This window comes from Coturnix japonica, chromosome 2 (assembly GCF_001577835.2).
Source record: "Coturnix japonica isolate 7356 chromosome 2, Coturnix japonica 2.1, whole genome shotgun sequence".
NCBI classification, from domain to species: Eukaryota; Metazoa; Chordata; class Aves; order Galliformes; family Phasianidae; genus Coturnix; species Coturnix japonica.
Window position 1 is genome coordinate 123,908,770 of NC_029517.1, and position 72,089 is coordinate 123,980,858.

General features: G+C 39.2%; 1 long non-coding RNA gene across 1 annotated transcript; it reads right to left on the reverse strand.

Annotated features, from left to right (window-relative positions):
• Window positions 1–8,264: 8,264 nt before the first annotated feature.
• Window positions 8,265–50,192, reverse strand: LOC107310487. The gene is made up of 3 exons (XR_001553610.2): window positions 49,931–50,192; window positions 21,737–21,858; window positions 8,265–9,006 (listed from the first exon to the last, which is right to left on the reverse strand). It is a non-coding gene; the product is annotated as an uncharacterized LOC107310487 (long non-coding RNA).
• Window positions 50,193–72,089: the final 21,897 nt, after the last annotated feature.

Genomic DNA, 72,089 nt, shown 5'->3' on the forward strand with positions numbered 1-72,089 from the left:
TGTGTTCAGAGATTCTTTGGTACAGCTTTATTTACTGGCATAGATAGAGTCACAGGCCATACTAATGGGGTCTGATCAAAACAAGGCAGCTGCCTTTACAATGACCTATAATAAAAGGAACTATATAGTGTGTCCAGATCATCTTAACAAAAATGCAGTCTCAGCAAACAGGCTTATTGCTTGCATAAGCTAGATGAACAAAATTGTTGTCTTTCTAGTTCTCTTTCTCTCTCTCCCTTTTTATTTCTACCAGAAAAATTTCTAAAACAAACATATCAGAAAACTTTAGAAGGGTTAAGCTTTTGTGCATTAATCACTCTCTAGTGAATAGTAAGTTAGCAAGTGATTTTTCCAGTGATATTTCTCTGAACAACTTACTTTTCTGCCTCCAAAACAGATGGTAATGTTCAATGTCTAAAATGGATTAGTGAAAGAGATGGACAACTTACGTTTCATTTGGTACTGTATCTTATTGAGTCTTCTCTGCACACACATGCACACATTAATCCTAAAATAACCAAGGTGTGTACATATGTGATAAAGCCACAGAAGTAATCAAATACATATTTCAGTGATCTATTAGTGTACAGCAGTGTAATCCATTTATGCTTTTGCCTAAAGGAAGATGTCTTTCAATCCCATGATGACTATATTTCAGTGCAGTGCATCAGTTACAGTAATGGATTGTGTGGAGAAGTTGCTACAATAATTCTACAAATGAAAAAAAGAGAAAGAGAAAGAAAAAAAAGAAAAAAAAAGGAAAAGAAAAAGAAAAAAAGAAAAAAAATGAAAAGGGAATAAAAGAAAAAAGGCAAAAGCAAAAACAAAAAATAAGAAAAAGAAAGAAAAATATTTCTTCACAAAAGGATTTTCAGTAGGCTGAGCAACTTTAAGATGTGAAAAAATGTGATCTGTGATCTTCCTTCCTATGGGTGATGGACCTTGAATATTGTTATCTGAGTCCTGATAATGCAAGGGCATGAATAGCTGTAGTAGTGCAGTCATAACTGTCCTGTGAATCTCCAGGTAAAGGTGCTCAAACTATTCCTGTTCCTTCTCCCTCTCCTTCACGTCCCTAAAGCTTTTTTTCATTTGTTAGGGAAAACAGCTGTTTACAAGGCTGGACAGTGATATTTATGAGTGGACAGTGACAAAGGGGAATGGTTTTAAAATGAGATGGGGGAGGTTTAGGTTAGATATTAGGAGAAAGTTTTTCACACAGAAGGTGGAGACACAATGGAACAGGTTGCCCAAGGAGGTTGTGGATGCCCCATCCCTGGAGGCATTCAAGGCCAGGCTGGATGTGGCTCTGGGCAGCCTGCTCTGGTGGCTGGTGACCCTGCACATAGCAGGGGGTTGAAACTAGATGATCATTGTGGACCTTTTCAACCCAGAACATTCTATAATTCTATGACAACATTTTCAATTTTTTCTTAAAGCATCTTGACCTTCATGATGATCAAAAGTACACTTGTTCACTAGCAGGAAAAAACAAAGATTAGCTCTCAGTCCACAGGCACCAAATCCCTCTCCCCAAAGTCTGTTTCTGTTGGATGAATATAAAAGTCAGTTCAATTACATAATTAACTTCGAATTTAAAAGAAAAAAAAAGTGTTTTTTAACCCACAAAACTTCATGGATTGAAAGCCTTGTTTGGGCACCTCCACAGTGGGACCAGCACTGAGACAGTGGCTTTGAGGCTTTCAAAGGATGGGTGCATAACAGGAAGGAAAGGGAGAGAAAAGCAAGGACCCAGTCATGTGTGCCACTTGAGACAACGCTGTCATGAGGAAAGCAAATTGGAATCCATTTTCCTGTGTCATGGGAAACTACTGATTGAAGTACCAATTTGAAACCATTCAGGCTGTGGCTCAGTCATGACTGAATGGGGCAGACACACTTTCTAGTGAGCACCAGGCTTTGCACTGTGATTTAAATCATAAAACCGCCATTTAAATGGCTTGTAAACTAATTAATGGCAATGCAATGAAGGTAAGTAATAATTTTTTTAAAGGCCACAATGAAAAGAAATTTAACTGCTGCTTCCTGTTACTTAAAGGGTTCTGAACCTCAAACATAAGTTACAGTACTTTTATTAAAAAGTCCTTTTAAAAATAGTAATACAGAAGATTATTCATCTTCTGTTATATTTCCTACATTAAAACTTCACATTTTTGGGTTACTAAAAATATTTTCTAATAAATGTTTTGGATTAAAAGTTCCTAATTTTGAATGCAAACAAGTTCAATCACAATGTAGTATGTCTGATTCTTGTGACATACAAGGAGGATCTTGAGAAGGACCAGAACCAGCCTCGAGAATAGAGTAAATGTTGTTCTCATTAAAATCAGTGGAATTGCACTATTCACTGTAACTAAGGTTCTTGTATATTCACTGCAAAATGGATGAACAGTTTAATGGCTTTGATGTTATGATCATGTACAACTCTGCCAGAGCACATATTATTACGCTCCGTCAGATGATTTGTTATTTTTCCAAAACCAAAATGATGGTGATGGGTAAAGCTGTTTTACTTATCCACCTGAAATTAGATCAAGTATACCAAAGACTCATAAACTGTTAAGGAATAAATCCAATGCAACCAGAATTTTCTAGGCCCTCTGGATCCAGCCCTAGCACCATACATAATTTACACATGAAATTAAATCTCTGAGCATGTCAATGAACTTGGTAAAAGGCAAGCACCATAGTTTGGTGCTATAGAAATTCAGCTGGCCTCTGGAAGGGGTCCCACACATGCACAAGGACTTATGCCTATACGGGAGCAGAGACAGATCAAGTACAGGTATGAATGATGACAGTTGTCCTCCTTTACAGACAAAACATCTAGAAAGACTGCCTAAAGGGTGTAGCCCTCCTCCAACAACCTAAGGTAATCTTATAGCTATAACATCTCTCTTATCATTGCCTTTTGCCATCACCTCATACATCAACAACGTGTTATATACATTTATTATTAGAACCCGGAATTGACAAGGATATTTTAATAATGTGTATTCCTTGCAAAGCCTGTTTATGAAGCTAATATTTCTAGACCTCTTTACCATTAATCATAAAATGTCCAAGACATACATTCACTATGTCACTGGCTTTTGATTGGAACAAAGCCCAGAAAGCTTGTGCCCAGAGATGAGAATGCACTAGTACAGTGTGTTTGATAATGTGATTCTCTTGCTGCAAGAACCATACCAACATGGCAAGATCACTGATTTATTGACTTGGCCAAGTTAAAATGCACCTTATTCACTCAGTAAAGAAAGGAAAATAAATGTTAAAACATGACCATTAAAAAGTATCTGTAGTGCTGTTTGCTTGAGAACTTTGAAACGAGAAGAAAGTAATCCTGCCACTGGCAGCATTTTCACTAACAGCAATCATCTGATCTGAGATGCATGCTGATCTGAGAGCATGAAGTGTCAATAGCCAATGATTTATATATTTTTTGAATGCATACTTAGGGAAAGAAGCCTCTTCCAATCTATTGACTACTTACTAGTTCAGCTGTAACACTGGAGACACCAAATATAGACCTGGAAGTGGGAGATTAGCCGTAACTCACCTCCTTTTTAATTTAATGTTTAAATTGTAATTTCTCAGAGACACACAAACAGATTTGAGAGCTTGTACTCCTTTTCAAGTGGAATTTGGTTGCAGTATGAATTACTTACCTTGCAAACATAGTGTGCAATAGGAGAAAGATGTTTGGAGAAAAATAAAGAGGTGATATGGAAGCAGTTAATTATCAGAGTGTTTTTAAACCTACCCCTTTTTACAAACACATTGTCACAGAGCTCTTATGTGCAAAGTCCTGCTGAGATCTCTGGTGCACCACTTGTCTCTGGGCAGCCATCTTGAGGGAAAGGGCTCAGGGTTGGGAGGCTTATTTCTTATACAAGAGTTTTCTGTCACAAAGAGTTTGACAGAATTGTTTAAATCAAATGTTTTGCAGTTTCTTTTCCATAATGCTTCCAGTTGGACTGGTGGAAAATGCTACATAAAGAAGTTGGGTGTTACAACTACTATGCAACAGTTCTCCCCTACCATCAATGCACGGAGATGTCTCCCTTGTCTTAGACCCTCTTTTCAGCTCCTACAGCAATAAAAAGTGAGAACTTTTTGTGATAATAACAGATAAACTACATATAATTCTAAGAGTTTTTGAAGCAGTGTCTTACTGGAAATGCTTATCTAGATTGAAGTTATGAAGGAAAATCATTGGCAAAGCTTCTCTTGAAACGCGGTAAATTCTTTGCAGTTTTTTCATTGATACATTTCACAATGCTTCTGCAGAAGACTGACAATCATCGTTTCATCTGAATCTGATTAAACAAAGCAACGTTGCCAAGCATGACCGATACCAACCTTGTTTTGTTACATGCTTTAAGAATAAACATTGCTAACATTGCTGGTTTCCACTCAGCCCAGTGTCTAAGTGGAAAAGAAAGGACAAAGATCAAATAGGCAACCTGAACGTTTTGGGACTCCCTCACTAACATCCCGCCCCCCCCCCCCCCCCCCCCCTTTTTTTTTTAAAAAAAAAAAAAAAAAAAAAAAGAAGAAAAAAGAAGAAAAAAAAAAGCTGAATTAGAAGCTGTTAGGGCTCTTTTGTTAGTCACTTTCCCCCATGACTTCATAAACTTATGCAGGCTGGGTTTCCATTGAAGCAAGGGATACATTAAGGAAAGGGAATCCACCAGGGAACAGGTAAATGGTTACTGAAGAAACATTTGTGTCATAACCTGCAGCCACCCAGAAGCAGCTGTCAAAGAGTTGGTGAGCCATAAAATGGCAAGGGTCAGCTGTCCTCATGGGCTTGTTTTCCAAGGTACAGTAATAAATCCAGAGCTTTTTCTCAGGAGAAGTTTGGATTTCTTGGGTACTGGATGCAGATGCTTTATAGACTTCCATAACATGATATTCAAAGATCTTATTCTTGTAAAAGCAAATTCTTATAAGCAAATTGAAATAAAAATCTTGTAAAAATGAATATGTATTTATCCCCAAATAATTTGATTTCATTGTCAGGAAAGAAATGTGGGGAAAAAAAAAAAAGAAAAAAAAAAGCTAGGAGAGGAGTACTGGGCATAGAGACGTTAGTTCCCTCACTTCCTCCAAAAAGCAAATATTTGAAATATTTGTTTTGTGTACATTTACTTGCCGTACATTTTTCTTTTCAATACACCTTTGACGCAGTCCTTTCAGAGCAGGAGAAAATGAAACTGCACAGTGACAAATTGGTAGAGAATTTTTTTTATAATGTAACACTGTTGGACTTGTTAACAAAAGCTTGTTTGTTTTTCTTTGTCTTGTACTATTTAAACTTCCTGTTAACTGTGCTTGGAAATCCTTTATCTGTATCTGAACCACAAATTCTTTTCATCCTTTTTTTTTTTTTTTTTTAAATCGTTTATTTATTTATCTTTAGCTATGCTTGTTGGCTTACAAAATGATTTTTCCTCTGTGTATAGAACTTGACTAACTAACAGAGCCATGAGGATCCTCAAAGCAACTGTTTAAACATAATTTAAAGTGAAAAACTGTGATTGTTTGAGATTGTGTCTTTACGATCTTGGAAGATGTTAAGTCTTTGCTTAGATTTTCTGATAGTGTTGTTATCTATTAATTTAAGGAGGAAAAGCCCACACTGTATCATATTTTCACATTTGGAAAGAGGCCAGCATGTTCCCCCAATGGCATACTTGGCATTACAGTGGCATTATGGGAGGACAATAATTTGCTTTATCCATCTCAACTTTTCTGTTATACATACAGGAAATTAATGTGTGGACAGGAAACTGAATTGGGCAGTAGTAGGGGCAGGGACAGGGGAGAGCAGACACTGCCACCAGATCTCTGAGGGCTGAAAGCATAAGCTGAAGATCTGAAGCACACTGTATGTTCAGAAGTGAACCTGGGGACAGTAGAGGAGTGTAGGGAAGGCACAGTGCAACAATGACATGAGATGTCCATGGCAGGTCTGGAATTCTAATTAAATCAATGTCGATTTTCAGAAGTTTATAATAGCTTCATGTCACTGAATCTTGCCAAACTAACCTTCTCATTCAGCATCCTTGTGTCTGTGCAACTGCAGATCTTCATCGTCTTCCACTTTTTTGTTTAGCATTTCCTGCTCACCATAAGTTCCTACTCTAAATATCCTGCCTTTACCTTTGACATTTCAAGCAGACACCTAGAATCATAGAATCACAGATTCATTTAAGATGCAAGGGACCCTTAAAGGTACTATGGTCCAACTCCACTGCAGTGAACAGGGACACCTACAGCTGTATCAGGTTGCTCAGAGCCCCATCCAGCCTGACCTTGAATGTCTCCAGGAAATGGCCATCCACCCCCTCACTGGGCAACCTTCATGCCAGTGCTCTCAGGAGTAAGATGAAAGGACTCTTTTCTAAGCATGCTGGAAATGGATGAAGTAATACAAAATGGACTGGAAAGGACAAAGCTCCCACACTGATAGGATCAGAGAATAGTCTGGACTGGAAGGGACTGCAGGAAGTTGTCTAGCCCAATACAAAAATTTAACTTTTTGTTGAAAAAGCATCTCATAAATTCAGTTCCAATCTCATTTTTCTGGGCAGGGTGGGGAGGACTTGACATGCTACTTGAACTCTCAGGGCTGGTAAGAAGACTGTGGCAGGATCACAAATGCTGTTTCTGACAGTCCATTTTGTAGTAATGGGAAGTTAATGGTAAAAAAAAAGCCTATAGAAGACCAAGATTTTTGAAATTATGCTTCTGAATGTCTCCCAGGTTTTCATCAAAGTTATTAAGAAATTTCATTCTCTGGAATCACTGAACATTCAAACCTTTGAAAATCAGGCCCTGGAAAACTGATGCAAATCAGACAAATAAAATCATATACTTCCAGAACCACCAACTATTTTCTAAAAAACTTGCTGCGATTTAGATATTCCCTTTGTTGATAATCATTAAAATATGGTAATTGTTACCAGACCTCTGCTAAATTTCAAGAGAAAACTGATACTCACTTAAAAGTAACAGGAATTATGCTTATTTGCAGTTTCAAAAAGCAAGTACATCCCTATCTAGTGATACTTCTTAATTAAGCATGTCTTGCATATCCAACTGCCAGGCAAATTGGGAAACAAGCCTTCCTGACTGCTGTGCAGCCAGATACTTGCTCACTCCAGGAGAGCTGCCAGATCGCTCTCATTTAGAAAGATCGCTCTAGACTCCTTCAGTCTAGAGTGACTTTCATTTCTCTTAGCTGTGGTGGAAAACTTAGCATTGTGTGTGTTCACTGAGGCATTATATATATCTATGAAGCTGCCACAGATTCTGGTAAGCTCGTGGTTCACCCTGTCCTCAGCAGAATTATTTTTTAATACTGCTGATTGATATTTCCTAACTGACCCACAGTTCACCACAAATAACTGCCTTCCTCATTCCTACTTGCCTCCTCACATGTGATGATTTGGAAATGCCTTAAACTTTTTTGCCATTCCCAGGAAATCAGTATATTCATTGCTGTATGGCTAGTTTCCCCATCAAGGAGATAGGAGTAAACCTGTCCAACTACAGGGAGGTTATATAGCAAAAAAGGACAAAAGAATAGTTAAAAGATATTGCTATCAGTAGTCAGAGACTTTCTGGTCATGTAGAAAATGCCATAGTTCATCAAACTGTATTTCTTGCCTCTAGTGTCGAAAGAAACTCAAACATTTCATCTTGAACATACTGACCTCAGAGACTTCAAGCTTGGTAATAGGTATAAAATAGAAAGTGACAGCTACTTGAGTGAATGGAGAACCTCCCTTAGCAGCCATCATGGCTTTTACTGGCATTTATGACTCAATTATAGAGCAGACAGTCTCCACATGGGTCTGATTAGCCACCCGGATGAATATATGCATATGGCATGGCAAAAGTACTCCAAAAAAGTGTGACACTGATGCTGGCCTTGGGCACATGGAGAAGTGCTACAGACTGAAGTGATGAGATATAGAAATGCAGTAGCAATAGCTGAGATGGAAGGATTTGGTTCTCTTAAAGAAGGAACTTATCTCTTTTTCTGGAATAATTTTTTAAAAAGCAACATCAATAAAAACCAAGCTAATCTGTTAAGAGCTGCATAGCAGAGGGCACAAATTTCCTCACTTGAATTTAAAATTGTAAAGAAGTCTTTATTATCTACTAGACATCAAATAATTTTCCCATATTTAATAGAGAAATATACTGACTAGAGTTGACAGTATCACAGTCTTACAGCATGTCTGAGTTGGGGAGGCACCTCTGGGTCCATCTAGCCCAATGTCTGCTCAAGCAGGGACAGTCAGAGCAGGGTGCCCATGGCCACATCCAGGCAGTTTTTGGAGATCTCAAAGGAGATTCCACAGTTTCTGGGCAGCATGTGCCAGTGCTCAACAATCTGTGCAGTTAAGCGCTTCCTGATGTTCCAATTTGTGCCTATTACCTCTTACCAGATCAGTAGGCACCACGGACAAGAGCCTGGCTCCATCCTTTGCACTCTCCCTCCAGGTATTGATTGATATTAATAAGATGCACCTGAGCCCTTCTTCTCCAGGCTTGAACAGGACCAACTCTCTCAGCCTCTCCTCACAGCCCTGGTGCTCCAATCCCTTCATCATCTAGGTGGCTCTCCCTTTGACACTCTCCAGTATGTTTAGATCTCTCCTGTACTGAGGAGCCCAGAACTGGACACAGCACTTCAGGTTCAGCCTCATCAGTACTGAGTAGAGTAGCTTGTGAAAAGTCTGTTCTTGCTCCAGTGTGCATTGTTGCTGCAAGTACATGTCTACATGTGAGGTCAGACATGCAAAATATCCCTGTGGTTTGCAGCAAACTGTTGTTGCCTTCTGTTGTTTTGGCTGTGGACAGGCCATTGCTCTGGGGCTGCAGGTCTCACATCACACCTCCATCACAGCCCAGGCTGGGGTTATTGAACAGGCAGACATTTTCACATTTGTCAACAGAGGCCATGTCCTAAAAAATAAATAACAATAGCACCTATTCATCCTATTGAAGGAAAAATTAAAACAGCAAATAAGCATCAAATCAAATTGTTAGCCACAATGGTTACCAATAATCTTTGTTATCCGACAGGTTTACTAAGGAGTTTGATAGATAAAGATCTGTGAAGAATTCATCATTGTCTTAAAAATCCCCTAGCCACCAAACATGTATTTATGTATTATACGGTTGTTGCTAAACAAGAATAAGCCAGAGCAGTGCTCACGTCATCACCCCTGGGTTGCTGTGGAGATGAGTCACAACATTTTTCTCTCTCAGGATCGCTTCCCGCTCAGGGAACACTTCGAGGGTTTTCCCTGCCCTCGTTACACAGTAAAAAGCAAAAATTGCGAAGCAAAACTGATGATTGAGTTCTGCTCTGCAGGCAGATATAACTCCTCTGGTGGTGATAAAACTTTTATTAATTGACTTCTGTGGCCGTTCAAATGTTTCCAAACATATTTTGTGTGTGTGTGTAAAAACATTTTTGCTTTGAAATCAGAACACTCTCATCCTCTTAATAAAAATCTAAACAAACAAATAACCACAACAGCAACAACAAACAACACAAAACCTGACATATAGAACAAGCCTACCCTTTCTCCGTGCACTAAAACCAGTAAAGCAGGGCCTGTGAGGTCCACTGGCTGGAACATAATTGTGCCATAGAGAATCTCTATGGATGAGGTCCAAAGGAAAATGGAGGTAAAAAATTGTTAATGTTTGCAGCTTCCCTATCTTTACCATTGGGCTTGCATAGACCAAGCATTCACCAAATCTATCTGACTCCACTCAGTGCATGATCCTCCTGCTTTTGATTTAGATGGGGCACTTGACAAATTCTTGTGCCATCAGGAGGGCAGGCAGTTCTTGATCTGGATGAAGTCAGTGATGAAGAGTGAAAATAAAATTAGAAAGTGATTGATCACTCCTTTATCGTTGTTTGAACCACATTTTGCATCAGGTGGTTGTGGTATTTCAGAGCTAACATTTAAAGTCCAAACAGCAGATTGAAGGTCTTCACTAAAATCTGAACTCTTCAAACCTACTGTCATCTCCAGCAGTTCTGTACAAGATGGTAGAACACCTTGCTCCCAGCAACCCAGGAGCTGCAAATGCTTCTGGTCCCAAACACCTGCAGGGCTCCGGGAGTGACTGCAGTGACTCCTGGAGCTCCATGCTCAACTACTACTCTTGGAAGGACCCACTAATCACATGTTTTCTAGAAGTCTATTTACAAATTTCCTTTTCTCCGTATAGCTTGAGAACATTGATCCTCCTACTATCACTTCCCTGTATAAGCACTATGTTGAACTACTGTAAAGCAGAGAGGGGTGTAAGAAGCTCCCTTGTCATCTGACATTTTCCCCAGGGATCTGTCTTGGGACCAGGGCTCTTTAAAATCTTTATCAGTGACACAGACAGTGGGATCTAGGGTCCCCTCAGCAAGTTTGCAGATGATACCAAGCTAAGCGGTGCAGTTGATACAACAGAAAGAAGGGATGCCATCTGGAGGGACCTGGACAGGCTTGAAAAATGAGCCCATATTAGCCTAATGAGGTTCAACAAGGCCATGTGAAAAGTGCTTGAGTCATGGCAATCCCAGATATGAGTACAGATGGAGAGAATGACTCATTGAGGGCAACCCTGAAAAGAAAAGCTGGGGGTTCTGGTGGGTGAAAATACTGACATGAGCCAGCACTGTATGCCTGCAGCCCAGAAGAATAACTATCAGAAGAGGTGTGGCCAGGAGGTGATTGTCCCCCTCTGCCCCTGTGAGAGCCCATCTTCTTGAATATTTCATCCAGGCCTGGAGCCCTCAGCACAAGAAGAATATGGAGCTGTCAGAGCAAGTCCAGAGGAGGGCCACAAAGATGATCATAGGGATGGAGCACCTCTCCTGTGATGACAGGTTGAGGAAGATGGACTTATTTAGCCTTGAGAAGTCTCTGGGGAAGCCTCATTGTGGTCTTCCAGAATTTGAAGGGATCTTTTAAACAGGATGAAGAGAAAATTTTTTCATGCACAGATGGTGATAGGATAAGGGAACATGATTTTAAGCTAAAAGATGGGAGATTTAGATTAGATATTAGGAGGAAATTTTTTACTCAGAAGGCAGCAGTGAGGTGTTCAAACAGGTTACTCAGATGGGAGTTACTGAGATGTCCCATCCCAGGAGGCATTCAAAGCCAAGTCCAACAGGGCCCTGAGCATCCCACTCTGGTGGATGGCAAGGTCTGCCCATGGAACAGGATGGGCTTTAAGATCTCTTCCAAAACAAGTCATTCCATGATTCCGTGCTTCTACATGAATCCTTCTAGAATCACCTAGCAGAGCAAAGAACCATGCAACATTTCTGTATGGTGGAGAGGGTTTTAAGAAGCTCCCTTGTTCTCTGATATTTCTAGAGGATATGGAGATGTATACATTTTCTGAAATTCTATGTATATTTTCTTCTGTTTTTTTTTTTTTGTTTGTTTGTTTTTGTTTTTTTTCAGCAGAGTTTGAGGACATGGTTCCTTCTAGCATCACCTAGAAAATGAAGTGCTGTGTAGGTTACTAAAGAGTGGAGAGGGATTTTAAAAGTTCCATTGTCCTCTGACATCTCTAGAGGATGACCTCAAATAACTGCCTTTGGACAACTCTCTGCTTCTCTGGTGTTATTTGCCAGTTACAGTCCCCTCATTCACTCCATTGGATATAAGGTCAGGACCTGAAAATTAAATGCTGCAAAGCTGAGCGTTGTAAAGCCTAAATCCTAGAAATCAGCACTCTTCATTGAATCAGCAGAAAGCAAAAATTGCAAGTTATGTGCTACAAATTCACTCTCCTTGGATAGGAAGGGAAGGGAAGGGAAGGGAAGGGAAGGGAAGGGAAGGGAAGGGAAGGGAAGACTTCTAAGGTAATCGAGTCCAACCATGAACCCATCCCCACCTCACCCATTAACCTACATCCCTCAGTGCCACAGTTGCACGTTTCTCGAACACCTCCAGAGATGGTGACTCCACTATCCCCGTGGGAAGCCTGTTCCAATAGCTTACTACATTTTCTGATAAGAAATGATTCCTAATGTCCAACCCGAACATCCTCTGGTGCAACTTATGGCTGTCACCTGTTGTTCTATTGCTGCCATGTGGGAGAAAAGGTCAATCCCCACCACACTACAACCTCCTTTCAGGTACATGTAGGAAGATATGTAAGCATAAAGATTTTTTATTTTTTATTATTGTTATTATTCCAAAAATGAAAAGAATTTTACATCATATTGGAGACAGAAGGCTACAGAGACTCCACCTTGCATTTGGCAGGCAGGGAGGTCACCAAAAGATGCTGCAGGCTCCCGTGACCCATCCCAACACAGGTGGGAAGTCCATGATGACAGAGGTTTCTGGACTAAAACAGCTCAGGGAGCCCTGGAGAAATGACTCACTTTTAAGGGGTGGGGACATATAGTTTGAAAGCAGAGTCCTCAGGGAGGATGTTTAGCCAGCTCCGGATGAGATCTGCAAAAAGCCTGGGAGTTTTTATAGCCCGAGTAGGCTGCTGCTTCTCTTTTAACGTGGGAGGGAATGAAAAGGGGAGGAGAATGGAGGGAGGGAATTGTTTTGGTTTTTGTTTGGGTAACAAAATCAGGACAGACCATGTGGTAGAGTTATCTAGCATTGCAATATTATGTCAGCCCATTTTGCTGACATAAAGCTATGATCTGCGTTCTGTAAGGCAAAGCTTATGCTGTGTTTTTTTGTTACGTGTCCAGTACAGAGCTGTTTTGGCAGAAGCTCCTGTGTTTCTGCTGGGAAAAAATGTGCTCTTATTGACAGCTTATTTCACTCAATCCAAAGAGAAGTTAAAGGAGAAAGATTACTATAAGTTATGCTGCTAAAATACCAGTTCTGCCACAGCCATTCATACCAGAGCACTTTCCTGAGTTTTACATCCTTTCCACAAATTACTCCTTGGTAATTGTTTCAAAACCTATATTTATATGACACTTAATTGTTTTCCTTTTTTTCACTGCAGTTTTAAGTGGTAACATACAGATTTTTTAATTCTGGTGGAAAAGGATTTCAGATCATCCTAGTCTATTGATTTTAGGCAAAATTATTTCAAACAACAATACTACTTCTGGAGTGGAAACCATGCTACTCTTCCTCTTATATTTTTTTTTCATGACTTTTTTTCCAAATGAAAGATAACAGGTATTAAGTTCAGTAAAATTATGAAAGAAGTTTGCCTGAATGCTCTGATACTGAAAACAGCATGGCTTTTCACATAAATTAATGTATAAAACTTTGCCTTTTTTGCCTTTTTGAAGAAATGACTTGATATTAAGAGAAGGAAATTAATTATTATTTTTATTAATAATTTTAATAATTATTATTATTAATTAAGCTCTAAAGAGCTTTGTGAAAATATCCATTGGGGCATAAAAAACAAAAAATAATCAAACTGCATCTACTTTGGTCTTACTGCACCTAAGGAAGAGAAAATGTGAGTAAATGGGAGGTTAGGATCCAAGAGAAAGTACATCATAAATGTATATTTCATTTTAAATATGTCCACATGCTCCCTCTGGTTGTGTTGCAGGGGTAATGTGGCCATGCCAATATTAGACTTGCTGGTCTGGAAAATAGTGGCTGTCTCTTCATAGTGGTTCAGTGCTCAACATTCACTACATTACTTTTAATGTAAAATTCATCTTCTGTGTGTGTCTTCACTCTACCACCATCACTGTCAAGGCACTGATTATTTCCATAGGAAATGTTAAATTTCCAGAGGAAATTTGATACTCAGTAATGTCTGCAGTTTCCCTCTATTTGTCCTTCTCCCCTTCCTGCTTTCCATCCCATCTCCATTTTTCTCCAGAGCAACAGCCCATGGCAGTACCTGGAAGACATGGTTTTCCAGCACGATGCCAAACATAAAATGAGATGTGTGACAAATTTTAACGACAAGGTTGATCCGAGACTGTGTGTGGAGGGACTGTTTGCAGCACATGACTCGGAGCAATGGGACCTGGGTTACTGTGGTGAATTCATCTAAACCATGGCATCTAAAGAGTCCCAGCAAAACAGCAGACTGTTTTCTCCCCTAAATGATGCCTTTTCTGTAGTCAGCTCTGTAAATATAGAAAGCTAAGTTCAATATATGTGTTTGCTATTTCGGAATGGGCTTAAATTGCTTTTCTGTGTATTACATGACCCCCTGCTCCCCAGCTGGTGCCTTGAGGGCTGCAAACAGTCTGCTCCAGCTCCCATCCCTAGGTGGGACCCTGTAGGTCTCTGAGTTGGTATCCAGCAGTGCATGGCTTTGTGGCTGGCTGTGAAAAGATGACATTTGCAGTTGCAGTGCTCTTGGCCCAGATTGTGACCTGTCCTTTGTGTGTATCCTAGTACCACCTTGTGCTGTGACTCTCCCACTTGGTTTCTATGCTGGTGGTAGGTCAGGCTTTCCATGAAGCAGTGTGACTTTTCTTCAGGTTCCCCTCACTATGCTGGATATAGCGAGTATCTCACATGTCCCAGAGTTCCTCAGAGTACCAGCAAAACTACAGAGCTGTGCAGACAAATAAATCTGTGCCATCATGATACAGAATTCTGCCATGTCCTGTCCTTTGTCAGAGCCAGTGCAGAAGCATAGTAAGAATCACATCACCCTCTCTGTGTAAATCCAAATATATTCATAGTAACCTTAGCTTGAAGTCTCTGATTTCCAAAACACCGCACCCAGTGGAGCACAGAGCCCACATACAAATGAAGACAAACTACAGCCTTACTTTGAGATTAATGTTTCCAGAGTTTGAGTTCAACTTCATTTACTTATAGAACTTAGTTAATCCCATTAATCAACATATGGGTACTGATAGACAGCACTGAACTTTAAGAGCATCCTCACTCCTGTGCTTTCACTTTAAGTGGCAGCATCACAGGAATGTTCCTGAATGATGAGCTTTGTTCCAAAGGCATTCCTGGCAAGCAATTTCCTGCCTTTACCAAGCTTCAAAAAATGCAAGAGATAATGACCTATCTCTGTAGCTGACATTTGTTGTAGTAGGGTGACTAGATAGAGCTATACAACAGAAATCATGAATCAGAAAAGTACGTATATAGTAGAAAAGTGTTTTTCTGTAAATTTCATCTTATTAGACTTCCTCTAATTTTGTGCAAAGCCTTTGCTATCTGTAATTTTTGAAATGACAAAAGGACAGGCAAATTACAGCAGCTTCACTGCTATATTTATAAAGCCACATTCCCTGCACAGAATGGGAGTGCATCCCATGTTTCAGAGTGCCATAAGGAGAATGTACCAGATTTTATAACTCTATAGCTGGCCTGATGGCTGCGCTTCATCATCACATGAAATAAGCATTTACAGACACAGTTTTTGCATCTTTCCGCTGTCCTTGTCAAAGGACAAGGCAGGAGGTAATCACCCTACAGGGGCAGTCTGTCAGACCACAATAAAGTAGTGGTATTTTCTCTCTGTGACAGAAGGAGTTGGGTCTGCAAGAGATTAGAAACTACTTCTACTTCTCCCAAGAGTGAATTTCCTATGATTTCTGTTTCCACTCCTGCAATCACTTATGAACATTCTCCTTTTGGGTGACAGAGCATCCCAGCCAAAAGTATTGCTTGGGGTGGCCATGGCCGTGAAGGAGCTGTGAGTCTCCTACTCTCTCCATAGAACTGCTCACATGAAGTTATTGACCTCCAGTTGCACAGATTTGTTTCCTGCAAGGTCTGCAAACACCATGAATGGCAGCGTGGCTCTTACTTGCATGGAAAGAATGTGAGAATTGGGCTTCCCATTTTGAGGACACACTTGGTTTCAGAAAGCTGCAGTCCTAGGCAAGTCTTGGCCTTGTTGCTGCTGACCACCTGGCCGTGTTTCACATCAGGGAGAAACTGAGGGTAGTAATGATTATTCAGTACACACAGGAGAGTCAATAATACTGCCAAAAGGCAACAAACAAAAGAGTATTGAGACAGGGTTTGTTTTTGTAAGATTATACTCAATTCAGTCATTCTATGACTACATATATTCTTCTGTTTATTTGTGTAATAAGCTGCCCTTGTAAGACTCCAGCAGATAAAAATATGGAGAGCCTTTCCAGATGTGTGAAAAAGGCAGTTACTTGGAGAAGATTTTATACGCTGTGTTGCTACAAGAGATTTTAACTCACCAATCATATTCAAGAATATTTGGATTTTCCTTACTAAACCACAAAAACCTTAATGGGAAAATTCATTAAACATATAAAGTTATAGCAGTATAAATATTTGACTAAAGTCATTTCTGAGATGGCTCTTGGGATCCCGTATTTCTGTAAATTGTAAAGCCTATAGTGAATATACACATATCCTTCTCTTTTATCTCTTCTGCCACGAAGGGTCAAAAATGCTCCATGTTTGCGGCTAACTATCTTTGTGAAGTTTTATTCTATACCTTTCCCTAAGAACACAATTTTCATCCCATTGTACTGAGTAGCAAAAACTATGATAATGTCTGATGAAAAACTGTAGATGTTTAAAATTAGGCTGAGAAAGCTACATAATAGCAGAGCCAGGGAGGCCACCTGGTAGGATCTGTGTTTTATGACCTGTGCTTTTAGCTGTGCAAGTGTGAGTATGTTATAGTTCATATTTGAAAGGAAAAGAAAATCTTTTACACATCTTTCCTAAAATATGCAGTCATACTAAATCTCCTCAAATTAACCCCTATGAAACTGGCCATGGGGGAGGGGGTTGGGGGGGGGAGAGATTCTTACAAAGAAAAGCTGTATGACCCTCAACATCATTTTAATTTATTTTGGAGCATTTCTTTTCTATACTGATAGTTTCACAAGAATAACAGAGTTGTTATGATAATTGTGGGCCTTTTAATTTTTTTTTTCTTTTTTTTTTTTTTTTCTGAAGAGAGAGAGGCATGAAACCTTCAGACTATTCAAGGTTTGAAATGTCAGTCTTTGGCTGGACAAGGAAGTTCACAAGAGAAAAATTTAACTTGGATTCCATGTTTAGTCATGTTTTAGAGATGTATGTCCATTTAAAACAAGGACGTGAGCCTATGATTCAGTGAACTGTGAAGGGATAAGGTAAGGAGTGGGTTATTTCACTCATCTGGGATAGCACTCAAACTCCCCCAGGATAAGGACTGGGCGATTTCTCTGGCCTGTCTTTGAGAAGTCTGCCTGTCATACATCTTCCCCTATCTTACACTCCCTCAGCTTTGAAAGAGATCATCACAATTTCCAGAACAAAATTTCACAGCTATCTCTGGTAGAACAGAAAAAGACCTTTTGATCTCTTACCAGAACAAAGTGAACCCCTTCACATGGCTTTGGGGAATTGCCCTCCGCCTTGAAGCTGAGCAGTGCTTGTAGGCTCTGAACCTCACCTCACACAGCTGTTTTATGTAGGATGCACCACATACCATAAGAAAGAGATTTTCTGATGCAGCCCCATTGGTTTCCTTCTCTGCCCCTTTTGAAGTGATGTCACTGTTTTTGAATTTACGTGGTTAAACCTGAGTAGCCTTAAACACAGTGTTTTCATGTGCCAGGAAATTGTGGACTTAGTGAAAGCTCACAATAAATCAAAGCAATCTATGAAGCTCTGTATTTTATGTCTTTATTAACAAATTTAATAAAATTTTAAATTTAATTACAAGTATAATCAAACAAAGGCTCCATAGACTCTCAGTATATTGCAAAATTTTAGGGGCCACAGATATTGCAGAAGGGAGTATGCCTTTTCCATAAGCCTTCAAGGGATTTAATTACAGTTACATTTCAGAAGTTATTTCAACTGGAAATTTAACTGGAAACCATCACATGAGTTCACCTTAAGATATAGTACCTGGATATGGTGTGCTTTTGTGGGAATAGTGCAGGATATATTCTTCACACAACCACCATTCAGTTTATATTCCCTTCCTTATAGTACATCTTAAGTACAACACACAATAAAGTGCTGTTACTGGCCAAATACTGACTGCTATTATCACACCCAGTGCTGTTCCCCATAGATTGTGCTGTTCAGTACAGCGCTAAGATACACTTGTGGAGTTCTCTCTGTAGTTTGCACTTTATGCTATTCCTAAACACTTCTGCATTCTGCTGGAGATAGTCCTATATAATAGTTTGCCAATTTGATACCTGCTAAATCATATATATAAGAAATATGCCATTATCTGACTCAATTTGGGATTAAAATACAGAAAGGTACAGTTTTCCCCACTGTAACATGTAGTTGTTTGCACCTATACAAAAATTTCTTTGGAAGAAACCGGTAAGCAGAAATGAGTTAAAAAAAATAGTAAGAATAATACAATTTAAAAAAAAAAAAAAAAGGAAAGAAAGAAAAGTGTCAAAGTGTAGAATTATATCAGTAATAACACTCTTGGCTTGGGCAGAAGAGATATATCCAAGGTATAATATAAACCTGTAAGGACAGTTATGTCATTTGTTTGCACTGTAGTGAATACAAATTTAAATCAAAGTTTTGGAACATCCTTGCATGAAACAGAAACAAAGCCTAGTTTGCCACCCAGTAGCACAAGAAATCATCTCTCTCTGCAGTTTCAGCCCCTGCCAGAGTGTATGTTCTTATCCCAACAGATATGTTGATTTCCTGTAAGATCTTGGCTATCACCTATTGGTGGTCATGACAGACACGGAGGCAGCAAGCAGAGCTTTGGCCAACACCCTGAGGGGTGAGGGACTCCCACAAGCATAAACAAAGTTGACACAGAGCTGCTGTGTGTGTAAATGGTAATGGGAATGATCCCACTGACGTACCCTCCCACATGTCTGTGGCTGGATTGTATTGCTCAGTATGTAGCAATACCAGTAAAAGGAGCTGACCTGACAGCAATGCTCAGTTTCTGTATAATGAAAAATTATTCTCTACATGCATATCTTCAGCTGACTTAGTGGACAGCTGTTGGAAAAACAAACTGGAAAGCAGCATAATGGATCAAAATGAGAAACCTCTTGATAGAATAGGAGAGTCATTTCAGGACATCTGTGGGTTTCCTCATCACAGGCTGAAACAGGAGAGATGTTTTGTCAATACAAAACATCCTTGAAATTGAGAGATCAGAAGAAAATTAAAGAAATAAAAACTGGAAAAAAAAAGAAGGGAAAAAACAGGTATTTCAAGGATGCCCTTTCTAACTCCAATTTCAAAAAGGTCCAGTTGGGAGGACTGCTTCTGCTTTAAACTTTTCTGTTCTTTTAAATACAGTTTGCTCTTCAACATTTTGATTCTGGAATGTTTGTCTGGGGTTTTCACTCAAGGAAAACTGCATCAGTCAGTGCTTACTGTACTGGGATTAAGTCCAAGACATATCCTTAGTTAAGGAAGTCACAGTAAAGAAAAGGAGACAACTACCCCATCTGGGCTATGGTGGTTGGAGAGCAGAGGAGGTGAACCTGTCGAGGCAAAGATGTTGGAAACCACCTACCCTGTGACTTTTAACCTACCCTGTGATTGTGAATGGCAGAGTGACATGTTCCTCAGTACCACGTTCTCATTCAAGTCAAAGAAGATGGAAGTAGAGCACTTGAACTGCAAAGCAGCTCTAATAGAGAAACCCGTGGCTGATTTTGTGAAATCTGTTTTGACTGTTCGCAGAAGGTTTTCTATAAGGAGATAGGTATAATGAAATGCCTTTGCCTATAACTGTTCTGTTGGTGCTCATCCTTGACCTTGGGGCATCATGGGGTGGAGGTGGTGGGGGCTGCAGGATGGAATTTTGTGTTGAACTTCAGCCTGCCACCTCAGTATGTCCGAGAAGGCTCCCTGGATAGCAGGCAGTTTACTTCAATACCTTGCATCTGAGCAGTTAAACTCTGTCTTAACTGGCTTTGGTTTGCTAAGTAGGTGGTCTGAGCAGGAACTGCAGCTCCCAGGGAGAAATACAGGTGGCTGACGGCTGAGCGTGGCCTGTGGCCCCATAAATGGCAGCGGGACGCTGCCTTGTTGGGAGCTCAGAAACCCTTTCTTCCCTCCAAGCTCACGTTTCTATTACTCCCTGTCCCCAGCATGCTGGGCAGCCTTAAATCCTTGCTCTGCTTGATTACTCGCTTTCAGATATGATTTTTTTTTCTTTCTTTTTTATTTTTTTTCTTTTCACCTGGATTTTGCAGTGCTGAAATTTCACTGCAGTAATTTCAAATTTTGGCCCATTTCTTTTTGTCAAGACAACAGTCCGAGTCGATTTATTACAAACATGTGTAATGAATTCAGTAAAAACAAACAGTCTCTTATTTTCTCAAGTCAAAATAATCACACTCCAGACATACTTAAAGCAAACATCATTTAAAAGCAGTATTTTTTAATAGTAAATCTGTTCTAGTGGTGGGCTTGAGATCAAAAGGTGGGCAAAGCCCTAATACAGGCTAAATGAAATAGCAAAACTTATCAGAAGAGGGGAAACATGATGTTCACAAGAGTGCCTCAATCTTTACCATCCCATTTCTTTTCTTAGCTTTTAAATTTAAAGTAAAACTAAATATATATATATATGTATATATACATATATATATGTATGTGATAGCATATCTCTTTATGTGTAATACATCCTAATATATATAAAATACATAAAATATTGGGAAAAAAAAAAAAAAGTCCAGAAGATTGAGTCCCACAATCACCTCGGAGCTTTTCTGTACCCTATGCAGTCTTAGTTCATGCTGGCTGGAACTAGTGTCTTTATGCAAGAATTCTTAATATTCACTTGTTGTCCACCCTTGTTTTCCTTCAAAAGAAATCACTGCATAGCTTTGTAGCTGTCTAGAAGCAGAGACAGGTGTTTCAAAACGAATGCCTCAGGGTGAATGATGCCACACATCTGGTTTATGAGTGCTGCCCTTGGATGTGATGCCTGCAGCAAGTTTCCACCACTGGAGCAGCTGACACTCACATGATGAGACAGACCATTGCTATCCAATGTCACACACTTTAGGACATCCAAGGTTGAAGCCATCCTTTCCTTTATAAGTTGCAGCAGAAAGATTTGTTTCTCTTTCATCAAGTTTAACCAGTTTGGTCAACTTGTCAGAATGACTGAAAAAAGTTTCCACAGTGCTTCATCCTCAGGTTAGGACAAAACAATGCTATTGGAAAGGTCTGGCAATTTTTAGATTGTAGACACTGATGGCTTGAGCTTTTGTTGGCCAAAGAAACCTCAGAGGTACCAAGTAACAGCGGTCTTCTCCTGCTGAGTAGGGAGGCCTTTTGTAGTGTCTATGCTTAGGGAGTATGTAGTGTGTAATGCCATTAAAACTTGTTTGGAGACAAAAAATAGCTATTTGTGAAGACTTCTAACGCCAGATGATGGGCAGCTTCAGGAAGCAATGCCCACACAGTCTGGATGATACAGTAGGTGAGGATTCTGCTTCAACTTCAGTCATCCAGCAGAAAAGCTGAAGATGAAAGTTAAACCACTGCACTATCCTTCATTTTTGTTTTTTTCTGTACTTTTTGCTACAGACTTCTGTCTCTGGCATCAAAGTCTCCCCCATCTTACTGTTTCAGGATCTCATTCCTCCCATGGTCACTGGACACCAGTGTGACAGTAAGACACAGCAGAGAGCTGAAAACTCCTCCCTCTGTTCATCTATTCTCTGGAGGAGCTCATAGTGGGGAGCACTCAATCATGGTGGGGGATGAGAAGGAGAGAGATGGATAGCACATACCAGTTGGTGGTGATAATCCACTTGGTCACCAGCAAAGTATCCAGCTGTCCTGGGCTTCTAATTTTTTCCATGCTTCAATCAGCTCCTTTTGTGCATAGTTCTTTCTTTCATCATGATTTTGCCTGAAATGTCAAAGAAAGTTTTTTTACTCACCAAGCTCTCACTGATTCTGATCAGGACTACACTTGCACAAGGAGCACAATGTCTCAACACGGGGCTGCAGCAGAGGAGTAATTAAACCTGTCTGCACTTCCACAGCTCTTCAGCACATAAGGGTAGATTCCCAGTAGGTGCTAATCAGCCCTCTTCCACCAAAGCCTGTGGCAGAATGTCATTCCATCCCAGCTGTGAATCTAATCCCAATTTTGCATTCCCGTATACTGCTGTGTGAAGCATCAGATGAAAACGATGCTACATAGTATTTTGAAAGGCATCTTCCACACCGGGTGGAAGGCAGCTCCCAGTAATTCTTTTCTTGACAGTTATTTAATATATTTCAGCTCTGGTTTCATATCTATATTTAGATACAAAGAACGGATTCCTGACATTTTGTCCGCATTTTCATCCAGTATTCCCACTTCATCTCGCATTTCCTCACTTACAGCAACCCCCGCTATGACAGGATAGAGCCATGCACAAAAAGCCCTTTCATGGCTACTTTACACTGATATCTATTTTTGAGACAAAAACCTGAACCGAAGCAGCATGACTCTCCAATTCACTTTTCATCCTTGTCAGCAAGTGGATTGACAGGGTTGGGGAAGAGACTGACACTATGCCACCTCCAGTTTAAATACTCCACCAGGATATAAATGCAGAGCGAAGGGAGTGAAAAATCCAGTTCAATTGAAATCCAAACTATATTTAATGTACAACACACTGAATAAGGACAGATACCATCTCCTTGCTTGTTGCTTGAGAAGCAGCTTCTGTGCTGAAGAACAACTGGGTTTTGCACTCTTTATTGCAGTTGTTGCCTTATAATGCAAGATTATCTTTGCTTTTATTTTTTTTTCCTAGCATATCTTTCTCCCAGATAAGACTATCTGTTAGTGATCACCCTCATATTCATTTCCTTTAAGTGCTTAGAAATTATGACTTTCCTTTCCTGCATCTGATTCATCAAAAGTGGGGCATGAAACAAACTTTTTCTGGCTTTCGCATAAAGAGAGATTCCATGAAATGCAAAGATGACAGACTGACGGAAGCTAGAAAATACAGACAGTTATTAGTATCTTGATACAGTGTCAAGAAAGTTGAGAATAGGAAATTTTTCAAATGAGGATTAGATTAGGTAATTTATTCTGAAGAAAACACGAAGACAACAGATGGTAAATGTCAATGCCAGAAATATTTTGGAAAGGATTAAAGCTCTGTTCTTTAAGATTTTATCTAATGGTTGGTTCTTCAAGATGATTAGGAAAACTAAGATTTAGATGCCTCTACAGCTATTTTAAGGAAGATTGATGGTACTTTTCTTAGATATAATCAGTGTTGGCCTTTGTCAGAAAGCACCTTTGACTAGCCAGTCTTCCGAGCATATTGTGGAAATCTTACATTATCGATACCTCTGCCTTCTCTGAATCTTTTCCATTTGTGGTTTCTAATAGCCCAAATGGCCCTCCCAGATAAGGACACTACTCAGAATCCATTCCATTTCCAGTTAGCTTTTGTCAGCATCAGTTCTGGAAACCTCTAAGTCCTTGTGTCACCCCACTCTTCTGCTACTGTCCCTGAGTGCAAAGGACGCTGCTTGATTTATGGCTGACTCCTTATGTACGTTACACCATTTTAAGCACAATTGCTGCCAATAGGATCAAGAGAGAAGCTGAGAAATAGGTAGTGATCCTTAAACATTTGCTCAGTTGAACATTTAATTATCAGAATTATTTTAGCACTTGACTAATTGAAGTAACAGTGACTCAAACTATTGAACAGAACTAATTTCTGTCCTACCAATATCCACATAAAAGTAGCCATGCATAGAGGAAGGCAGTTCTGCCATAGATCTGTTCCTTTCTCCTGGTGCACTCAGGTCATTGGATCTATAATGCAGATAACGCTTCCTTATTTCAATAGAAGACAATGACAGTGAATGCGTAAGAAATGAGAAAAGCGCCCCAGAGCCACACATAAATAACCTCATCACAGCAATTAGTTTGAAAGACTTTCCCATGTGCCAAGGGTGAAAAAGCGAATCCTTGCACAATTACACCTCAGAGATGTGTCCACCAGCGTCAGTTGCTCTGTACAGTAATGTCAAACTCATTCCAAATTCCACATCTAACTGCTCCCAGGAGGCCAGGATCTTAATTTCAGACAGCATATTTTTTGACAGCCCAGACTGGCACACCCACTGACTTCATGGGGAGGTCTGCACATACATCATGGGCAGAACATGGATTTAAGTAGTAAATTGTTGTTTATCTGCTTAATGTCTTCTACTATTAGTGGTGCTGAGTAAGAAGATGTATGCCCCTTCCAGATCTGTATGACTTTTTCCCACCTTCCTTCATTTACTGTTCCCACCTTCCATTTCTTCCTCCTCCCATATTTCCTTCTCTGTAATCTCTCCCAGCCTCCACCAAAAAGCAGAACAATAATTCATGTCTCCATCCTTGTGATAAGAGTTGTTTTTAGATCAAAATTGCAGAGGCACAGAATTGCAGAGGTTGGAAAGGACCTCAAGAGATTGTTGAGTGCAACCCCCCCCCCCCCCTCCCGCTAAAGCGGGTTCCCTGCAATACCTCACTCAGTACTCACTTGGGAAAAACTCATTAAAATGGATTTCCAACAGATATAGATTCCATGCACACAGAGTCCACATTCTGCTAACCATTTCTTTTTTTTTTTTTTTTTTCCCCACCAGACAAATTTAATGCCATTTTAGTTTAAACCACATGATTTTAGATGAAGGTCAGGTATTAAATTTGGTGCCTAAATACAATCCCAAATTAGTCTTTCAGACTGTGTATAGACCCAAGAAAACAATCTTGCTGCAGCTACACTGACATAACATAGGATCATAGAATCATAGAATTGTTTTGGGCTGGAAGAGACATTAGAGCCCACCCAATCCCCTGCTGTGGGCTGTTTGCACCCCACCAGCTAAGGCTGCCCAGGGCCCCATCCAACCTGGCCTTGAGTGTCTCCAAAGTTGAACACCCACAGCTTCTCTGGGCAGCTGTGCCAGTGCCTCACCAGCCTCACAAAGCTGTCTTGCAGTTAAGGCTGTGGAAAACAAGGATACATTCATTTGTATCAACAAATATTGATTGTAAATGTAAATACAAACATTTACGTGTTTTTAGGCAATTCTTTATAGTGAAATGTTGGTGAAATTACCTGTTTTTTAAGTAGCTGTATATTATTTTTCTTGTTCAAAGTTATTTAAGAAACATTAGTTCTTTTTTCACCCTTTACTTCTGAGGGTGGAGAGCCTAGATTAGATGAGGGATGTTAACCCTTGAAGAGTGCAGGAAAAGAAATGGAAGATGTCTAGTAGGTATACTTCTTGGCATGAAATGCCCAGAGACCTCTGAGTATTTTAATAAAATAGATAGAAACCACAACAGGAACATCAAAGAAAGCTACAGTAATATTTTATCATAAGATGAACTGAGAAGGAAAATAACACAGACTCTGACATCAAGCCATGCAATCCCATAGATCAAGCTAATTAAGGGTCACTCTCATGAAGCCCCATGTATGAGCTGCAGCCATGGGAAAGCTGGAGCTCTGGGGACAGGCTTAGCAGGCACCTTTGTCTGTAACCTTCTTGGAGCTGTTCTGAGGCAGGAGTCAGACCAGAGAATTGCTGGGCCAGATGCCATACTGGCCTTTCTTCACTGGCTGGGAGCCACACACCTCGAGCTCAGCCAAGTGCCTTGATGTGTGGCTTGATGTTCACATAAACCTCAGTTTGATTCTCTCTGTCTTTTTTAATCTGAATTCTGGCAGAAGACGAGGAAAGCTAGTAGTGTCTCTTGTCTCTTATATGGACCTGAAAACACTTCTCCAGGTAGGCCAACAGCAGCCATCACAGAATCAGCACCTTCCTCCATAGAGGTTGGTAGAAAAATCACAGCTTGGTAGATGGGCAGCTAAATTACCCAATGCCTTGTCAGCCCTGGCAGCTGCAATAAAAGCTGGTCTCTGTGGCAGACACTGGTTCTGGTGTGGCCAGTGCCTCACTTGTACCCTTCATTCCTGGAAAGGACTCCTGCATGTTGCCCTGAATTACCCTACTTGGGAACCCTGCTATGTCAGGTTAATTAACATCTACACAGTGCAATCTACATCCTTTTCTAAAGAAGCTGTTTAAAAAAAGCACATGTGGCTCTAAGGTAATGTGAGAAAATATGTTGTAATCTAAATTACAAAGGTATCACAAGGGATGACAGTAATGGTGAGGTCTGGAAGAGTCTTCTTGTTGACTTGCCAAGTTTCAGGAGATCTGGGAATTGCCAAAGACACTAAAATTGCAAATGAAATTAAGGTGTATCATTCTCCTGACTGCTGCTCAGACACAAAGGTACCCACACTCCTCTGCACTCCTGTAGCTCAGAAACCTGCTGCAAGTGTCCCAAATGGAGGAGCTGGGTCTAATTTACCCAAGAAAACAAGAAATATTTTAAACAAGAACACAAAAACAGCCTAACAAACAAACACATACTGATTCTTAGGCTAAATGTGTTTGTTTTCTTATCAGCAGGTTAATAACGTAGGAAGAGGAGCTTTAATCACAACCAGAACAAGTGGCTTTAATTGAGGACTAGTTAATTCTAAAGCAGTGCAAGCTACATTTTCTCAGGTTGCTCATTACATGGAGTTTGTATGTAATTACTCACACACACACAAAGCATCCTGGGACACTTTAAGTTTAATTTTAGTGTATTTAAAAAATAGCTGCTTGCTGTTAAATTGCTCACAGACCTTTCAGAATCCTCCAGTATTTATATAGCTTTTGCCAATGTTTATATTAACAACAGAGGTGCTAACAGACCAATAAGATAATTTTCCCTCAGGTCTATGTAGGAACGTTCTGTACTTTCCCAAAGGAATCTAGAAGATAATCCACAATATTTAACAAAAATGGATTCATTGTCAAATACGTTGCCATTGAGCCAATCCTGTGGTTTCTTAGGTTATGACTTAGGTCTGTGTGTGTCTCTCTCTCATACATACTGACCAACTGCCTTGGACACTGTTGTAACCACTTTTTAGGACTGAACTATCCCAATTAATCTCCTAAAGCAAAACGACTTAACTGTGGTTTGTCCTCTGACCCGCACCTTGCCTGAGTGCAGGTTGTAGGCTCCTCAGCACTAGAAGATGATTTTCTTCCATGAACAAATGCAGAATCCCTCAGAGACATCCTGCCTGCACGACAGGCAGCTTACCAGCCATTTTCATTTCACAGAACTTTGGGTAAACCCAATGCCCTGTCCTCCCTATCATTTGTATTCTGTCACAAAAGCTATAAAAACTGAGAAACTGTTTGGATGAATGGCTCAAGGGACAACCAGTGCACTTTGTCTCTATACTAGTGTAATACCCAGTAAATCTCATTTTAAGGAGTCTACTCATTAAGACCAAACAGCCTGACTTACCATCTTGGTCATGGTGTAACTGGGCAGAATCCCTTTGGGTCCCTGCCAGGAGAGAGCACCAGAAGAGCGCAAACAGATCTGTAATGAATATCAAAGCAAATCTGTGTCTGACACTACGCCATGGCTGGCATGTGCTAAGAGGCAATTGCACATGTTGGATAAAACCAAACAAGCAATAAACATGTGTCCATTGCATTCAGAAAACATAAGGGCACCAAGAAAATTGTAAGACTTTCCGAATGACTTCCGACATGTAGCAATGATGGTGTAATTACACAGATTCTAGAGCCAGTGGAATATTTTATGAACATCTACCAAGTGCTAATCAGTGCAGATGGACTATGATAAATTAAGGATATTGTATGTTAGTGAGTTAAAAATTACTGCTCAGCAGCAACATTTTTTTTTCCATAAGAGAGAAGAAATTGGCATTTCTGAATATTTTTCTAAGGATTTGTTTTCTTAAAGAAAAACCTAAATAACAAATTCATGTTTACATATTTTCTAACTAACAAACCATTCTCATATTACAAGAAGAGATTTTTTTTGGAAGTGATTTACTAGCACGATTTGTCCTCTGAAACTGTGCATGTTCCTCCAGATTTCAGGAAAAACATGAACTCAAATCTGGAATCCAGACAGGATTTTGAAGGTGCTTCAGCTGCCTTTATCTGGCTTTACAAAGCTCTACTTGCATCAATGTAATAGTGCCTACTTGCAGAGATGCAGCATTCAATATAATAAATCAATTTCCTAAAAGACATATTTGTTTAAATGAATGTATTGAAATATTATTATCTCTACCTGCCTATTGAAGCCACCAATTTACAAGTTTAATCTGGCTCTCAACTTGATACAGAGCATATGTTTACTTATATCTTCATCCTGGTTTTCAAAAGTCAAATATCCACATTAATATATTTGGTTAAAAGTGAAGCCATAAAATGTGATGTTTTATGTCAGGCTTTTTTTTTCAGTAACTGACATCACACACCCTCTGGTGTAATTTTTCCATGTGCATCTTTCTTTGTTTCATAACCCCAGATCTGTTTACAGGTTTTGTCCTGATAATATGCCTTGTTGTCCTCCTAGCAACTATAATTACTTCTATCTACCAAATTCATCTTCTCTTTCCTTATTGTCAACAACGTGTTTGGTATTTTTGAGTAGCAGGCTCATTTCCTGACAGGAAATATGTCCTGTATTAAAAACCTACTTTTGTTGTCTTGTTTGTATCCCTCCAGGTGTATTTCTAGTTTGTTATCTCTCATGTTTTCCTTGTTCCTCTCAAAACTGATTCTGTAGAATTGCAACATAAAACACTGGGTTGCTTTGTTTACCTACCAGAGCACTGTTTTCAGCAAGTCTCTGCTAGCAATATTCTTATTCCTAGCAGCATCCTTTCAGTCTTGCTGCTGGCATCTTCCTGCCAGTTGGGGAACCACTTTGCCAACTGCTGTTGGTCTTCATTGAAAATGAAAGACAACACCAACATTCAGCGGATGCATTTTACTTCTGGGAAAAAAACTAAGCAATGCGAACTCTCTAAGCAGGTTAAGCAGTCTCAGGAGCTAAGACAAAAGCATGCTAAGTGTCCAATCTAACTTGCGCATGGCCTTAAACAACCCATGTCTTCCAGCCCTTTGTTCATAGAAATTTCCCATGTAGCAATTTTGGGGCAGGGAAAAGGAGTCTAATATTTTGTATACATAGAAGCTGTGAAGCTCTCTGTTCAGACAGACACATTTGAGGAACAAGTGACCCTTGTAACAGGATATGTGTGATCCGAAAAGGCAGTGCATCTACTTAGACAGATGACATTGCAGTCTTGCATATATTATCATAAAGATTGGTACAGGAATGGATTTTACTGAGAATGCAAGTTATCCTGCAGAACAAAGGTGTGTTGAAGGTAATGGCACTTGAGCTATGGCTGCAGCATTCTAATGATGGGACATCAAAGTGAGTGCTGGAGTCACAAGAACTGCTGTCTATGAACACAGGAACAGCCTGGACTGTGTCTACAGTTCAGCTGCTGCATCTTCTATGTTGGGCGTGCTAAATGCACTGCTGAAGCAAGTTGGCAGGCAGACAGCAGAGCAGATTTAAGCACTTACCTTAGGGACAAATTTCCCTCCTCTGAAGCTTTAAGTGCTTTAATTCTACACGTTAGATAATGCTGAATACTCTGTTTCATATTGTTAAAATAAATCCTAAATCCTTACAAATATTTGCAAATAGTTTTGATAAACATCACAACTTAGCAAATGTTTGTAGCTGTATTCTGAGCCATTTTAGCATTCTTGTATGAGCACAAGAAGAAAAAGAATATCTTCCAGAAGATTAAATGACTGTTGTGATCATACCCAGAAAGCCAGATGAGGACGATTCTGACTCCAATTATTGTACTTTGAAAAGGGAGAAGAAAACATTTTTGTTACCACCTTGAGTTTCATCCAGGATATCAGCATCCTCAGAAATGACTACTATGTGTCCTGGTACAGTGAGCTCAAGCTGAATGGATAGTTTTGATGTACATGCCTTTATATGAATTAGTAGATGTAAGTAACATGGTTTAGTCTGGATCCTTGCTGGTGCTGTTTGTTGGATATCTCCAGACTCTAAAACCTGCTTACACCAAGGTTTTCAAATGTAATTTGGCATGATCTCTGTAATACTCCTTGAAGCAGCTGAATTTGCAAGAGAGCAGAGCACCTGGGTGCTTTCAATGTTATAAGTTCCGAGTGCTAGAAATCAGCAGTCATATTTGGACATCCTGACTTCTTTTCCACAGAAGACAAGTTGACAATGTCATGCCTACATTATTTTTTGTTTTATTTTATTTTATTTTATTTTATTTTATTTTATTTTATTTTATTTTATTTTATTTTATTTGTCTCAACCAAGAAAATAAGAGTAGTCCACGTCCTGATTATTTCAACTATCCACACTGCGAATTGATTGAAAAGTAAAGTTTCTCTATGAATGCATAAAAAGCCTTATCATTTAACAAAAAGATACAGTGTTCTGATGTTAGGCCTCCGTGCTGCACTGACAATGTTATTTGTTTCAGACTATTTCATCTGTGGCCTCATTTCTTTGTTTAAAGGCTTTTCAAGTTCTTTGGAAAGATGAATGGTAGTTCCATGGTGACAGAATGGACAAAAAATATAGAGCAAAAGACCCTTTCCAGATTGTACCCATTTTGTTCTTTTATCTATCTAGAGCTCGGAACAAAGAGAAAACAAAAACATACTTTTTCCACTAATAAAGCACATCACTGATTTTTTAATGGTGATCAAAGATCATGCTAATCAGGAGCTCTTGCTATTTCTATTGTCTTCTTACACACATGAAAAGAACATTATCCTCAGCGAGGTCAGCTACCTAAAAGCTCATCCTATTTCTGTGCTCAGACACAACAGTTCACAAATGAATTCATTATTAGCTCCAGGGTGGGAAGAAATTAATTTATTCTAATTAATATGCAGCTTCCTGTGTTGCTGTAGCAATCTCAGATGCCTCATCACCCTCAGCAACATGCGTAGACTTTGATTCATGTGAGTCCATTTGAGCTGTGGCCCACATTAATCGGAATCAGTGCTGAACTAGCCGGCAGATAGGCCCTATGACATTATGTTTCTGGGAACTCCAAAAAACACCCACTCATATTAGTCCAGTAGCAACACATTTTATACTCTCCCTATTCAACACAGATGTGATCGCGCTGACAAAGATACTTAACTATTTCCCAACTACATTTTTCATGAGAAATTACTGGCTTTGTGAAATCCCACATTCACCTATGCTGTTTCTGCTTAAAGAAAAAAGGAAAGTGCACGCATTATTATTCCTTTGTTGCTCCTTGGACTTCCTTGTACAGGAAGCAGATGTAAATTAAGAAGTTTCAGCTATCAGAGAATTTTGACATGTTATCTTTCTCTTCTACTCCCTTTTTGAAGACATAAGCTTCTAGATTCCCTGATAGAAAGCCCAAATGCTGCAGGAAAAGGGAGTAAAAGAGGAAATGGAAAAAAAAAAAAAAAAAAAAAAAAAGGAAAGAAAAAGAGATAGAAGAAAGGAAGGAAGGAAGTATGGAAGGAAGTGAAGGAAGGAAAGGAAGGAAGGAAGGAAGGAGGAAAAGCAGGAAGAGAAGAAGGAAGGAGGAAAAGCAGGAAGAGAAGAATGAAAAGGAAGGAAGGAAGGAAGGAAGGAAGGAAGGAAGGAAGGAAGGAAGGAAGGAAGGAAGGAAGGAAGGAAGGGTTTTTTCTTCTCCCTAATCTCAGTCTTCCTCTTTATGTTGCTGATTTACTGTTTAGAGTCTCCAAGCAAAAATATGGAGGGAAAAAAAACATAAAATTATTCCTCAAGACCTTTGTTTTCATAGTGCATCTTCTTCATATGTAGTTGCCTTTTTCAATGAAACCACTTTTTGGAAAGAAGGGTGAGGTTTTTTGCAGACGAGTGGTTCAGAAGAAAGGCAACAAACCACTGAGGTATTAGTCAAGTTCTTTTTCGATCCATGCGCATTGTGATAGAATTAGAAGACCCACCTGAACTCTTTCATCAACAGTCCTGCAAAGTGCTAGTACTTGGATTTGCCCAGGCAACAAAGTCTGTTGAGAGTGGTTGGGGATTTCAGTAATGCCAGATGAAGATGATGGGGGCTCACAGGCTTGAATCTTCAGCTTAAAATAATGAACTCTCAGAAATCTCAGAAATAACTCAGTCAGGGCAGGTATAACCACAGAGCAATGCATTGCACTGAATCAGTTTTCAATTCATATTTTCTACTTGCACATTGCTATTGCCTAAGTATCCCAGTTTGGACTGAGTCTCACAGCGTCTTAACTGAATACCAGATGCACTTGGGTGTGAATCTTGCACACACTGGCCTCCCTGTTCCTTTACTGTCATTACATCTTAATGCAGCTTCCTCCTGCTCATACACCCTAGTTACCAAATAAAGAAAATAAGCCGTGAAGAGACATAGTGTGTCACCACATCCACTCAACTAGACCCCAGAGGCGAAGTGCTCCTGGACCCTGTGGTTAGATGTAGACACCGTGTCTAGCACTGTATTAAGATAGAGCATTAGGAAGTTTACAGCCTAAACAGCTTCTGGTCAAAAAGACAAGCCAGATAAATACATGTAACCACAAAAGCCACTTTTTGAAAACAAAGTTTGATAAAATATCTGTGATTTTTTTCTCTGTTTCCTAATCCTAAATTATTCATTTCCCCTAACATCAACCACAGCATCAGTGTACTGGTCAAATGCCTTCATAGTCTCTGTAGAGTTCACTTATCCTTTCTTTCCTGTTACATCCTCTACACAGTAGCTGCAGCCATTTTCTAGAAGTATATTTGAGAAAACAGTATGACAATATTATCATGCTCAAGATGGCCTTAAAATTAGACCAGAAAAGTGATTTAAATGTCCTTTTCTGGAATCTTCATATGAACTGAATTCTCAGCGCTCAGAAGATGTAACCTGCAAAGTAGAGTCACATACTTGCCAGAGAACATGGGCCGAGCAGAAGTTAAAGGGTAATAGATTTCTTATTTCCTTTGCACTGGGCACTGGAATATGTTACTTCCACTTGTGGTACAGCTACTTAACTACTCTCCAGGAACATTCAAGTTGTGTTCATCTTACCTTCTCCATGCTCTACTGTTAGGAGTCCTCTGTCCTCCTAATATTGAGAGGTCAGGACAAATTTTCTGTAGAAATTTCTGCCATTAATGTGAACTGCAACATGTTACCTCATTGCTGGGGAGGCTTCAAGTAAATTCCCAAGCAGTTATTGGAAATTCTGACAGCTTACCTGATGCTCAGTGATTTGATAAGTTGCTCTGATTTGACACCATGTCTGGGCCTTCAGAGGAGCTTTTGATTAGTATGCAGAACCACTATAGGAGTTGACCGTAAGATAATACTTTATCCATCTTATGCATGAATAGAGCTGCCAATACAAAGATAGACATTTTGTAATCTACAGATGTGAAGAAACAACTTCAACAGTACTTGCCTGAAGATCAGCCAGTGACATTAGGCAACAATTAGCTAGCTTGAGAAGTCTTTTATCGCTTACTGCATGCTTCAGTTCACACACTTTTCAATGATTTTCATTCTTGCCTTGTAAGTCAATGTAAAAAGTCATGCTGCAATAGTTTTACATTCAAAATAAAGAAGTCTGGCAAAGACATTCTTAAAATGATAGGTGAAGATTCTGCAAGGAGCTTGAGAATGCTGTTGTTTGATTAAGTTTTCACAGAACTGGTAGAAAAACTAGTACAAAGTGTTCAGATGTGATTTGCTTTGTCATTTGCTCACACTGGTTATCTTGAAGAAATTTCTTTAGAGATGTGGCACAATTTTTTTGGATAATGGCTTTCAAAAAGGCAGATTTAGATTAGATACAAGAAACAAATTATTCACTTTGAGGATCGTAGGTCATTGGAACAGGATGTCCAGAGAACACTTAAATGTCCCATCCTTGAAAACATTCAAGGCTAGATTAAATGGAAAATGGAAACTTGATCTAGTGGAAGATGTCCCTGTCCATTGCACTGGGTTTAGAAGTAGATGATTATTAAGGTCCCTTCCAACCCACACACTCCAATGATTCTATGACATACAGAAGTCTCTTCTAAACTCTACCACTTTTCAGGTCTGTGATGCTGTCTACAGGTGGTACAGCTATAATATTTCTTTCTTAATTAAAAAACAAACAAACAAACATTACAGGTACTAATGTATGTATATGTACCTTTGTATCTCACCACCATGAAACAGTTCACTTACAGATCCTAATACATTTTACTTTCCCTGAACTATGCTATGACTCCACAATCTGGGTGTTACGCTGTACCACTAATGGGATCCAGATTATTCTCTCTGCTTCATGAAATGTGCTGTTAAACACTGTCTGTTTTTTGGTTATATCCTTATAAGTGAGTTAATCCATATTTTAATTTGCTTCAGGACTTTCATCTACCAGACCCCAGGTCTGGCAAACCATTTTAGAGGCAGAATGCAAGAGCCCCATAGTCAACAATCTTCCTATTTTCTCTCCAACATTTTTTGAGATGATGTTACTTTGGATGGAAGAATTGTTTCTTGGTTTTGAATGGTCTTAATTTATTTGTTTATTTGATTTATTGCGGCAAGTCACAGTAAATGAATGAAATGTATGAGCATAACAAATATTCTGCTACTGTAGTTAGACTGTTTGTCTCAAGCAGTCACACATGCTTTTGACACTGTATCACCTCCACACTTGTCATGGTCTATATCCAATATTCTAAATGCTGTGTTACCCCTATCCCAATTAAGAGTCCTTTAATACCTTCCTTACACCTCAGAAAAAAAGGATAGTTAATCACGCACAAAAAGTAAGGAAAAAACCTTTTCTAACAAATACGGTAAATATCCATTTCCAGAATATGCTTTTATTTTTCATTGTTTGAACAATTGTTATGTCATGCTGTAACAATGAGCTTTAAATCTTCCTCACTGACTTATAGCGATTTTCATAACTTCTCTAACACTTCAAAATTACCTTGAGTATTTATAGCACTCCAGACATCTTTGGATTAGGTTGTAATTCAAGACACAGCCATGAGACACATGAGAAGCATTACTACAAATGTTTGTTGACACAGTGACATGCCTCTGAGTCAGTCTTCCTTCATTTCTTATTCATCTAGTGGGTGGGACAATAATTATTGCTAGGCTGTTCTGCGTCAGCCCTCATAGTAGGGTGGAGCAACAAACGTCTCTGTTCCTTCTCTCCGCTCAAAGAGAGTAGACAAGCACACTATTTGTGTTTATTCATCCATACTTAATCTAAAATTCTGGTAACCCATGGGAAATGGACAGCCTAACCCACTGTGACCCAACTCTCACACTTCTTCAACTCCTGGAGTCTGTTTCTGACTCACAGGTGATCAGAAATGTCCCTCCTTTATCTGACGATGGTTGGGCACGGATTTAGACTGGCAGACGCGTATGAAGTATATGTCTCCTCAAATAATCTGGCATCTGCATTACTCTATTGTACATTGTCTATTAAACACAACATTTCCTCAGTGGGGCAACAACACTGTATCTCACTTAAACACCCCTGAGACAAATAACTTGCTGTTGCTTTCCTATTTGATCCTGTAATTGCCATTTAATGGCAAGGGTAGGAGCACAATATCATGCTAAATGTAATGAGTATTTAAACTTCAGTACTGATATGGAGAGAGGGATTCTTGGTGCTCTTGATCAACAAATTGAGTGTTCCAAGGACTTCACTGAGCTGATTGCCAGACTTTCTTCACAGTGATCAAGCAGTTTTGCTCTCTCTTAAGTACAGATGGAGATGAATAGCTTCCCAGTGAGGGGAAGAGTCAGAAACTGAAAGCAAGCCTGCCAGAAAAATTAAACTACTGCTAACCCAGGAGGTGTGAAAACGGTTGAGTCCCCTTAGGAATGTCCACAAGGACACCATTTTGTCCCAGCATTGCCATGTTCATTTTATCTAGTGTGTATGTGTTACTATCACATCATGAAGGTCAGAGACAGAAAAGTGAGACTGAAATAAGAAGGAACAGTGATGCCAAAGAGGTACCTGTATGCATCTTAATGCACACAGTTTGCACTTACTTTAATACTTTCAAAAGCGGAGAACTGTATGTAATCTGGCATTTGTAAAGTAAATCTGAAGATTTGCAGAGAAATCCAGGCTATCAGTAGGAATAATATCCCCAGTTACTGAGCCTGCTAGAAATATTCGGCATCTGTAGGTATTAAAAATCTTGGAGACAGGACAAAAAATATCAGCCATGAGCAAAAATACAATACATATTTCTGTGTGTTCAGCAGGTAAATAAAACAATGCCATAAGGCTTGCAAGATATTTGGAGGAAGGTCAGAAAAGTTCAGGAGAAGATTTTGTTTCATGATGAAGTGCTCCCTGAAGATCTGGTATGTTTTTTCCTTTGTTCTGAAACTGTTCCCAGGTGCAGTTGTATTTCACGTATTTTTCTTGCTTTCTTTATAGTTTTCCTCATTTAGATATTCTGATCAAAACCAATAGAGCTCTTCCAGAGTATGTAGCAAATAGGAAATCTGACACTCAACAGGCAACTTTTAAATAGATAATGGGAAGAGTAGGTTGCTCCTTTCTCTAGCTGTTATGATGTTTAGTGATATTTGTAAACATTTCCTTTAGAAGTCATCTGCCTTCTTTTCTTAACAGAAATATTTATCATATAGAAATATTTGACACACTAAAATGATCTAAAATCTCAACATTCATCCATTCATGCTGATTTTCTCCATGAAAATGTAACCAAATTGCAAGCTTTATCCTGTATCAGGTTTAACACACTTGCAGAGTTAACATATATGCATTAGTCAGTGGGCCTGACCCTGTGCATGGAGATAGAAACAAAGGCCCAGCTCTTCAGACAAGCTTGGGAGAATACATCAAATACATCCATGTGATTATGTTGATTCCAGTCGTAATTACATTTCTAGGTAGAATTTAGAAATGGGAACTATCTTGCTGAATTTTGAATGTCTGTTTATGAACTAGTTGTCAAATCTCCCTTTCTAGACAATGTAGGCTTACACAAGATCATCAATAACATTCAAAGACCAATGGTAATTTTAGGATCAGTTCTCTCTAACCAGCACAGATCATGATGACTGTATTCATTAACTCCACTGGTTGCAAAGGGAAGAGCTATCTTCACTAAAGACATCCACAATTCAGATGAATTCCCCCTCATTTTCTCTTCGTGTAACAGTGTTTTCTCTGAGGGAACTGGACAATGTCTGGAACACTCATTCCTTTTTCTGAGCTAGAAAACATGGTTAACATTTATGACAAAGAAAAGCATTTATATAAATTATTGTTCAAGGTATAATCTTGGAAATATTCGCATATGAGTGCTACATATTGTATGGGCAAAACTACAAAGCTATGGAAGGGTAGAGCTCAGCTAGTGGCAGAGAACTGTTTCTGCTTGGCTGAACAGACCAGTAATATCAAAGTTTGAAGTCAAAGAAGTGGAGTTTTGCTGAGATACTTTAAAACCAGATAAGCCAGATACCAGCAGGAAAGAACTGCTGAGTATCAAGTGGAAAGAACTCAGCTGAACCCACATGTCAAACACACTTCTAATACTTTTTGTAGTGCACCTTCGTGTTTGTGCTTACTGAGATTGAATAGAACCCAAATGCCACTCAGTCTGAAAATGTGAAAATATAAATGCCAGTCACCTCATTGAGTAGATCTTGTATCAGCAGAAATTCATTTATTTTTCTACTTTAGGACTGGGAGGAAGCAGACAGTGAACTAAAGAGATATCTGACATTTAAGATGAGAGTCACACAGTTTTCTCTCTTCTAAAGTTGATAACCTCTCCTGTCTTTATTCTCCTTGGGTGAATTTCCCCAGCCTCATCCACAAATTAGTTGCAGAAGGAGCCACAAACAGTGAAAGACTTCCAGTGACAGAGGCACAAAGCAATTGGGCATTGTGCACAACCACCATCCTGCCCTCCATCCTGGAACACCCCACCATCCCACAGGGATGCTGCAGGAAATGGAGTCACAGCCTGCTCAGCCACTGCCTGCGAGCCCACAGGCATTGTAGGAAGTGACTCTTACTACAGAAAACTCTCCAGATAACCTCGGAGGGGGTAAGCTATGCTGATCGCACTCCTACATCCAAGCTTTTTGCCTATCTCCCAAAACACTTCTGTTGCTTTTTCTACAAAACAGCAGGAAAAAGGTTTTAAGGCATCAGAAACGTTTGTGGTCTTTGTGTAATAATAAGTAGATTTAAAGTACATTTCTATGTGATACACAGTATAGATAAGCAAAGATTTCAACCCAGCTTCATTAATATTAGAGATAGCTTAAGACCATTTTTGTTCAGAATACATTGAACGTGGAAGTTACACACTTTCCTGTAATGAGAAGATGTAAAAATAGTTATGCATGTTAAAATGCTGTCACATCTTCTTTTAATTAAGTATTACTAAGCTGCCCTGATACGGTCATTTTTGTGTCCTATGAGTCAGCTGCACCATAAAGGTCCTTCAGATTTCTATTTAATTTGAAATGTCCATGGGTTTAATAGACTGGAATAAGACAGGAAACGTCCTGAGTTTTCTAACAAATCTCACACCTGTTTGGCGTCCCATAAACAACATTTTGTTGAATCTGCCTTCAAATTCCTTGCACTTCTGTGAATATTTTCAGCCTAAATAGAAGTAGACAGAAGCAGACAGGACCAAGGATCTCTAAAGGAAGCTCTCTGTCTCTCTTTTGCAAGTTTTCCTGGATGAATTCACAGAACCAGTCGTGCAAACTTTTTTATTTGTTACAGCTGCAGACTTGCAATCAGTTGATCCATAAACTTTCTAAGTGAACAATTTGGTGGGTGACCAAAGGTAGAACTTCCCCTAAAGCAGGTAGAGAGAGAGACAGTTCCATGGGAACTGTTTTTATTTTGATGGAAACAACACTGCAATAATAAGTTACAGGAGGAAACAGAAATTTAAAACTCATATAATAGAAGAAACATCTGTGTGACCTAACTTTGTTATTCAATATAAAAATCCTGTTCAATAACTTCCCTAACATATTACCTATTATCTGCTTGAGGGTGGTCCAACAGCACTTCGAATCACATTACAAACGAAGATGGATTGGTTCAACACATCCTGCAGGACCCCTCTTCATCTCCTGGCCATTACCTACTATCATTTGGGAACTGTCTAGAAAACACACTATTCTACCCTTTTGTTGAAAAGAAGCTGAAATGATTAGCTGAGCTCAGTAATGGATTTTTCAGATAGGGAAGAAATTTGGTTTGGGTATACCAAAAATATTTCTTTTTCAAGTTTTATAGTGAAATGAACTAAGTGAAAAGGTGTATTTCAAGTCAAGTGTAAATGTTTTCTGTAAAATGCAATTAAATTTATTTTTCTCATTGTCAAACCATTAAATTCTTTTGTCAATTTATTTATTTATTTTGACTGAATTCATTTCTAAGCCAAGTGAGCTTGGTGGGATGAAATGTCAAATAATTTTGTTGTCAGGAAGTGTTAAATCAAAAACACTCAACACTTCCAACAACAGCAAAAAAAAAAAAAAAAAAAGAGTCTGATATTATTTAATTCTTTCTTTTCATATCTGCCATTCCACCTCAAGTCAGCCACATATGACAACCTGAGTATGAATTTTTGGGAAAAGAGTACTTCCTTAAGACAACATGCTGCAAGCAATTTACTACTCGTAACCTATTGTTCGGCTGTAGCAATTGGAAGCAGTGCCATGTATGAAAAAGAGGCTTGATCCTGTGCTGAGCTCAGAGCTCCCCAGTGTGACTCAATATTCCTTAGCAAACTCCTTACAAAAGAATCAGGTCCTGTGTCATGGCTGTGACATCTGTGTCTGGACAGCTTTTTGACATTCCTATTGCTGCCTCTGTGCTCCTGTTCAGTGAAGGATGCTAAGAACTCCCTTAGTGGAAGCTGACTGCTTAGTGGTACCCCAAGGATGGCTCCTGCTGAGAAAGAGCTGGAGACAAAGCAGGGCATCCTCCACAGTGGAGTTAAAGATTTAACAATAGCAAAAATGAGATATGGCTTAGTGGTCTACTGTAGCTACGGTAATGGGAGGACAATTGGACTAGATGATCTTGTAGGTCCTTTTCAACCTTGTGATTCTATGATTCTGTGAAAAATAAATGAAAGGACAAGCAGAGTCAACATAGCTTTCAGTCAAAAAGATGGGGAAAAGCACCCTTACCAAATGATTGGAGAACTGCTGCGTGAAATTCACCTACTTGCTTAAAACAGGAATATTCTCATTTAACTTAATATATTTGACAGCACCAACAGTGGCAACTTTCTGCATGCGCTCCAGCAGTGACATTTATTTCCCAATGTTTTATAATCTTTGATCAACAAAGTGTCTCAAAGAAGATAACACCAAAGTGCCAGATAACAGAAATATTGTCAGAAACTTTTATCAGCTTGCATACTCAGCAAGTAGCTTTTAACTTTTCCTGGATGCTCATGTCTGGTTTTATTTGCTTCCTGTTTTTGTTACAGCCATAATGAGGGTCTATGCTGGATTTTTAGGACTTGGTAGATACTCAGATGAGAGATGCAGTCACTAATAGTCAGATCATGGTGAGTTCTTACAGTAAGAGAGTGCAAACCTTTAATGATGTGACAGAAAAAACTGCAAAAATATGGTTTTTTTTAAGAACAAGCCTGGGTCTCCTTTCAAAGAGAAAGAAGGAGAAAGCTTCTTGATTCCTTAGTAATCAGGAGTGGTAACTGGTAAACTTCCCTTTTTACTACAGCTTTCTTTGAATCACATTTTAAGTGCTGCAGGGAAGCAGCAAAATTAAACTGAGGAAGGATATTAGGAACCGTAGGGGAAGAAAAAGAAACCCAATTTTGATCTGCAGAGGTTGCTGTTCAGTTTTGTTCAGCTGTTTGAACAAATCACAGATGTGCAACACATGACTGCAGGTGAAGACATTACAGGAAAGAGTATGATGAGATCTCTGTGTGCAGAAAACATTTCACCCTCAGTGCCTACACTTGAAGTCAATCAGCCTCAGTGAGATCCCTGGTGGTTGCCTCTCCTGTGCTGATACTCCCAGCATGGGATTATCAGGGTTGCACAAACAGAAGCTTGGGAGTCGTGTGTTGTTGCTGCAAGTGGGGTAAGAGAGCTGTGAGCTGATCAGTCCAGGGTTCCTGTCCATGGAATTTCCCACTGAGGTGTTTTAGTTTTTTTTAGCAGATTTGGTGTGCAAATTCTACATGATCTTTGTCCGAAGCAAGGGTTGAAGGATCACAACAACTAACTCAAGGTGTAGCTGGTTTTGTATCTCCTTATTTGAATATTTTTATTCAAGTGTTTTCAGCAGTCAGTGTACAATCCGATGAAAATTCACAGATCCTCAGTTGGAAGAAAGGATGATGCATTTTGTCAACTGCATCTGCCTCTGGGGGTGTCTATCTTACAGATGGGTGATAGCTAATAGCCCGTGCTCTAGAGTCTAATGTTCTCTTCTGGCTTTCAAAATTGGGAATCTGTGAATATCCACTTATGACTGCTCATCCTTTGCAATTCCCATTGGTGCATCACTCTGGGTAATAGCCACTAAAAAGTCCACAGAACCATTTTCTCCTACTGGTATGACCAAAGTGGACTGGCACAGGATGGGGGTAACCAAAAAGATAAACTGTGCTGGATGAACCACCTGAGCAGGAGCCAGTGTGTGGCACACAGCGAAACTGCTGATGATGGAGTACAGCCTCCAAGTGGACTCAGAGAAATCTGTCCTTAGAGTTTTTACTTGTTTTTTTTTTTCTTCCTACCACAATGTTTTTGGTTGCAGCTATATGATTTGCCAAAAGCCATCATTTTTTTATTCTTTTTTATTTTATTATTTTTTTTTCTCAGTACAGTAATTCACTTCCTTTATGAGTAAACATTCCTGCCTGTATATCTCTTCCAGGACTAAACTCAATCACCCCTCATGCTGGCATGGTGTTTGGGAGACACAGCCCTTTTTGGAGCTGTGCCTGAGCTATGTCAGAGAACTTGGGGTTGCTGTAGACGTGCTCACACAGACCGTTTCTAATGTCTAAATGCAATTTAGGCTTTTACTTTTGGCATCATAGGGATTTTTTGGATTTTTGTGTTTAGATCATCACATTTTACCTGATCCGTCTGATTTAGAAATCTCCTCTTCCAGTAACGAATGCATTTAAAAAATGCCTGTATTCCTAGCTGACTATTGAACCTATCACAGAACTGATTATGATCAATAATGGATGAAGGGCAATTATTACTGTCACTCATGGTAGAACAGGAACAAAGGGGAAATAAAAAGACAAAACAAAAATAAGAAGAATAGTCTCTCCTCTCCATGGAGAAATTTCATTCTCAGTTGTCTGTTTCTAATGCAGCCAGCATTTTCTCTTGCAACTCATTAACTTAATTTTTACATGAAATTACATGGCAAGCAAACATATACTCAGTCACTCAAGAATGCTGCTACTCTCATGCCACACGTTTGCACTGAAATTTAGCTCTCTAGCATGAATTTATACAGAGAGAAAGGGAATGTAAGAAAGGTGTGTTATGCTGGCACAACCAAGAATATACACCAAAACTGTTTCATATCAGTGGGAAATTTCCCTATAGTACCTGCTTATTGCAGAGATTTTGAAACACAGAGGCCTCGGGGAGCTGCTGCTGTTCCTCCTGGCTGCCAGCAGAGAGAGCAAAAGATGTCCAGACAAAACCATTCACTCTTTCTTTGAGTCCTTGATATACAGCCTAAGAAGGAGGAAAAAGTGTTTCCTTGTGCTCTACAGAGAACACAAGATTTTGTCGTGTACTGCAGAAAGCAGGTATAGTACAGCTATTTAACTGCAAACAGTACAGCTCATTCAAGCCTTTCAGAAAGGTACTGTAAAGGGGATTGGTACACAGGTTTTGATACTGCATGGAAACCACCGCTGTGGTTTACCCAGGTGAAGCTCCTGACAGTGCTTGGGTTGCATCAGTTCTTCAGCATGACCTCTGTCCGTAAAGTGTTTCTGTGATTCCACCATCAGAAGATGTGAGTAATGATTAATTCTCTAATGTGTTCACCTGCCCTGGAGTGAGCAAGGCAGAGAACCATAGGTATCCTTATTCAGCAGCTTAGAAATCATAGAATCACAGAACAATTTTGCTGGAAAAGACCACTAAGATCACCTAGATGACCTAGTCCAAACACCAAACCATCCCCACCATGTCCACTAACCCATGATGTTCCTCAGTGTCCCATCTACATGTTTGTTGAACACCACCAGGGATGGTGACTCCACCACCTCCATGGGCAGCCTTTTCTAACACCTCAGCTGTCTTCCAGAGACGTTTTTCCTGACATCCAACCTGAACCTCCCCTAGTGCAACTTAAGGCCAACCCTCACACTGACACAACCCTTTTTCATGGGGTTATAGAGAGCAATAAGATCACCCTGATCCTTCTCTTCTTCAGGCTGAGTAAGCCCATTTCCCTCGGCTGCTTCTCACAAGAAGTAAAGGCCTGAGAACTAGGTTCTATGGAGTCATCAGATGAGGGCCTTGGGTGTCTCCATTATCTAGATAGGAGCCTTATCTGTCAGCCCACTTACAAATGCATAAAATCACAAGGTCTGGAAGACTATGGCTGTTTGCTATGTCTGGCAGGGTGGGAGAAAGGGATTTGCATTTCTTTCACAAGTAGTTATGGCCAAAGAGCAGGGTGCTGTTCACACCAGTGTGCTCAGAAATACTTCCACTGACACACTGAAACATTTCATGTCAGCAAAATCCACAAGGGAAAGGATCCAGACTGACAGCTGGAAGTAGAGGTGAAACAGCAGTCAAGGTGTTTCAGATCTCAGTGGGTCCCAGTCAAAAGGTGACAAGTAACCAATACAGAGGGAGAAAACAAAGTGAGAGGAGTTAGGGAAAGAGTTTTTATCCCCCCTTTTCCTGTTTTATAACATTGGTAAAGTATAATATTGGGAAAGTCTGGTATAGATTAGTGTTTATGAACCAGACAGTAGTGAACTTTAGAAAAGGGATTTAGCCAGGGCCATACAACGTGCCTCACTAGTGCAAAGTCTACTCACACAAATACAGAAAGGAAAGGCTTCTGCAGAGCTTTGCAGGGGTGCGCAACCAGAACCTGCTTTCCACAGCAGACAGATGCAGAGGGCTACTGGGCTTGTTGTACTAAGCTGCACTGATGATCCCCCATCAAAAGTATTCCTGATGAGTTGACCCATGTCAGAAGCACAGAGAGGCTTTAAGAACACACATCCACTGTGTGCCCCAGGATTCATTACCACAAGATTGTGCTAAATGTGATTTATTATATGATTTATTTTTCAGTATTTCTGACACTAAATACTTTGAGATACAATGTCTTGTTAAAACAAGGCACAGGGGGAAAAAAAAAAAAACCAAACAAAAAACATCATAAAAAATTAAGGAAATAATATGCAGAAATGCAGGAGACTGTGGAGATAGGAAAGCCTGCAATTTCCTTTTACATATTTTCCAGCTATTTCCTCAGTTATAGTGTAAGCACTAGATAGCAGGCAGCAGTACAGAGCTCTATTGGAAGCCTAAGCTTTGTTTAAAGCCTAAAGCAGTTCGTTCTTCATTTGCAAAGGAACAGAGAACTCAGGGGGTCATTACCATCTTTGTCTCTGTCCTGCGAACCAAGAACAGTTAAATTGTTGGCACAGGATGAAGAGTATGGGAAGAAAAGAAGATGAAGGGGATTACCTTTCCCTATAAAGTTTCCTTGAGCTCCTATCCTCATCTACAGTGCCTAACGAGCGCCCTCATTTGTTTCCCATTAGTTGTAGAAAAAGAGGAAAGAAATGCTGTCTTCACCTGAACCATGAAAGGAAACAATCCTCCAGGTCTCAAAGAAGTTACCAAATGTGTTCCCTTTCTTGAAGTAAATAAAATGTGGAGAAAAAAACATGCTTTCAACACCCTCCTGCCGCCCCTCCCCATAATTCTCTATCAATTCCAATGATTACACCAGGGCTGAATTACACCCAGTATTATTTTTTAGCATTTTTCCATAAATTTGAGATTGCTGAAGCTAATTCTCACAGAGGCAGAACCCCAAGTAAACACACACAAAAATGGTATTTGAAGACAATATAAAGTCCACACAAGCCTTTGTTGATCAGGGCCTACAGGTTTCTCCTGAACTAATATTTGACGTTGGTCTGTTGAGTAAACTACTCAGCTTTCATTAACATCATCGATGAAGAAAAACCACAGGCAAAGAATTATAAAATCTGTTTAACAACAGGTATTATTACACTTCAGAGGGAACTTTTATGAGCATAAGGAAATAATGCACTCTTTGTTTATTGTTATTTGTAGTGCCTTCTAGGTGCATAAAGCCAATCTACTCCGCTAACCCTCACTGAGACATAAAAAGGAGCAGGAATGTGCAATTAAGTATACTGTTTTCTTTTAATTATTTTTTAGTCACAACAGTTTTTACTCTCTGAAGGATGCTTATTTTGTGATATATTTGTCCTCCCCCCGTGACTTATCTCTGGCTGCGATGTCCTCTGGGATATGTAGTTCTCCTCCGAGAGCTGAGTACTCGGGACGCCGCCATTCCACAGAACTGGAGCATGAACCTTCCAATAATCCATACTGCACATGATGCAGTATTTTAATTTTTATTTTTTCCCCATTACATGTTATTACACATTAACCCTGAGACTTAATGGACATTGCAGAGTTAAGACTGCTTATGAGTTGCTTCAGTATGAAACTTGTAAATGGAAAAAGCTACTTGATAGATGATCTTGAGAGTTAACTGAGTTTCCAAGCACAGAAACAGATCTTTCTACCTGGTCACTAAGGATAACTTTTGCAGTTAGAAGGGAAGACAGAAATTCAAATTACCATGCTCCTTAGCTACAAAGTGGCAGCTCACTGATATTAAGTAGTATTGCATAGTATTCCACTTTATTGTCACGGAATTTATTAGTAATCTGGACCTGTTTAACCTGAAAAACATTCCATATTGCACATAAAATAGTATTACCACTGAGATGAGCAGCTGAGAGAAATAAAAGAGCAAAGTAGCACACTGTTTATTATAATTAAATATTGAACAGTGTCAATAAATAAAAAGCCAAGTAATATAATTAGCTCAATGTCTCCTTCATATTTCTGAATATCTGAAAGGATTCAAAATGCCAGAACACCATGATTAGCTAAATCAGAGCTAGGTTTCCAAGAATACGCTGTTTTTCATATATATCCACATAGATAGTTTGAAGTGCTGGATTTCTATGTACAGCTTATACTAGTTCTCTTAATGACAGAAAATACTGTCCAGAAATCTTGCAACATCGTTATGATAAAGTAGTATGTCTCCATAACATTTTCAAACGTCATGGCATTCTGCCTGCTGGAAGCAGCCAGTAGGTTAGTATTGCAGCCTTTAATCTGTTGGGCTTTATCAAATACGAAGCCCTTAGATATTTAAGCTTGTTCCAGATTTGTGTGTTGATGCAAATGATGAATGCTGGACAAATTGTCAGAGCTGTTTATCTGGAATATCAAACACTGTGATGCAATTTAGAAAATGCCACAACTTACTATTTACAGATAAAGAATTACAAGATGTCCTCACATATGTTGAGATATTTTTTTCCTCTAATCACTTTTCTTAACAGGTTTCAATTAGGATGCTCATTGTTATCAGAGGATACATCTGACTCTTAGCAGCATTTAGAGACAAAGCAATCAAGATTTCTGCATCCAGATATGGTCTTAAGAATTACTCTTGAATAAAAATGCCTTAGCTCATGTAGGGCTGGAGGAATTATTGGAGAAGAAAATGAAGGTCCATGCAAGGTTTCTCTGTGTTTCATTCTTAGCATTTTTAACTAAGAGATAGTAAATAACACTTCCGAGACAACTAAATGCCTTATAAAGTGGTGCTAGAGGGACTGAAGTCTAGTAACAAATGGGTTTTTTTTGACTGTGGCAATCAAGGATTCTAATGATCTTCCTAATTTTGCAATCCTTCCATTACAGGGAGTTTTCAGGTTTAGGGTTATCCCTTTTTGTGATTTGGAATGGCCTGGAAGGGGTATAGGTGCACTCCAGGACACTTTAGTCTGGTGCTGAAATGCCAGTGGTTGATTGTATGTAGCAGACACCCTTCAGATACTGACAGTTCCATAACTGCTCACCCACAGTAGCAATGTTTGGATAGAATCAAGCAGTAGTGGGTTTCCAGATACCTGATCCATGAGGTTCCATCAGTGTTGAAGGAATGCAAGAGCAATTCTTTCCTCAAATTAAGGGCATAACTCTCTTCTAGACTGAAAAGAAAATGTATATCTAGGAAAGAGATATACAGTGGTTGGAAAGGAAGGCATTTTCCCCTTCTCCTTGTAAAGAGAGACTTGAAATCTCTCTGAGGGAAGAAATCTTGTCTCCTGCCCTCACTGCTTCTCCATTTGAGGTGACACCAGCAGCTCAGCCAAGCACCTCCATACATGTCAAAGTATGTGTTTCTTCATAGAATCACAGAATGGCCTGGGTTGAAAAGGACCATAATGACCATCTATTTTCAACCTCCCTGCCATGGGCAGGGTCACCAACCACCAGACCAGGCTGCCCAGAGCCACATCCAGCCTGGTCTTGAATGCCCCCAGTGATGGGATCTCTTGTCCTCATCATTCTCCTATGAAGTCTCTCTGTTCCAGTTTGTCCATCCATACCTGTGCATTGTTTTCACCGCAGCACAGCAAATGATTCCTGACAGACTGAAGGCAGTTTAGAAAAAAAAGATGATTAGGGCTTTAAAGTGAATTAATTTTTGAACAACTAAAAGTAAAGTATTTGCAGGCTGTCTAAAAGAGAAAAAGGCTGGACCATGAAAATGGCCTACAGATATTTGGAGAATGTAAGCAGAAAATGGGGAAAATATTGCTTGGATATAGAGATTGTGGACCTGAACGTGAAACAAAAATGTATTATTTATCTCCAGGAAAATCCCCATCCAAATGGAGCAGACTCCCAGGGGATGTGGTGGAAACGCCACTTGTGGAGGGGAAATGTTTAAAACAAAACAGAACTGCTTCCTGATTCTGTACACAAGGGATCAATTCTTCACTGAGAGGGACATTTGTGACATGACCTTATAGACTTTTTCCACCTCTAGCTTCCAGGATTATAATCCAAGAGCTATATCATGAACTAATGACAACATGATTCTGGACAATGGTGTTGTGCCAATTTCTATAATTCTAAGATCTGGCCTTACCTCAATCTTTTTAAAGAATAAAACCAGCAAACCCACTTCCTGCTTCAGTAAACCTGTGTGTGATAAGTGTTGCATGCAAGGAAGTATCAGATATGCTGAACCTGTTCTGCAAAAACATTTTTGTGTTTAGAGGTACCAAACAGTGCCAAAAAAAATCAAGCCTAATCAGACTTGTTGGCGTTTAAAGATTTATAGCTAATTTTTAGTCAAAAACTGTGGTAATTAGTACCATACTGGGGCCTGGATACAATCCAGTTCTGTAAGGCATAACTAGTAAAGTGCCACATGGAGTGGTTTTTCTGGGGTCAAATCTCGGACATTGTTTTTTACTTTCAGGGAGAATGTCTCTGTCATATTTTCTGCCCATTATGGAGGCTATTTTACTCTCAGTGAAGCGGAAGCTGAGAGAAAAATAACCAACAGCAAAGGGGTTGACACCAGGGCAGTGGGCTCTGCAGTACTACTAGACAAATCTCTGCTACAGCAACCATCACAGCTGACAGAAGCTGTACAAATGTCACTCATGGATGACATAAAATTAATCATTAAGCAGGAAAGTGAAGGACTGACATGACTTATGCCTTATTTGTAATGAAATTAATTTGTTGTCAGCTTTCAAGTAGTGAGCATGATCTTAAAGGACGTTGACCTGGCCTTGATACATGCCCGAAATGGGACTGCTGATAAGCTGAAGACAGGGCACACAATACATGATCTTCCCTGGAAGGAGCTAGAAGTTAGAAAGCAATAAAGAAAAGCATAATATAGCTATGCACTGAAGTCCAGCAAGCCAAATGTTGGTTGAAAGGATGCTTTCTGGGTTTGTGCCAAAACTCACTATCCTTCTTCTGAAGACATCCCTCACAGGTGGCTAGAGAGTACTTTTCAGCCCATTGTAGGGCTGTAGATTCCACAAACGGTAGAGTGAGTTGGTCTTTGCATACGAATACAGGCTGAAGCCTGTAATTGTTCTGGGATATCGTACCAAAGCACAGAAAGAACTGTTCACTGTCACAGCAGTTTCTGAGTTTGGATTCTTGGCCCTGTACAAGATGTGAAACTGGCAGCTTTGGTGTTGTGTAGTGATGTGAAATCCCCCCTCAGTACTTACACATGGCTAATTCAGGAGAGAAAATACCATGAGGCGGATCATCAGCCACAGGTTTACTGAAGACCTTAATGCGAGACTGTGTGCCAGCTCTAACCTGGGAAAACTCCCACATTTCAGATCCAAGGCTACTTTTCCATTGGCTTTATTACTTTCAGTAATGGGTGCTTTTCCTGCATACAGTGATGTATCGGAAAAGCAGGAAAATGGTCCAGACTTCTAAAATATACGAGGGTCTCTGCTACTCTTCTTGTATTACACACTCTTCCTGTGTTGCATAGTACTTTGAAAATTGCCCTACCTTCAAAATATCTGTATTTTTCTTATGCATGCAAAATGACTCATTTACTTTAATCACGTAACATATCTATGGGGGAACTTACCTGTGCAAAGGTGTGTAAGTTCATTTGCCAGATAATATACTTGAAATTCATCAAAAAAGTAGGATTTGCTGCTATTCAGGGAAAGTATTTTCAGTTTCAGTTTTAAAATGTGCAAGTGACAAGAAAAGAAAGTAACTGCTGAAAACTTCTTTGTATAAGATGAGTTCTGAAAAGCTTGTGTCACATACCTTGGATGTACGCCTCCCACGGAGCAATACAAAAGCAGTTCCGGTGATTTGAAACAATTCCTATTTAGCTTGTCCATTAAAGGGTAGACAGTATGATCTCATAAAAATGACAGCATTTACATGACTCTGCTGCCTTTCTGTGGTTTACTGGCAGCACTTAGTGGCGGTGATCTGCAAGCAGAGGAAGGCTCCCACAGAATCCAAAGCAGTCTTCCAGGAAAGGGAGAAACTCTCTTCTTGATTCATCACTTCCTTAGGCCTTCCCTTTTTATGACAGTGTTTCCTCCAGGAGAAAGCGATGACTCCTGGATGAGCCAGCATGGTTGGAATTTCACAGGATAAGGCTTATTTCATAGTTTAGTGCTTTAGCCAGTAATCGTCTAGGATAGTACACAGCATACAGACCTAAATCCTCAGTGACAGAGCTCGTGTTAAGATTTAGCCTAGAATGTTTCACACATACATGAGCTAACAGCAGTTTGTGCATAAAACCTGTTAAGCTGGAAACCATCCAGATTTTCTTTTTCTTTTTGAAATCACAGAATCATAGAATCATTAAGGTTGGAAAGACCAAGACCACCTAGCCCAGTCATCAACTCATCCCCACCCTGCCAACTAAACGACATCACTCAGTGTCATATCTACATGTTTCTTGGACATCTCAGGGTCGGTGACTCCACCACCTCTCTGGGTAGCCTGTTCCAATGCCTCACCACTCTTTCAGAGATTTTTTTCCTAATATCCAGCCTGAACACTCCTTGGCACAACTTAGGGTGTGAAACAGCATACCAAGAATAAATTGTGCTCAGTCTTTGTACTCTATCCACGTTTGTAAAAGTGAAATCACTTATCTACTCTCTAAAAGCATGAAGATTAATTAATGAATGCAAAATGATTTGATAGAACAGATAAATTCTGCTATTCTTCCCCTGAAGGGCAAGGATTAATCTCACCAACTGTTCAAGCAAATGGAGGTGACTTTGGAATTCATCTGTTGCTTACTAATAAGATTTGACAGGGTTCTCCTGAAAGTGAAGAATTTCCTGCTTCAGCTTGTAAATCTTATCCTGAAACAATTCCAGCTTGGAAAGAAAGACTGGGACCATTTCAGAAGGAAAGTGAATCATAAGACAGCTCTAGTTCTTCCTCTTTTTTTCACTGATCCATGGCAGTTGGTGCTGCATTACATCATGTAAAATGCAGCTAACAGCCATGGATTTTATACAGCAGAAGTTTAAATGGGATACTTCACCATCAGGTGTCACTGTAACGGAGGGGGAAATTAGTGACCACTTTTCCCTGAGATGTCAACTGCTGCTTTGGAGTGAAGATCAGTCACATCTATATAGACCAGGGAGATCCAGTGGAACTGCTTCCAATGCTCCCTAGAGTAGGTAAAGGCAGCCCTTCCTTTAGCATGAGTGAAATGAAATATGGAATAACTTCTAACTGTCCATCAAACATGAGCTCTTTAGCAGGTTGATCTTCTCATTTCACTGGAAGTTACAGCAGTAGGAATTCACTTGGGCTCAGTGGTGTTATTATCTGTGTGTTTGAGACTGCAGGGGATTTTGTGACTCCAGACCATGATGTTGGAATTTCAATACCCTTTTAAAGAATGCATCAGTCACTTGACCTTCAGCCCAAATAAAATTAGTCCACAGCCCAAATAAAAGTAGTCCACAAAAGTGTTGCTGTTTGCTCTGGTAAATGAGTCTGTGCCCTTGCTTCAGCTGATGGATGGTGTTTGTTAAACGAGGTAACGATATAGAGTAGGTTTACAACAAAAGCTGTTGAAACCTGTTTCAAAAACTTGTCTGTCAAGATAGGCTCCAATTCAATTTCACTTGAAACAACAGACTGACAAACAAACTAGATTTGTTTGAAAGATGTAAAACCATTCTTAGAAGGATCTGTACAGATCCAATAGAACCGTATCATAGAATCATAGAATGGCTTGGGTTGGAAGGTACCTTAAGCACAATCTAGTTACAATCTCCCCACCATGATCTAGGTTCCTCTGGATGGCATCCCTTCCTTCTGTTGTGTCAACTGATGATCAGGGGGCTGGAGCACCTCCCCTATGAGGACAGGCTGAGGGAGTTGGGTTTGTTCAGCCTAGAGAAGAGAAGGTTGCGGGGTGACCTCATTGCAGCCTTTCAGTACCTGAAGGGAACTTACTCCCAGGAAGGGAGTAAACTCTTCGAAAGGGCTGATAATAGCAGGACTAGGGGAAATGGTTTTAAGTTGAAGGAGGGAAGATTTAGGTTGGATGTTAGGGGAAAGTTCTTTACTAGAACACCACTTCCTGAACTCTGAAGTTATGCCAGTCAAAAAAAGAAATGGAGCTGACAAATGGGATATTCTGAAAACAGTGGTAACTTTTGTAAGACAAACTCTATCTCTGTTGCTCAAGTCAGTAGACATTCTGTTATTCTATTTCTTTTAATTACATCAATTGTCTGAAAAGAAAATTTCACTTTTTTTTTTTCCAGGCAAGTACCGATATTGTTGTATATATTGTAATTTCACAAAGGTATACGGAAGATGAAAATATAGAACAGATGAAAGGGACAAGCTCTTTGTGACTGGTACTTTCAATGTAATGCATCTTAATATTGACCTCATTCTGTCATTCCAAAGAACACAAATACTACTGAGGAAAATAGACTAGTGGTATTCTTCAAAACTGTATAAGTATATTCCATATTACCCTATGTATATGCAGTTCTTGATCTTCCTCTACTGTAGTGCTGATATTATTGTTACCATATGGTTGGCCGTGTGCCTTCATTTACCCTCATTCAGTGGTCCAACAAACAAGGGAGAAAAAGATTGGAATCACATTCAGTGACTACAACTGATGAAATAAGGAAAAGAAAACACAGTATTTCTCCAGTGTGCATAAGAACATGTCGAAATCTAAGGAACCTAACATTCGATGACAATTTTACTTTGTGAGCAAAGTCCAGTGGATATAAGGACAAAATGTACTCTATGTTTTTCTCTATATTCAGAGTTTTTGGCTTTGTTTTGCAAGACTTGCTTAATGAAGGAATCATTTAAAGTGATGAAATATACAATATGCCAGTGCCCATATGAGTGATATATATCAAGGCTTCTCTGCATTATTTTATTCTTCGGTCTGTGGATTAATTCTGGCAGTTGCTTTCTAGTAAGTACAAATCATGTTGAAACACGTACCTTGAAGAAGGGGTTTCATTGTCATTCGACTAAACAAAAGCACTTTATCTACTTAACTGGATTCAGGCAGTATAAGTTACTCAGAATACTGGAAGAGTGAATTTTGAAGTATTATATCTGTGTAACAATTCTGCCAGCCTGAAAATGTATGTCTGAATTCCTTTAAGATTTCAGGGTGAAATAAGCTCAGTTTATTGCATCTAAACATTAGATTGCAACAGTATCCAGTTCCTCACATAGTCTGCCTCCAGTTATCCCTCAGGCCAACCAAACATTCTCATCTTCCAGAAGATTCTAATAAAAATTAGGAATAAAAATAAATAAAAATTACTCTATGGTAGCACAAGATCAAGCCAGAAAAATTCATTGTAACAACTTTTATTGATTGAATTTAAAATTCTGAATCTCTCTTGCATGAGTATAAATACATTGGGATGGTGATAGGACTTACTACTATGTATACCAGGAATCTTTCTTACAGGTCACACTGACCTGTGATATACTAAAGGACAGCTTATCTTTTCTTCCTGATTCATCACCAGCTGAGACTGCTCCAGCTCTATAAGCTCTTTGGTAGCACTAAATAATAAAGGCTGATATTCAGCTTACGGTCAACTGAACTGCCTCTGCAGATGGCCAACGGCTAGCTTCATGATGCCAAAACATGAAGGCACTCCAGCAGTTAAACGTATGGGAAGTCTAGTACTTTATTCTCTTCTCATTGTTAGTAAAAGGTATGAATTGCATTTGTCTGATCCTCAGCTACTTGCCCCCATGTAGTTCTGAGTCACATTCAGATCACATTGTGCCTGGGAGAAAATAATGTCAATTCAGTTACATGCGTTACTAGTCACAATATTTTATTACGGTGAGAATCTGGTAGGATTGAAGACAAAGGAGCACAGCCTACACAGCTGTTCAGATATCACAGCTGAAATTCTCTACTGTGCTTCCCATTATTCATCAAATAACACCTGCAGAACTAGGGATGAATATTCTTGTATGAAACAGTGCTGCAATACCAGGGAGTTTCTGAATGGGTCTGTCCAAGCTAGAAATGAACTCATCAACACTGGACAAGGTTCGGTGAAATTAAGGTGTTGAATTGCTACTGTAGGCCTTGGCATACTTGCTGAACAGGCTAATGTTGACTGAAGACAGCTGTTGTTCTCTGAATGTCTTTTGTACAGCAGAGCTGTGTACCTCTCGTACATGCCACCTGAACTACGGATAACAGAAGAAAAAGCTGCTGTATTTTTGGAGTAGCTGGTGGTTAACTTTGAAGTTTGCTTTTTATCTTGATTTCTTATTAGCCTTTTGGTCTCAAAAACTTTTTCATGTTGTGATAAATTCCTCCACTGCATGGATTATACATCTTACATATGTATATTTAATTACATTTCTACTTTGCAGATAAACACCAGTATGCTGAAAAAAAATGCATGTTTGTGTTAGTACTGTGAAATGAGACCTGAAGCGGTACTAAAGGCAGACTCGTTGGGCACAGTGGCCTGGGAGTGCTAGGCAGGTAATAGCTAGGGCCATGGAAGAGAGATGCTTCAGCTGTCTCTGCAGTGCTGAAAAAGAACAGGAATAGTCCAGTGTTTGATCGATGAAGATTTCTGTCTCATTTTCTGAGCATGGGCCAAGCATCCTATAGTCCCACGTATCACAATGTAAATATCTAGAAGCAGCAAAACTTAAACTCATCAAACTGAGACTCCACACTGATGGGAAAACAAAGAAAGACAGAGTCTTCTAATTCTGCTGTTATGCTCTATTTGCCAGAGAAAAGTAACAGGTTCCATTTCTGACAGTTCTCACTGAAAATTTAAGCAACTTCAGCTTGTGCTCTCACCTGGCAAGACGCAAAGCTGAGTTATGTTATCAGCAATAACAGACAAGCAATATTTTTCTGAAGTCAGATACTGTGGGCCAAGGCAGAAAACAAGCACAACGTGACTGGGAACAGGAAGAAGTTATAAACTGCTTGGAAGGATATGGATAATCAGCAGTCAGTTTCCTAGTGCTTCCACTGGACCATGGGTGAAAACCCCAAACACTTCCATTGGAAATCAGTTGCACAATAAACAGTCTCATTAACAGGCAGTCATTATTTTATATTAGTTTATTTATTTATTTATTTATTATTAATTTTATATTCATTGTACTGTTACTTTAATTTCACAATTGAACAATTTTTCCCATGATATCAACACCAAGCTTCTAAAATGAAAAATATTTTTATCCCATTATCATTATCATTTTTTTATTCCCATCATTGCTGTTTCTGCTTCAGAGATAAGTGAATCACAAGGCTTTTGGGTTTCAAATTTTCTTCCTACAAAAAAAATCCTACTGAGGGCCTCACCAGAGTCTGAGATGGAAATTCATTTCCTCTAACTGGTGTCACTACTGGGTGGATCCTGCCTTCAGTCCCTGCTTTCTAGACATATTTCACACCCACATTAGAACAACTTCACGCACTCGACTACGCAGTGAGAATTACCCCTGCTGAGAACACTGCATGACCACAGAGGAATGGGAAGAATGAGTCTCTTTTCACACTTAGTTTAGTAATCCCCTACCAAACAGCAGCATTTGCTACAGGAAAAAAAAAAAAAATCCTTATAGTAACAAATCATTCCGATTTCTGGGAAACTAGTGGAAAAATTTTCAATCAAACAAGACAATCTATCATATACTCTCATGTGAGTACTCACCCTTTGATTTTGCAATATTGCATAAACGTGGCATAAAAGCAGCCACTGAGTAATATACTCAGATATACTCCAGATACTTTCCAATTGCTGGATTTCATCTGACAGCTTTAGTACAATATTTCTAGGAAAACATGCTGAATCATATATTAAAAAAAATTAAAAAAATAAAAATGTGCATTCTGTTCTTATTCTGTGCCAAAATTTTTACCTATGTCCAGACTGTGCAAGCATGTGCACGTAAATTTGCATATAAAAGGAAATTATCATTCTCAGGGGAAAAGAAATCAACAGAACTCATAACTCAGCAGTCATCTAACAAAAGTAACAAAACTAAATAGAACCTGAAACTCCTGAGTGACAGAAATGGTGACTTTCATAACTAGTGAAATGAGGAAGCTGGAAAGACTCTGTTTCCCATTCATGTGAATAATTCATACAAAAAGAAATTTTTCAGATGTGAAAAATCGCCCTCCACCTCATCCTCACTTCAGTGGGATATGAAATCAGCCCTCACTGCAAGATATTTGAGCCTTTATCTGAGCAGAATGCTCGAATTATTACTGGACAGAAGCAACTTACCAGCTTTCATTCTGAAACTGAGGGGCTTAATTTGAGTTTTACACACTTTTTTCAAGTCATGGCACATGAGGATGTTTAATACCTTGAAGGGCTATAGGGTATAAAATGCACAGAAGTAAAAGAAAATTACTGATGATGTTAAATGCTTAACTTACATTAACTTCAGATGTTGCTGAATTAAAGCCTTCCTCTTCACTGTGTTTTAAGACAGACTTGTCAACTGGGAGATAAACGCTGGAGTCAACTTTTCAGGAATATATGTACTCAGCAGATAATTACTTTGACAGCTGACATCTGGGTGGAGTGTATAAAAGTACAGGTTAGTAAACTGACTTGTGTCAAAGGAGGTTATGAGTACAAATGATGCTTTGTGACCATTTGGAAGTGACTGAGTTCATGTTTTATTCAATGGTGAGAGGTAACTGTACAGTGTGTATATCATATCATATCACATCATATCACATCATATCATATCATATCATATCATATCATATCATATCATATCATATCATATCATATCATATCATATCATATCAGTGAGACAGGTTGCTACCTTCTGTTTCCCAGAGGAACATGTGGATATCAATAACCCTGAAAACAGACAGAAACAGGAAACAGCAGTAAACACATAGCCCTATTCTACTTCTAATGCAGACTGCAAAATACTTGCAAGGATGTTAGCCAACAAAAAGAGCTTGCCACTCCAGATCTCATGCACAGAAATCAGAGCAGTAAAGCTAATAAAAATATGAAATCTGAACATGTACATCCATTTCTGTTGCTGAATTATTATTGCAAACCAGAGTTGAGGGCTTCAGAAAAGGAGTATTTCATTAAAAATAAACTAACTAACTAACTAATAAATAAATAAAGTGAAACAGTATGGTTTATTAGAAAAATCTTATCACTTTTTTTTTTTTTTTTAATTTTCCTAGACTTTAGATAACAAAGGCTTCTTCACTTAGAAGAAAATTCAGTTATTGCAGACAGTGATGTGGCAGCACAATTTGTCAGTTATCACAGAATCACAGAATGGTTTGGGTTGGAAGGGATCTTTCAGGTCACTTAGTTTCAACCCCTGCTAGAGGCAGGGATACCTTGCTCCAGGCCAGGTTGTTCACAGCCCCATCCAGTTTGGCCTTAAGCACCTCCAGGGAGTGGGCATGTCAGAGAAACAAGAACTGAGTCACAAAATCATTTCATGTGTGTATGCCCCACCGTGCAGAGATAAGAGTTCAAAAAGTATTTATATCACTTGGAAGATAGCAAGCAGAACGACACTGTAAGTTTCACTAAGTGTCTTAGTCCATCAGGTCATACTAAACAAAACGTACATTGTGAGTCATTCTGGTGCCAAAAGGAATTTTAAAATAATGGCAGAGAACTAGTGTGAGGAAAAGTTGGGAAAATTCATTTGGTTTACTTTGATACTGTCCAGAAAATCATCACAAACAGAAAATACAAGCTACAGAAAACACATGTTCTTGAACAAGGATTTTCCACTTAAATTTTTACTCTGCAATATCCGGAGGCTTCCTCTGTGGTAAATACATCTGTACCCATTTTTAGGGTGTTTTTCAAAAATCTGCCTCTTGTTTGGACACTGCTGAATTACACCAAATTTAAAATGAGAGTATGAGCACATCTAGAAATGATACCATGATCATGAAAGAATACAAGCATGCAGATACACAAAAATTACTCAGTGAAAATATGGAACCTCTGTAAATAGGTTCAAAATTGTTCTGTAGCTGAACATAACTTATATCTTCGTTATCCATACTTTCCTTACGTTTTCACCTTGTACAGAACTGTCATGCTCTTGAAGTTTTGTATGTAAAAAGCCCATTTCTTAGCCTACCCCTACCTATTCTGTGTTGCTTAGATTATGAAAGACCATCTGGACCCCTGCCTCTTCAGAGCTCATGCCTCAAAGTCCATGGACTAATTACCTTGAGGCAATTCATATCTAGAAAATAAGACTTCAGGGCTTGCAAGCTCCTATCTTAGGGGCTGATTTCTTAAAATGGCAGGTTCAAAATACCCCCAGTGCCATCATTTTGACTAGTTCCTCTGAACAGTCTTCATATCAGAACATCAGGCAACATGCAGCAATTGCTCTAGCAGCTCTGCAGTCTTCTTTCTCAAGGTTTAGTGGGCATGGTGATGATGTACTAGAAAACCTTAGTGATCTTTTCCAGTCTTAAGGATTCTATGATTCTAAGGACCCAGAAAAACAAAGCATCCATAGCATAAAAGAGAGTGCCTGTGCTGTCATAACCACCTGGCAAACCCTGGAGGCAACAGACGCCTGCTGGGACCAGGATTCTATGTGCATGATTTAGCCCATAGCCCTCTGTTCCTCAGCAGCCCAAGCAGCCAGCCCAGACCCACATACAGCCCTACTGAACACAGCATTGCCCTGCTGCACTCAGTGTTCTGTCCTCCCAGCCACCTCTGGCACAATGATTTACCTCATTGTGTTTGTATGGGCAACATATAAGCCCATTGTTCTTGTATGTTTGCATAGTCCTTTCCCAAACTCATGAACTTCCTGTAATCAATTAATTAAATTTTTGTTTCACTTAATTTGTAGTTTCATGTTCTGACTCTAGGAAACACAACATGGAGCTTGAGGCCTCTGAGGGGTTGAAGCTAAAGACAACAGTAAGTTAATTTTCTTCCTTCCCTCTCGTCTATAGCACCAGCATGTGCAGAGTCACCTAACATGGCTCATACTCAACTGCTGCATTTCTGAGGACTGCTCCAAACTGGCTCCACAGAAAGGGAGGAGTTTCCCTCAAATACAGCTTCAGTGCAGCTGAAATGGTAGGATCAAGCTAGAGTCAAAATTGTTAGGAGTCCTTTACCACACACAAAAGAGAACACTTTCTGATTTTCATATTTTAAGGTGGACTATCCAAAAAATAGCTAAGTTGGAAGACAAGGAATATGTTTTGGGTATTTAAGTGTAAGAATTCCTCAATACTGTAATTATTTCTCAACTGTTTTGTATCTTTGTGAAGTTGCATTCATGCTGTTGCTCAAGAAGATTCATAGTCTATGAAAGCTTGGTACATCAAGAAGCAAGGATTAAGTAGGAAAAAAATCACTTCTGTAAAATATGCCAGTATTTCTCACCAATACCCCCTAATGTGTAAATGGTACCCAAAAAAATATTTAAATATCATTACAGATTACTGAGCTATCTTATTTTTCTCTCTGAGACTCCCAGAAAGCAGAAACTCTCTGAGACTCCCAGAAGCAAAAATGCAGCAGTGAGGCAACAGTCCAGAGTGGAAACAAGGGCTTTTTAAAAGAATGCTCTGAAGGGATTTCCAAACATCAAGTTAAGAGTAAGGACTGAAGATTATGATTAGGATGGAGGCAACATCCTGAGATTCTTCCATCATTCTCACACAAAAAAAATTGACTCTTTCTAATGGTTAAATCAAGACTAGATCTTCAACAGGTAGTCAGGCAATCGCATGCTGAGCCTGTTACAATTTATCAGGGCTCTTTTTCTGTTTGCTTAGCAAGAAACTTGAAGACTCCGCCAGAGTCAAATATTTTCTCCACATGAGAGGGGTAAATCTTAGCTTCTGGTGGAAGCATGATGCCCCAAATGTGTATGCTCTAGGACAGAAATGAATCCAGGAATACAAAATCCCACAGCCCATTCGCACACATAGTGCAATGGCTCCAGTGGTTGACCTGCTACCCCTCCAGCTGTCCCTCACTGCTAGGTTGGAGCTGCACATCTGAACCTGAGAGTCTGAAGTGTACAGGCATTCTTTAAAAATATCATCCCCTTACTTCATCTCACACTGTGAGATTAATTTTATACTCTGAAGATGACAAACATCTGCAGAAACCATTGATCTCAAGTGAAAACCAAGACTGAAACAATGTCCCCTTTTTGGCATTCAGAACAGCTCATTCTGAAGTTTAGAACCCTGAACAAATAGGCCCTTCTCCAAACATTTGGCCTAAGAAGCAATGTTTCTTGTTTTTCAAAATACTAGCCCATTTCTGAAAGTATTTTACAACCTTTACTTGGAAGGCGCTGTATAAACAAGATGTGTGTGTTATCAAATAGGCAAGGAAGTAAAACAGTTTCACTCAAAGATGAGAAATTATCTAAAAGAGCCTAGAGATAAGGAAAAGCTTTAAAGGAAGAATTTACATATGTTTACCAGGAAACAACAGTAATTCAAATATATATGCTAGTAAACTCAAAACGTATGATAAAACAGGAATGTACACTTTCCAATGTGATGCAAAGCTGATGGAAATTTATTGTAAAGTATTGTTCAGGCAGGCAACAGAAGATGAACACATCTTACTAAAGCTAATCTGAAGGCAACAGTTCAACTTTCTATATACTGTCGCTCAGAAATATGTATAAGACATGTAGTAGTTACAGGATACATTATTTACCCTGGCACAAATAAAAATGGAGAGGCATCACTGTGGATTTATACCAGAATAATGAAACTCTTTCCATGCTCATTGCTTCAGAACAGATGGAAGTTATTGACTCACCTAAATTGCTTCTCTACTTTCACAGTGTGTTACACCAAAGATTGAACTGCTGCTTTTCTAAGGAGAGAACATGTTGCAGTGTGCAATAGCATACTAAGTGGAATGATTGGGTCATTTGCGATTCAGGTGTTAGCAGTTAACTGTTATGTTCTTTATGAAAGTTTCCAAGCAAATGAAAAAAGAAAAAGGATAATTATTTTTCATGAGGTTTTTCTTCAGCGTCGGGGTTCCTCCAGTCAAATTGAATTTTAAAGCAGAACCATTGCCATAAAGAGTAACAGCTGAGCTCAGCGTAGGCCAAAGTGTAATGAATTAATACAAGGTCTGGCAAATGTTGTGGGCCTTGTTTGCATCAGTGTTGTAGAGGTACACAACTTGTTTCGGTGAGTCACAAGCGTGGTAGTGGATTTTCACATAATGGACAAGAGTAACTGGTGAAAGGGTAAGACTGTTTAGAGAATGTATTTGCAGTTTACAGGTGACTGGCTGTAGCTACTACAGGTCAGGCATGACCAGGGAAGGAGCAGCGGTGAGTGTCTAACAGAGTTTCTCCTTTGCTAAAACACTTAGAACAGGAATCAAATTAACTGGATCTGAAAGGAGCCATATTTTCCATCTACAATTATAGAATCTGCAGGGAGCTGAAACTGCTCATGTGAGAGGAAGAGTCTGATACAAGGAAAGAGATGGGTAGAAAGTGCCAAAGTTACAAGATTTGAAATGCAACACAGGAAGGCCAGGGAAGAGAAAGGAAGGGAGTGGACAATTCTTCTTTGGACAGGAGGCGGTCAATTGTATGAGCAAGGCCAAACAGGGTAGGATAGTTGAGCTGGTAAGATCATGCTTCAGAAGACAAATGACAATGGGAAGAGTAGCACTTCTGGTGGACTAGACTCCAATCAAAAGTTTCATGGTGCTGAGGAAACAAATTCAGGGAAATACATACCCTTTTGATGTATGCATTTTTCATACTAATAAGGGCAGACATCTGTGTGTATTTTATGTTGCAGTTCTTTACAGTGAGCTATAATCAGGAAGGCTGATACCGTAGTGGTGAGTTTCAAAGTTGGTACTTTAAGTTACAGACAAATCTCAGATGACTAACAGGTTTTAGTGTAAGACCATAGAATCACATATTTCTGAAAGCAAAACAGACCTTGGGAGGTAAACTGAACTGAACACTTTGGAGATTTCAGAGCAACCTGGACACTTCAGTAGGAGGGCTGAGTCCCAATACAAGAGATTAATGATGGGCCGGCCGACAAAAACTAAGCAGTAAGGATAGATACAAGACACTCTCGTGTCTTTCTGCAGCAATTTAACCAACCAGAAGCTTCTACTCCCCAGCATATGGCCTTGAGAATAACTATGATAAAGACCTCTGAGAAATATAGCTATATTGCTCTCTGGGCAACCTGATCTAGTAAAGGTGTATGTTTGGTGGCCCTGCTAGGCAGGGGGGTTGGAACTACATGATCCTTGAGGTCCCTTCCAACCTGGGTCATTCTGTGATTCTGTGATTCTGTGATTGCTCATTGGCTGCTGGCCACCATCACAGTGGAAGTCAACCACAAGCACTGCTGTGGTTATCTCCATGTCATGTTTAGGCTGACTTGTGTGTTCTACCTCCTGATTCAGTTTTACAACATTTTCTTGGAGGAAACTTTATTCTCGGTGCCCTATCATTACTAGAAATAGTTGTGCCTGTTATTTATGTTTTCAGCTTCCTTGTATTTTTCAGTTTCTCTTTGTCCTGATTAATTTACCTTGTTATCCCTCATACTCATTGCTGCCAAGCATCTTTGCTTGTTTTTGGATAAGTAAACAGAACCAGATGGCAAACAAGGCTCATGGGGACCTGGGAAGCTCAGCTGCCTCCCTCTAGCCCTGAACAAGTCACTTGACACACACAGCCCATTTCAGAATAGAGCTGGGGCTATGTTATATTTCAGAAACTAATAGCAAAATTTCTTCATCTGCATCCCTAGGTCACTTCCCAACATTACATGACTGATCAAAACAAAAGTTAAAAAAACGAAGAACATGAAATATATCTGCAATATTGAGAATTTCTGTTAAAAATGGAAGTCCTTTACTAATTCTTCAAGCACACCTGCAACAATAGAGTTGGAAACACCTTCTGATCTAAACCCAAAGGAGAAGTTGTCCTGTCAAACAGTAGGGTACTTTTTGTTTGTTTTCATAAAATATATATATATATCTGTATATATTACAGTTAGCAACGTGATGCAATTCTTCTTAAGTGTGTTATTCCATACTGATAGAGCAAGAAGGCATTTTAGAAAACCCCCATTTAGCTGAAAGAGAAAAGCAGTCTCATTTCCTTTTCTGCCGAAGGGGACTGATGAGTGGTTATGCTGAAAACACCAATAAATCTTAAGTTCTTTCTTTCCAGTTCCTCATGTTTTGTTTCCCCAAGGTTCTGCTTGTACAGTATAAGTAGAGTGCATGGGGTCCTTAAACAACTCTAAATGCTCTTAGGGTTTGAAGCTGGGAGTAATCATTTTTGGCCTCCTTCCCTCAAACAATTTATTGTAAACACAGTGAAAAGGTTGTGTGCCGTTCCTTCCTTTAGTGAGACTGTTTACAAAGATTGCTGTTAATTTATAGTGGCAAAGTAGTTCCCTTTTATTCTTCCATAACTCTAAACTCTAGAGAAAACTGAACACACTAGAGAAAATAATGGTTTAATCCACTGCAATTTACAACACAGCTAAATTATTGCAGCTTGAGGAAATCCCTTGCATTTCTGCCCCAAGGTCTTCTGAATCCATTCCCAGTTCCTCCCAAATGAAGCATTCAAACCACTTTGATGGGGGTAGATGGTTTCTGTGGTGATGTGGAATGGGAAGATATGATACACAAGCAATTGACAGTTCAGAAATGTGAAATAAGCGTTGGTTGGAATACATGAACAAAAAATATTATCTTGGATGGACTGGGGCTCCTCACACACTCCTTTTTGCTTGTACCTCTCTAAGGAAATATCAGGCACCAGCTTGGACAAGACTTTTCTCAAATGTTTGGTGAGTGCATGCAGGTTTCATCTGTATGCCTCGGTGTCCATTGAACACCTAAGCCTAGTTTACTCCAATGAGTTGACTTCATGATCCTTCTCCTTAGAAAAAACTTCTCAGAGTGGTGAAGCAATGCCACAGGCTGCCCAGGGAGATGGTGGAGTCTCTGTCCCTGGGGGTGTTCAAGAGACTAAGAGATGTGACAGTGTGAATATATAGTGAATATAGACAGTGTGAATATAGTGAATGGGCATAGTGGGGATGGGGGGCCGGTTGGACTAGATGATCACAGAGGTGCTTTTCAACCTTGATGATTCTATGATTCTGTGAGTTTTGTTGTCCCATCAGCAGCTAAACACTTGGCACTGTCTGAAGAAAACTCAGAGGAAGAGCCAGCACCAGCCGGAAACAAGATGTGTTCCATCCCATGACCAGGGCTTAGAAATATGAACCACCACATCCTTCCCCCAGGCATACACATAGCAGCCATGCACACAATAAGCATCACCTACTCTCCCAGACGCCCTTCTGTTTCAAGAATATGCATGAGAGACTGGCTTTGGGCATGCCTGAAGTGACAGAGCTTCATAACTGGTTTTGCATCACAGTATTTAATCACATAGCATGTTTTTGTTTGAAGTCACAAAGTTTACAATTGCACCATATGGAGCAGATTTTGTTTTACTTGAGTTTATCATCAGAAATCAGCTTTTCGGCACTGAGCCCAGCTGATTTCATATTCTGTTGGTTTAAGGGAAGTAGAGTAGGATTGTCTGTCTGTATATTCAAGCTCTTTAATTGACATAAACAAACAGAAAAACACCGTCTAGCATGAGTGGTTGTTTACTCAGCTCTACAGAATGGCAAAGCATATCACTATTAAAACTACACTATAAAAATAAGCTGAATTAGTCAGAGTTGCAATTGTTCTGGGAAATCCTGCAACACTTACACAATACAAGATAGAGTTGCCTCTATTTAAGCAGAATTCAAAACTTGAATGACTGAAAAAATATTAGATAAATCATTATGGTAGCTGGGTAAATGGAAAATCCAGCAGGGCCTGTGAAAGAAGCTTTTTTATTCCAGAGTCAAAATGAATTTACTGATCTTCTCTTAAGGTAGAAATGGTAACATATTAACTACACACATCAGCTTGTAGCAGCTCCACTGGTTGTCTCAACTTCTATCACAGTTGAGGACAGGAATTTTGGGTGTAGATACACAACAGTGGAACTTTTTTGTTTCTTTCTCCATCATGTGAAATACATTCTTCCTTCATTCATTGGTTGAACAACACAGCGCAAGGGAACTTCTAACAGCTTTAAAACAGCACGTGACAGATATTTTCTTCTGAATTATTTCAGACAGTATTTTCTAGTACTTCAAAACTGGATCGGGCCTTCCTGTAAGAATTTAGGGACAGATTTACTTGGAAGAGTGTGGTGTAATAGTACTGGCCTGAATGGCACTCGGCTAATTGATGGATCTGCAGCCTCAAGCTGGGAGTTATGACTACCTGTACAGCACTTGGAGAAAAGTAGACTGATGAGACTGGAACCTAAGAAATTTAAGGAACAAGCACCGGGTCAGCTTGACCTACCTGGTATGAAATGCTGATGAGGGAGATGAGAGAGAGAGAGAGAGAGAGAGAGGGAGGAATGGGTTCTTAATGGTTTACCTCCCACCCTTTAGTACCCAGCATCGAAACAACTACCCTGGAGGAGGGTACAAGGACTCTTCTACTTCTCCAAGAATTATTTCAGCTGTATTTTCTCTGCATGAGGAACTGCATTCAGACGACCTGTGCTGTTAGATTAAAACACCCTTATTTGTTTCTAAATACCTGGGTGGCCCCATGCATGTTGCTTTGTAACTGTTCTGTTGGCTGGGGTGGGACATGGCACCTACAAAGCATTGTTGCTTCCATTAATTTATCTTTCTGAAGTTTCCCCATCAAAGACTATGAGTTGCGATTCAGCTTCTCTTTTCTGTTCTGGTTTGAGGCCTCACAATAGCACAGCAATTGCATAGAACTTACTGCTCACTGACAAGTGGCAAATCTAAAAGAACACATTGACCTTAAGATTGTGTTGGTGTGACTGACGACTACAGAGATTTCAAAAATGAGCTGTCTTTTCTGAAGTTGTATGTACATAGCTGTCTTTTCTCCCAAGGCAGGCTAGTGATGTTCAAAGATGTAAAGTTTTTAGCCTAGCTTTCTGATTATCTCATCAGTGTTAAAATAATTGTAATATTATAATAACAGTTAATGTTTTACTCCTTTTTATTCTTTCAGAGTATAAGGAAAATAAAAGCTAGGCAAATTCCTGTAGAAATCTGATGAGCTACAGTAATTTGAGTGGAAAATGCATTTTTCTCTCTCTTTTTTGTTTTATTTACTTGCTATAAAAAATCCAAATTCAACTCATGAAGTCAACAGAATTGACCATGTTCATCTATAAAACTAACAATAATATACTATTTAGATGTTGTGAGGAAAGACTCAGATTTCAACCATATAACACCTCATTTAAAGAATGTAACCAAAAGAGGTTTGCAGCCAACAGCGTTTAATAAAGTTCCAAGTAACATCAAAGGTTTTGTCACAGCAGTTTCCTTTAATTTCTAACCCTGTTATGAATAAACTCATGATTTTAGTTTTCCCACCAATTTCCTTTTTTCCTCTATGATTTTAAAAGGCATGAATGGTTTACAAAATGAAATTGAATGTCTAGGAACTGTATGAGAATATTACAAAATATTTTTTGCCTTTTTTGATGATCAGCTGTTATTCACCGATCCGCCACTGTGTTCTAAGAAATACTATTTTAACAAGAAATATAGGTAGGGACCATTTCCATTCTATTTTCTAGGGGAAGGAGCTCTACACCATGTTTTTCCTAAATACAACATGAATACCTCTAAAGAAAAAATGGACAAAATTTACCTTTTCTGGGACAAAGAACAGCTTTTTTTTTTTTTTTTTTTTTGCTGAAAAACAGGTATTTCAGGAGATGATGTGGTCAACATTCTTTTCAGTAGGAACACCCACTGACCCAACACTGAAATTCCACATTAAGTCAGGGAAATAAATTATGTACATGAGCTCCACATCAGTTTCACTAGAATACACTTCCATCCATGTACAAGGATTTATTTATGAAACAAGCTGTCTGTGGCCAAAAATTTTGTTGCTATGTATAAAGTAATCTTTAGTGCTAACTAAACACTAGTGTGGTGAAAACATATGGTTATTGTAGGCTAAATGTAAAATTTTGTTTTCCCGCTAATCCCTACCCAGTCCAGTCCATTTCTGTGTTCTGTTTTTTAATTTTGAGCACTGTGATCTGGTTTTGCACATGGTACTTCATAGTATATCAGATGAAATATCACTACTACAAATGTCTGGTGTTAGAGACATGAAATACAGCAATCAGCTTAGGGAGGGCCTGTTTTAGATGAGGACAGCCACCCATAATTTCAAGTCAGCCTCATACCTTTAAATCACCCTCAAAAAATGTAAGCCAAAGACTGACCAGTAATGAGAGTGTTGGCTTTATGAGAGACATCTTTTAAATCTATGATCTGACCATTGATAAGAAAATCAATTTGGATCCACCCAAATTTGAATGTTTCTTTTTAAAAGAAGTACTCTGCTTTAGATGTAATTCTATTATTTGACATACAGTGTAATTAACATTTCAATCTCAAGTTGGATACCCCTTTCTGGTATCCCTACCAGATCTTTAAAACATAAAAATCAGTCTTTTTATCATTTTTAATTTGACAAATTTATTGTTGGCCTCAACAGCAATTTACATCTTGTCTTAATTCAGATGTGCACTATTCAGCCTTTAAATATCCATCCAAGTAACTTCATCATATCCAGCCTATAGTCTGAATGTGCAAAGTGTTATGCAGCAACAAACCCTAAATGCCTTCAGAAGTGTCCCAAGGAGGCAACTGAGTCACAGAGCATCAAAGGAAGGTCAGCACTCATACCAGCCAGCTCACTGTGTAAGCTACATTATCTTCTCAAACAAATTAAATCTCTGTATATTTTAGCAATTGAAACAGCATTTTTATAAAGTGTACCCTGGGTGAGTTTAAACTAATAAACAGTAATTCATCATATACAATAAACAAATCAAACAATTAAATACCCAAACCAAACCACTAAGGCTCAGAGGCAATTTTATATATACATGGGCTAGTGAACACAATAGCAATCAGAATCTGCTTTCTATGAAATAACATGGAATGTCTTTTCAAAAATAAATCATAGAAGAGAACTTGCAGCACTAAGAGGATTACAGAAAAAATAATTTAAAATCTATACAAGAAAAACAGGATTTCAAATAGACCTTGAAGACAGAACAGAAGCAGACGTGAAGTCCAGTCTTTCTTTTCTACAACGATCAACTCGGAGCTACCAAAAAAAAACCCACCATCATCTATGTCTCAGCTGACTGTTTTTCTCTGTGTACAAATCTCTCCATATTGTTGCTATTCACACAAGGAAAAGCTAATTCTGAAAAGCCTGCAGGTTCTCTGCCAGTTGTGGTTTTCCACCCTCTCACAGCTTCAGCCAGTTTCTACAGTATTCCTAATACATCACCCAAAAGGGAAGAAGCTGAATAATATTATTACAGAAAACGTTTTCAAGACACAAACTCCTCTAAAATTTGTGCACAGTTTCTTTAGTGATGCCAAAAACAAGAGCATGGAACTTCAGGCACATTTTCTTCTCACAAGACAAACAAGATTGTGCTGCTGCTCATTTCTCATGATGATGTGGGCTCTGCTGTAGAAATCTACCCTGCTTATCATGAAAATATTCTGAAATAAAACACAACTCTCAAAATCCACAAAACCCAGATTTTTTATGCCTAATAGATTTTAAAGTTAGAAATTTAGATGAAGACATTACATTATTATGTTAAATTGAGCTAAATAATTTTAAAAGCCAATTGGTTTTTTCTTTTTTTTTTTTTTTTTTTTTTTTAGGCTACAAGATTGCTGGCTTTATGTGTCAGCACAGGTTTGTTTGTCCACTGAAAGAGGGAGTGAAAATAGGTGAGAAGTAATTTTCAGGCCTTGCCAGCTTTGGTCTCAGCATGTAACCTGAGCAAAGCAGGAGAGCAGGTAGCCATTTAGCATACTTAAGCTATCATGAATTACACTAAAATAGTTGGACTCATGGAGCAGGCAGAACTGCACCTGGTTGGCAGTCGTATATGGGTTGATATGAAATCGAAGGCACGTGGTAAATTGTAGGCTTCTATTGGACACACGTGTTAAGTGCTAGCCCTGAGAGTCTTGTTAAGATTGTTATAGACCTAGAAAGCCCCTTAAAATAATGGACTTTTGTATTCATTGACTTTTGCAAGTACCACAGATTGCATCTTGACCAGTCCTGTCCTGGGACTCATGTTTATAAGAGTGGCAAAGAAGGAAGAAGAGAAATTTTTCATTTAAGCCAGCCACACTTAAATACATATATTATATCTTCTATTTCATATATTATTGTTTCTGCCGCAATGTGATCAAAGGGATGAACAATTAATATGACATTACATAGATATTAAATATTTTGGCAGCAGAAGTATCACAGATTTAGGGAGGATGCTTCACGGAGGTTTGGTGACTGGGAAAAGAATCCCAGTATAAAGAGGGTGGCTGATAGAGCTGACAGAGCCCATGAACTTTAGTCTGAGTTTTTTATCATGATTTCTCCTGGCATATTCTCTAGCAAATCATACAGGAAGAGATCAAAAGAAGTATATCTATGTGAAGTTTATGTCAGAAAAATATCAATAATTTAGTGCAGTGGAGTCATGGTACAAGATCCTCTGAGATAAGAAGGTGCATTTTCAGTGGGAATGCAGTACTTCTGTTGTTCTCAATAATGGACTGAATTAAGCAAACGCTCCTCTTCCACTATCTGGAATGGTTTAAGGAGTTCAGTCTATAGACAGGTCATGTTAAATGAGGCAAACTCAGTGCATAGGTATACCACTTAGAATCATGATGTAGATTGATTTTCACTGTTGTTTATTGTTGTGTTTTAGTTTTGCGTATTTTCTTTCTTTGTGAGATAAGGTTATATATCTACAGCATTTTTACCTGTAGAAGATATGACTGTCTTCAGATCATCTTTCACATGAACCTAAGACTGAAAAAGGCACAGTCCAGTTCTTGATCACTTCTGCAAGCAAATGCCTTGGGAAAAGCCATTACAGGTATTAAGAACAGTATTGCGTGGTATCTTCCTATTCTTCTAGGCATGTCCACACTAAAGAGATCTGCCACTTTTTCTGACATATAAAGCTACAGAACATTCAATATGAACAAAACTAGTGTTAAGAAGAGGAGGACCCAGAGATCCTTTACTGTTTTCCAAAATTTCACTTTGTGCAGGGAACATTTGTCCAAGTAATTCAGCCGCCAGCATGTTTGATATGGTCAGCATTTTTCACATAACTGGAATCAAGAGGGAAGCTATGACACTGAAGTGACTGCCCACAAGAAGTGGGTTACATCTCTTCAAGGAATTGAAGTAGAACATTTTCTTCTCCTGCAAACGAGGTGTGGATTCTTCAGCACTGCAGAATAGTTGAACAAAGCTTTTCCTCATAATGAACTATTCATTCAGATTTCACAATGTCTCATCACTTCAGCCACAGTTGGTGATCGTGCCAAGAGAACTTCTCACATATAATTTCCAGTGTTTTCTTTCCAGTTACTCAAGAGGGAGGAAGGGGTTGGAGCGTGGAGACAGAGCTGTAGTTCCTAGTGAAGATTTTACAGTGAGTCTCTTTTTGCATAAAAGCAGTACTCAGAACTTCAGTGTTGGAACATTAGTGAGAATTCTGTTCTGGAAAACACTGTGGGCCTTGCTATTAGTGGTTCTGCCAGAGTTTGGATGTTATCATCATGTATTATAATAGTTCTTCATGTAACACCAAACGTTAACACAAGCACTTTGTGTACATGTAAGAACAAACTGTGCCATACCAAAGGTCCTCCAAGATTGCTATCTTGAACCTTGCAGTGGCCAAAACAAAAGGGACATGACAAGTATAAAACAATTATCCTTTTGGAAGACTTTTTTAGCTCCCAGCAATTAGGGGCTTTTTTATATCCTGGGCAAAACATTTCAGCCAGACCACTATGTGAACAGCCTCAGGGACTACTCTTAAACTCATTTCTGCTTTTGACTCCACATGTTCGAATCTTATTTATACAATAAGTATAAAACAAGGACAAACAAATGACAGCTTTGCACATTTTTCAAGAAAGTATCAGAAGTAATTTTGCTGCATGAAGAAAAAGTTTGCCAGTCAAGTTGTTAAAATTTCTATCCTGTTTCAATGCCTACTACAAGATTTTTAAGATCCTTTGACTGGCTACGCAGCATTTTCTGGCATGAACAAGTCAGCAGAAGGAAGAAATATACTACTTCATGTCTGCTTGAAACATTAGTTAGTATTTTGCTTCTGGCTAAACAAAATCCTCCTCTGCCAACTTTTAGTGTATGTTTTACCTATTAAAATCACATCCTCAAAACATCATTTTGTAAAACCTCCTGCCAAAAGTATGGCTGTAAATGCAGAGATTATTTCTATGATGAAGAACTACTAGTCAGTATTCATGTAATAAAAGAAGGTATTCCATTTACAGTGATTTGGATCCTCTTTGCAGCAAATGTTAGAGGCAGGTGTGGACATAGCAACCTGAGATTGCTGAGTGAAGGAACCTATAAGAGGAAATAACAAGTGTTTACCAGAAGGAAGAATTTCAGAACATTGATAACTGTGACTTCAAGGAAGGAGAGGATTCATTAAATACATAATTAAGTATAAACTCACTTTCAGAGTCCTTTATCACTTCTGCTTTGCCTCTTCTTTTCTTGTATTCTTTATTACTTCTGCCAGATAAAAATGACAATATGCAAAAAATAAGGTTTTCAGTAGATGACACAAGTTTCTACTCCATCAGTCTGATCCTTTAGATGCTGAATTTAAAGTGAGTTGCCATCTTATAGATATTATACTATTTATCTCA